Consider the following 72089-nt stretch of genomic DNA (forward strand, 5'->3'; position numbering starts at 1 on the left):
CAGGAGCCCGAGTCTGGAGTCAGCTACCTGGGTTCTGGCTGTGGGGCCAGATACTCCCAGTACCTTAATTTTCTCATCCGTAAAACAGGGATAATAATAGTACCTACTTAACTGGGTTGTTGGGAGGACTGAGTGACCTACTTTTGTTAAAGCAATTAGAACAGTGTCTGAGACATATAAATGCTGGCTATTATTATTTAATAGTCTTTCAATGGAAGGGAGAGAGGCCACTTGATTTATATGAGTCCGGAGTCCTGAAGTTTTCCCATCTCTGGGTTTGGTTCTTACTTTCAGAGGCAATTCTGGCCTCTCTAGAAACTTCTAACCCCAGCCACTCCTGGGTTTCCTTCTGTGCTGTTCTATGCCTCCCAAAGAGACCAGCCAGGGCAAGTTCTTAAATGATTGTCTTTAATTGCCCTGATATAGTCTATTTCTAACTGTTTTGAACATGTTGGTCTTGATCTCTCAAACCTCTGTGTGCTTCTCGAGGGAAGCAATTCTGTCTCGTGCATTTTCTTTATCTTCCAACTATGCCTAACATAGTTCTAGGCAATGGTTGAGTGACACACTAGAACCTGGGAGAACCAAAAAGCAATTTTCCACTTCCACTGCCTAATGTCCGCAAGACCAGAAATAACACTGAAGGGACACCCTTGACCTTGGACATCCAGGTCTGGAAGAGACAGGTGGCAAATATACCTGCCATGCATTCTGGTAAGTTGAGATTGTGGAGTGACAACCAGCAGAACTTCTAGCTCTAGCCTCTGTCTACTCCCTGAGGTTTAGAGTAAGCCCAAATAGCCTTACTGGGAAAAAGATAGGGAAATGCCAGCCAAAGCCAATAAATAGACATCCTTTCTCCTCAGTTTTATTTCCTCAGTGGGGCACTGAAATAATGCTGAGCCTAGAGTCTGCATTAATAAAATAGTCACAGGCCAGGAAGGGGCTATAATTCCAGGCTGCAGGGAAGGCCCCAAGGCTCTGCTCTGGTTCTCCGTGGCCACATTTCCTTTACTGGAAAGGGAGAAGTTCTTGGCATCTCTTGGGTCCCTCTGGCATTTTAGAGCCTTTGTCGGAAAATGCTTTTAGATTAGCATTAAGTCTGTGTTATCCTTGAAAAGTCTGGCTGAGTAATAAGTGAGCTAACCTATCCTATTTTACATAAAGAACTCTAAATTCCCCCTACTTCTCTGATCAAAATATCTGTATTCCCACTCACAGCTACCTGCTGTGGAGGCTGAAACTCTGCCAAGTTTTGCTTCAGCACCACTACTGGAGCTGTGGACTGGTCCCCCGTTCCAGCCAGGGTCCTCCGCTCTGTGTCTGAGTTCTTGCCCTGCTCAGATAAAGGCGTGTTAATGGGGCCAAGAGTCCCTCTGTCAGTAAGTCTATGAAACACCATAGACTTACTGCAGCCAGCAGCACTTGGAGAAGAGTCCAGACACAAAATGCTTTGCTGAACAGAAATTGTCAGCATACAGCAAGGCAGACCAGCCTCTGCCCTCCATGTATGCCATACTCCTGCCTGGATGTCCAGGCTCAGCCTGCCCCTTGGCTGAAAGGCCCTCCCTTCTCCTCAGCACCTGATAAATCCTACTATCTTTCAACACCCGGCCCTAGCTCCTCCTTCTCTTCTATCCAGTCATTCAGAATGCATTTATTGAGCACCTGTTGAATTCAAGGGAGTGGAATAGGGATGGAGATACAAAGGTGAAACTCACAGGCCCTACCTGCAAGGAGCTCCCAATCTAGGGAGCTTTCTCTGACCACTACAGCCCATAAGCATGTGCCCTTATTTTTGAGGTCTTTTGAACATCATCTGGTTGCTCCAGCCTTGGTTTCATTAATATTATCCCCAACTTACAAATGAATTAACTGAGTCCCTGAGAGGTTAAGAGCATTGTCCAAGGTCACTGAGTCAGTTGGCCCTTAAGTGCTCTAACTGCTCTCTGTATTGGTCTTATTTCCCCAGGTGGTCTCTAAGCTTCCCAGGAGGTGAACAGGACACTGTAGCTTCTCTACCCATAGCCTTCCGGTCAACTCCTCTGCACACATTAAGTGCCCAGTAAAGGCTGATGATTTGCTGATCGCTCTTAAGCTGGCCCAAGGTTAGGGGGCTGCTCCACCTGGGACCCCACAGTCCAGACCCTGCATCTTGAGAGGTGGAGTTTCTTCTCCACTGCTCCGCCTCACATTCAGATTCCATGATGTGGCCTCCTTTTGAGAAGCAGCAGCCTTCAGCCTCCCCAAGAGGATGTGCATCTCACTGTTTGTAAATAGACTTGCTTGCTCCAAAGGCGCTATTCTCAGGACAGGCCCAGGTGAGAAGCGCTTAGGGTAGGGGAGGCTTACTTAAATAGGGGGCTTGGTTACAGTCTTCTTCCTCAGAGAAAATCATTACGCTGATCTCTTTTTTCTGATGAGCCATTTGCAAGGAACAGGAAATAATAAAGAAAGCTCAATTTTCCTCCTGAGAAAACTTCCCCAGGCAGCTCCTTGTGAGGGGCTAGGGTCATGCCAGGAGAATGCCATGTGAGGGAGGGGCTAGTGGAACTGCGCACAGAGCTCAAGAGGGACCAAGCCCCCAGCAGTGGGCCAGCCACAGTGAAGCCACCGAGGACCCTGTGTGCCTGGGCCTCTGGCCAAGAAGCTTAGGCCTGGTTGTCATCTAGCCAAAGGCTGCTGTGCCCATGAAAATGTTCATCCACAGACACAGCCTCACATGAAATGCCACAGGCTGTGGGCCAAAGTCTGCCTGTGGGTGTTTGTGCCCCTCAGGGCAGCCATACCAGGCAGGGGAATTTAGGAAACAGGAAGTGAGGACTATGCATGGGAACATTTAGTTTTCAGGATTCAGGTCGGAACTCTATTGAAGATTTGTTGTCTTTGTGGCAATTTCAGTGTCTATTTAACTCTCTCCAGAGCTGAGCCCAGAAACTGGTGAGTTGAGAGAGAGTCCTCAAGGCCTTGGATTTGAATCCTGGGGGTGGAGAAGCAGGGAGGGAAGTGCTCAGAATAGAGAGAGAAAAGGTGTCCCCACGCACACACACAGAGGCCGTCAGCATGGTGGGGGAAGCTAATAGACATCTAATTCTGCTGAAGGGAAACAAACCAACTGATGGAGCGTCTTCCTAGAGCTCTAAGACCTGGAAGAAGGAGCGGCTCGCTGGCCTCAGAGGTGACCTTGCCTTAGGGACCAGGGGAATGAGAGGACACTCTCTGGAAGAGTATATTCAAGGCCAGGAGAACATCAGGATACAAAGGTGGAGGTCCTAGGGCTGGGGTAGGGATGGGCTTTCTCAAGGGCAGGGGAAGGGAGAGAAAGATGACAACTGGAGACAAACTGGCAGCCAGTCAGCAGGACCCAGGCTGGCCGGGCGGCTGACTGCCAGGAGACAGCCTGCTTCCAGGGCACCAGAACACACCTCTTCCCAAAGACCACAAAGCTTCAGCCCACACAAAAGCCACCTGGGCCTCCTGTGCACTTTCCTACTCTCGGGAGTCAGGAATGTGCTGCCTCCTTCTGTCTCCCTGACCTCACTGTCTACACTCAGCAGAACAGCCGAATATTCTCCAAATGCTATTTGCCTTCCATCACCTGGCAACGGGCAACAGACAGAATGAGTAACTATCACCTTTATTCTAATTTGTTTTCTTGAAATAAAATTCCTTAGAAAGAGCTCTGAAAGTGAGAAGAAGGAATACTGATTTGGCAACACTATTGAATGTTTCCATTTTTTGGGGCAATTCAATCTCTGGATTCTTAAATTAAAAAAATAAAAAAGGAAAGAAAAGAATTAACTGGAAATGACCTTAGCAAGAAGCAAAATTAGCCATGTAGTTTGAAAATGAAAATAAAACTCTTAGCAAAGTTCACGCTTCCCTCAAATCACATGTGTGACAGGACCAGGCGACCTCCGGGCCTTGCTCATCACGTCACCCACCCTGGGCCCATTTTGAGGGAAGAGTTGAACAGTCTCTAAAGCCCAACCCTTCTACTGGGCCTAGCCAGAGAGTGGAATATGCCACTAGCCAATGCATTCTTGTATGCTAAGAGTTGCCTGTATAGCATACAAGTTTATGCAAAATAAAACTTAAATGTGTGCTAGAAATAACACAGAATGTATTTGCATAATTTCTGGAAAAATAAAGGTGTTGTTTGGCTTGGCCCCCTGGGGATGCCCTGACAGAAGGCAAAATAGGTGTCTGCCTGCCATGGTTGAGCCTGACATGACACAGAACTGAGCTGACCCCATGGTCCACATTCAGAGATGGGTGTGGGTCTCCTAGGTTACCTTCCTGTCCTGTTCCAAAGCAAACACTTGGTTCTGTCAAACTCTCCTCACTGCCCCTAGCAAGTCCCCTCCCACCTCTGATGGCTCCTTTACTCAGTTCTAGGATCACCATACTCAGTGAACACCAGTCCTATAGGTCAGACTTGCTGGCACACAGAAATATAAGCACTGTTGGGTCTCTCCCATGTGTACGTGCCTGTGCTGTCTTATCAGCTGAACCACAAGGTCCTTGCAGGAAGGGATTCTACTCTCCACCTCTCCTGTGGCTCAGGGGTGTGTCTGTGATGACCACTCAATCTCTGCTCTGACAACCCTCCTCTCCCAACCCCCACATCCACACCAGTTCTATCCAGCAATCTAGAGGTCAATGTGGAGTGACAAACACAGGGATAGCCCAAGTCAGGGCCCCAGTTGCAGTTCTACTGGAAGCTACTGATTTTTCAAGGTGACAAATATGACTGTTCCTTGCACTTCAGGCTAAATGTCAAATGAAGATGTGGAGTGCCTGATTCTTTCATGTAGGGGTTCTTTTTCCCCTCCTTGAAAACCTGACAGGGTGAGGGCTGGTGCAACAATGTGTTGAACTCACCTCCTACCCCATGCATGGCCCTAGCCTCAACAATAGCCTCTTTAAGAGCAGGGAGGAGGTGACTTGGGCTGTCTCTGCAGGATCACACGGAAGTGCGCCAGGACTAGGGCCCATCTCAGGCAGGGGTGAAATGGAACTTTCATAAACGCAGGAAAAGAAATAGCCCCTGCACATTTACCAAGCCCAGGCTCTCCCTAGCTCTGGGGCTGCTATTACCACTAGCGACCCTAAGCCTTTGAAGTCAGACCCAGCTGATCACCATGCTGAGGGGGCCGAGGATTCAGTTCCTCTGAAAGAGGTCCTGAGTCAACAAACACCCAGTTTCACAATTAACATCTGCTCTCTGATAAGAAAGAAGAAAATTTGGCATGTGAAAGTCCAGCAGCACACCTGTCACTATTCTCAGGACACTGTGGAAGCTCACCCAACCCCTGAGGCCCTGCCACCTGGCTCTGGGAGAGTGTGAATCTCTGGGAACACTTGGCCTCTGTGCCTCTGGAGCTTGGAGGACTCTATGGGCCAGAAGCTCCCAGCTCTCCCACCCCTTAGTCGTCACAGCCCAACCTGGTCCTATAGGCAGAAAACAGAACCACTGAATTCCAACCAAAGGGCCTAAGAGGCTTCAAACAGGGCCATTAATGAGCAGTCTTGCAATGACACTAAGCAGAACAAAGTGGAACAGAGCTCCGCCAGGAACCAGGAGAAAGAAACCTTCAGTTGGCACCTGGGACAGAGGCCCACTCTGCTTCTGGGAGGCCTTGGCTTGACACCAGGGTGAGGCTTCCCAGAAGTGTTTTGACAAGAATACTCTAGAAGTCTCTATGATGCTTCCAAGTTCACATGTTCAGAGAATGTTAAAGTCGGGGGGTGGGGGGGAGAGTAGGAAGAGACTGTGGGGGACTGGAATTGGCCACCCCAAGATACCTCTCTTCGGCATGAGGATTATTTTGGGCTGGTTACTTTTAAAAACTTCCGAGGTGAGAGAAACTCTGAAAAGCAGGAGTTACCTTTTGTAAGAGACATTTACATTTGTAAAGGAACTCATCTGTAAAGGTGTCTCCCTCTCTGTACCAGGAAGAAGAGGGGATGACCTTATCTCTAGAAACTCTCATCAATGCAGAAGGCAAGGACTTAAATCTGTATAATAACCTTACCCTTGTTTACTGTGCTTTTCTGGTAATCTCCCATAACTGACTTCCCCCACCCCCAACATCCTCCTTTGTCTTTAGTTGAGGGTGATATTTAAGGGGAGAGCTTCCTCCGTTTTGGCGAGTTGCTCAGTTTTCCTGAGCCTCTCCCATGTATGTATACATGTTATAAAGCTTTGTTTAATTTTCTCCTATTATTCTATTTCATGTGAATTTAATTCATTGTCCAGCCAGAAGGACCCAGAGCAGGTAGAGGAAATGTCTTTCTCCCCTACAAGACCTCCTATGGAATTTTTGCAAGTCCTTTTTCCTCTCTGGGCCACAGTTTGTCTATCTGTAAAATGAAGTGATTGGATGAGATCAATGAGTCTCAACCCCATGTGCACATGGGAACCATGCAGGGATGTCATGATCCTGAGCTTGTGACGTCTAAGATTCGTCCAGGTAATGCAGGAGGCAGGTGTCAGGGGAATTGGTGGAAGAAGTACTGCTGCAAGACTGACCAAGAGTCAAAAATTGTTTTAAGTGGGATGACAGGCAAATGTGTGGGAGGTGTGGAGGGGCGGGAGATATTGTGCCATTCACTCAATGTTTTTCAGAATAAAAAGTTAAAAAAGCAAAACTACTGATACCCTAAAACTAGCTATGCCCAGGTCTTACCTGGAAGCTATTAAATTGGAATGTCTAGGGACTGGGGCCCTGGCATTGGAGTTTTTAAAAAGAAGACCCCAGGTGATTCTAATGTGCAGCCAGGATTGAGAACATGGAACTAGACACCACTCTCCTGGTTCCCACATGGAGCTGAGCAGCTGAGCCACCCACACCTTTGACCAAACATAGCAAGTCACGTTCAGCCCATTTGCTTTAACTTCCCTCTGCTGGAGCCCTTCCTCTCAGAGGGAAGATGATGGCAGGGCCTGGGCAAAGCCCCACAGTTGCACTTAGAGCAGGGATCCCCTGCCAGGCCTTAACCCCAGGTCCTCTAGCTAGCCTGTTCTGCCCTGAATGGTAGACCCTCAAACAGTGGTGGACCCTCCAGGGTGTGTCAGGAAGCTGTGACCAGGAGCAATCCCTCTCACTCACACAATGAGCTTGAATTTGAACCTCATTTTCAGTCTCCTCATGTGGCCAAGAAGTCAGACCTCCCGCCTCTCTGAACACAGCAAGTCACATTCCTATTGCATTTGGTTTGACTTCCCAGCGGACGCTGAATGTTCCTGGACTGCTTCCCAGCATCCTTTTTTTCCCTAGTGCATTTCAGCATCTGGAACCAGGAAGCAGCAAACCGTTCAGTTTGGATTTCCACTCAGGATGCTCAGCTTCCTGGGGCCCCTGAGAGGTTCCACCTGCTTTCACTTCCCCCTCACCCCAGAACACTGCAGCACCCCACCTTTCCGCCAACATCAACATCACCTTCCCTGATCCTATTCTACTGGCTGGATTTTTCTTTACTCTCCCTACGATGTAGGTGTTTACATTCCAAATTCCTACCAAACTTCTGGAAGTTTCCCTCTCTCTGTTGGATCTTTTGTCCTTTGCCAATGACTAGGCAGCTCTGCAGGGCATTAGGTCCCCTCCTTGGGCCTTTCTGAGATGCAGGAACATCTTAGGTCATCTTGCCACTCTTTCACAGAGGTGTTCTCTCCAGCTGAAGTAGGTTCTCCAGTTTGGCATTTGAGGCCTTTCCTGTCTCATTTCCCACTACTTTCCTATTAAGAACTTTTTTTTCTGGGGCCAGCCAGGTGGAATAGCAGTTGAGTTTGACATGTTCCACTTCAGCGGCCCAGATTCGCCAGCTTGGATCCAGGGCATGGACCAACACCACTCATCAAGCCATGCTGTGGCAGCCACCCACATACAAAGTAGGGGAGGATTGGCACAGATGTTAGCTCAGGGCCAATCTTCCTCACACACACACAAAAATTTCTAAGCCTTCTGCTTTGGTCTGTCTGGTCTGCTTATGTCCCCCAAACATACCTTATACCTTTAGGTTTCTGCTCAAGCTAATCCTCCTGCTGTGAAGAATAGATTGCCCTTTTCTCTACCTGCCATCTTTAGTATTTGTCAAACCAAATAACAATGATAATAGAGCCTAAACCTTCCTGAGCACTTACTGTGCCAGCAGTGCTAAGTACCTTATATGCATCATCCCATTTACTCCTCATAATACCCCGAGTCATTTTTTAAACAATAACTTTAGACTTACAGAAAAGTTGCAAAAATAGAGAGCTCTGTGTATGCTTCACCCAGCTTCCTCGAATGTTAACATCTTATACAACCATAGTACAATTATATTTTTTTCTCTCTAATGTCCTGTCTCTGGTCAAGGATCCCACATATCCTGTTTCTCCCTCAGCTTCTGCCCAATGAGTTTAGACCTGTCTGTGGATCTTGCCTGCAATAGTTATAACTGGGATATGGGCCTAAAGGAGATTTTGTATTTCATGAAGGTCCCTGTTCTCCCCACTTTATAGATGAAGACACTGTGGCTCCGATCTGTAACGTAACTTGCCCAAGGTCCTAATGCTAATAAGTACAGAGTCTGAACCAGGTGACAAAACACTGCTTCTGATGCTAAGCTTTTTATCCTCCTCATCAGGGAGTGAACCATGTGCTGTCATGTGACACCTCTTGTAGTCACTGGATCTCCCATATGTGGTATCCCCGCCCAGACACACTGTTGGTTTCTGGAGGGCAGGAACTGTGTCTCCCATCTGATTCCCCCAGAATGCTCAGAGCAGAGTCTGGTATGCAGTAAGTGCTTATGGACTGAATGGTCCTGGACAATTGAAGAGGTCATGTGTGTCTAGAGAAGGAGGTGGAACCAAAGGACTGTCCAGCTTCTTTCCTTTTACCCAGCCCACAAGGTATTATGGCCACAGACACACCCACATCTGTGAAGGAGGGGAGAATGGTAGGCAGGGTCTCCCCTGAGGGAGAGAAGACTCAGGAGAGCAGATACCAACAGGGAGCATAAGCCAGAGGCTAACCAGTGGGAGGGGGTGGGAGAAACTTTGAGAGAAAAGGCAGAGGGAGGAGAAGGGATCATCTTATCAGGTCCACCATTTTACAGGTGAAATGGCCAAGGCCAAGTTCTACAGATTTATTAATTATAATCAGACCCTCAAGAGCAAAGTGGGGCTTATTGAAAGCATTCAGAGAAGGAGTTTACTGAACTTATTGGCAGGAAGTGCAGCCTGGAGGGGTCTTTTCAGCTCCAGTGCTTCCCCGGATTACTAGCATCTCTATGCCTCTAAATTCACATTCATCCATAATGTAACAAACATTTATTAAGCACCTTCTACATGGCACCACTGTGCTAGCTACTGGGAATAAAATTGTGAGCAATATTGAGGTCCCCTTGGCACAACAGGGAGGGGTTGGTTTTGTTTCACTTGTCTTCCCCGGGCCATGGGTAGGGTAGTCTAAGCTGGATTGAGAAGCTGAAGGGACAAACATACCGAGTGATGTCCTGCATTGGCCAGAGGGTCAGTAAGCTGCTCAAAGTCACACGGGGCTGCAATTTGGGTCTTGCAATGCTGATTTCACGGCTCTTCCTGTGCCGACACATTCCCCATTCATCTTTGCTCACTTTCTGATGCAGGTGGCGGAAGGTGGAGGGGCCTGAGACCCCTGTGACAGCAGAGGGAGGTCAGGGGGACTTGTGTGCGATGTGGGTGTTTACAAAGATGTGCATGCATGCAGAGCCAGGGCCGAGGGCAGGTAGCTGGACGTGCGGGAGGACTGGGGGCTGGGAGGAAGAGGGGATTGTTTACAAGGAGGCCACAGGCTGAAAACAGTGAGAAGCAGCTTTAGGGGGCCAGTTTCAGGTTCGGTTTCCAACTCCTACGTTCTCTGCTCCTACAACAACCGTCAGCTCACCATCTGGCTGCCAGAGCCAAATGTCTGGGACCTGGACTCCAGGTCTGCAGAGTGAGAGGAAAGTGGAAGTAAAGAACAGTGGTGCTGAGTGCAGTGACAAGCACCAGACGGAGAGTGGTCTTGGGCTCTCATCCTAGCTCTGCTAGAGTGTCTGGACAAACCCCTTCCCCTGTCAGACTCCAGTCCACTCACTGGATGCAAAGTGAGGAGTGGTGCTCCTTCAGAGGTTTTCAGTTTGAATCACCCAGAGAACTTGTGACACTGTAGATTCCAGGCCCCCCCCCCACACCCCCACCCAGAGATGCACTGCAGGGAGCCTGGGATGAGACTCTGGGACATGCCTGGCTAACAAGGGCCCCCAGGTGACTCTGGGCCACACTTTGACCAACAGTGGACTTTGTCATCTCTAGGGTCCCTCAGAGCTTTCCCTGAAAAAGCCAAGTTCCTTGGGCCAGGTAGAGAGGAGGCCACCAATTTCCAGGTGCCCTCTGCCTGTTGGGCCAGGGGTGGCCAAGCAGGACACCTACCAACAGGGCACCAGCACCGCCAGCACTGGCCATTGAGCTTGGGAGAGTTGAACTGGAGCAGCAGATCCTCCACATGAGGGCAAACCATGCTGTCGGTCAGGTCCCTGAGGTCACCTCCACCTTCCCAGGCCTGGCCACTTCGAATCCCAACCAGGCCAAAGCTCATTTGAACACGTTTGTATACCAGAGAGCAGAGTTCAGGGACTGGGCCCACGAAGCACTTCGTATTTTCCCAAATTCCAGGAGATCAACAAGTTGAAGAGACCTAACAGGAGTCCAGGGGGCTGGCCAGAGAGCCCAGGACCCAGTTCTTCTGTAGGAAATCACATACTCACCAATTTAAAGCTCTGAATCTCAATTTGTCCCACTGTAAATGGGCCATCAAAAGCTCTATCTTTCAAGGGTTCCTTCCTCCACAAAACTGTCCCAATCTCCCAGTCATAATTACCTATTCTTCTACAACTTTGTTAGCTGTCTTAGTGCCCATCTCCTACCAGCTGGAAATCAGAACCATCCCATTTTTGTTCACCTGGGAGCCTGGCACATAGCAGTTGTTCATCAAATTGGAAATAGAATTGAATGAGGCAAGAGTTAGTCTTCTAGTTCCAAAGGTGGAGAAATTATCATCTGGTTTGTTATTATTTTAGATAAATCATTGGCCTAATGTTATATATAGATTGCCAGAGTTTATTAAAATAATCACTTTGCAAATAATATGCTACAACATTTCCCAGCAATAACACTATTCACAAATTAGTATGAGGGGATACCTGAAGGAGCCCAAGAGACGAACTGCACAAAGTAGGAATGGCAGTGACAATACTTAGCATCTATTTTTTTCCTGAGCTTCAAATTGAGTGAATGGTATTCTACCTTCTAGAACAAAAAAAACACAGAACTATTATTTTGGTAAACAGGGAAGGAATTTCTCCCAAAAGGACACACAGAGCCACAAGAACTGCATACACAGCTAGTAATTATGATGGAAGCATAAGAAAAAAGGAGTTCCTGTTGACTGTATGGACTCATATTTATCTCACAAAAGACACAGAGATGATTAGAAACCTTGATGTAGGAGTGCTGGTGCAAGGGCAAAATCTATTTCACAGCTGGGTCTGAGGGGGCTCCTGGTGGTGTGGGAGGTTTTGAGACACCAAGTTCTGCAGGTTAATGATAGCAGCTGGAGTCAACAGGGAGGAGAGGGGGCATCTGCAGCCCAAACTAAAAGCACTTGATCTCAGAGAAAGCACTATTTATGGAAATAATGACTGAAAAAACCCACAACCTTCAGGACAGCAATACTTGTTCTTGGGTCCATCTGAGAGGCTCTGAGTAACTTCTTCTGAGAAAGTGCATGAAAATGAAAGAAGATGCAAATATGCTCTACTCCTCAGGTGGGATGCCCAGGCCTGATAACTGGCTTCCAGGAGAGGAACGTGAAGGTGAAATCTTTAACTTAAATAAGGGGGATGAGGGTTTTGTGGATAAGAGTAACCAATGGCCCTGTGACATTTATGACAAAAACATGGGAATGTTAGGCAGAAAGAAACCTAGAAGTTCAAGGACTGAGACAAAGACCTGCAGCCATACTCCAATGGGCATTTGCCCCAAAGCTCCTTGTGATTGGCTCACCTCAACCACTAAACTGCAGCAACAGGAGGAGGAACAACTAGCCTACCTCATGGAGCTTTAATTTTGTCACCTATAAGATGTGTACAGGGCTGGCCCAGTGGTGCAGCGGTTAAGTTCGCACGTTCCGCTTCCACGGCCCGGGGCCCGCCAGTTCAGATCCCGGGTGCAGACATGGCACCGCTTGGCAAAAGCCATGCTGTGGTAGGTGTCTCAGATATAAAGTAGAGGAAGATGGGCACAGATATTAGCTCAGGGCCAGTCTTCCTCAGCAAAAAGAGGAGGAGTAGCAGCAGATGTTAGCTCATGGCTAATCTTCCTCAAAGGACAAAAGATATGTACAACAAGCATTTCTACCTAAAGGTTTGTTGTGAGGATTAAATAAGGTCACAGCAGGACTAGCAGGTGCTTTTCCTGAGAACAGAGCAAACACCACCTTGGCCTGGCTAAATAATATGTAAGTGTCTGCATTCTAACGGGGCATGAGCCCCATTCCTCCCTATTTTTAGTATTTTTTTGGTTTTGTGACTTGTCCTCATTGCTTATTTAAGGGAAATCATTTCATCAGGACCTGAGAAAAATCTAGCACTCAAAAATCTTTATAGCAAGACAACACCTTTATGTAATACCACAATGACATTTGGGCTGATTGTGAATGTCCACTTTCCGCCTCTGGTTAGGAGCTTATGCAGACCACATGAAAATTCAATTAAGCAGGGGCCAGCCCGGTGGCGCAGTGGTTAAGCGTGTACGTTCCACTTCTCGGCAGTCCAGGGTTCACCGATTCCGATCCTGGGTGCGGACATGGCACCGCTTGGCAAAAGCCATGCCGTGGTAGGCATCTCACGTATAAAGTAGAGGAAGACGGGCACAGATGTTAGCTCAGGGCCAGTCTTCTTCAGCAAAAAGAGGAGGATTGGCAGTAGTTAGCTCAGGGCTAATCTTCCTCAAAAAAAAAAAAAATTCAATTAAGCAGCACAGCTTGTTTTGTAAGTTAAGTTAGTGTGTAAGGCAGTGTTGGCATTGTTTGTGGAAATAAAAAGTGTTAGCCCTGGTTTGATTCCTTATGGAAGTCTCTCGTTGCAATAGACCAGAAGAACTAAATGAGAATGTTGATGCTCCACATAGTGACTTGGTCAAGAAACTTGGTCAGGAAGCTGAAACACTGGCACTATATAAATTTCATGTGTCTGTCACCCAAATCCTCTTAATTCGGAGTTACTTTGCCTTGAACGATGCTGACAATAAGGAAATTCCAAAGAAATAGCCCTGTAGGCCCAAAATGATGCAGATTTCACTGACGTACAATAAGGGACCACTGAGGGACCATGCCAAGGCCCTGCCCTGAAGAGATGCCCTCAAGAGCAGGTGCGCCCTAGCCTCCCCGTCGGTGTAGAAGGAAACACTCCCCCCTACACACAGATATACTGCCTATTATTCACAAAAACAACCCATTGACTCCCAGTAATACCTGTGGCATTCTCCCTACTGTCACATCTGATTGAAATCTCCCCCATGAGGGAAGCAATTCTCCAACTATCTCACAATTTTCAATCAGAAATTCTATAAGCATGGAAACCACATGACCCCAAAATTACACTTCTAGATATTCATCCAAGAGAAGTGGAGTTGTACAGAGTTGAATATGAGTGTTCATAACAGCTTTATTCATAATAGATTGTGAATCTTCTTAAAGACTGAGGCCAAGTTTACTTCAAAACCAGAATTTAGCTCCCCCTCGAACTGTCTTGCAGGATTCCATTTTGGCAGAGTGTCTGAAGCTGCCTCATGAGAGGGACTCTTTGGGCTAGCTATCATGCTCACAAATATCCAGGAATCCTAAAAGCACTGCCCTGGCCCCGGGGTTTACTGCAGCGATGGGCATGTCGATCAGCAGTTGCCTGAGCCTCTCCAGAAGGCCCAACTTACCTTGGGTTTTCTACTGTAAACATCATTGGGGCAGGGGAAAATCCCCTTTCTTCCCTTCCTGTGTTCCTATGGCTGGACTAATAGTAAAACTGACATAATACCAGATTAACAGGAGAAAAACCCAGTTTAATATGTAGGTATTGCAGGATCATGGAGAGATGATGCTCAGAGAGTGAACAAAGCAACAGTGTATATATCTTTTACAGAAAGAAACACATTTGTGAGGAATTGGCAGGACAAAGAAAGGTTTGGGGTGTGTAATTAGTAAGGAATTTAAGAGGAGTTTCGGCTTGGGGTAGAAAATTAGCAAGGTTTGTTTCTGCAGGCTTCTCGGCCCTGAATCCCTGGCTCTGGGCATAAGGACAGAGGGACAGCACCTTTCACAGGGGAGATTTACTTCCTGCTTTCAGGGGAAACAGAGACAGGAGGGTCAGAATACCCTTCTTGTTTCTAAAGTAACTTTAATTCAAAATAATCAATATGCTATCGTGGGATATTTTGGAGTGTCCTGCCCTGGACCCCAGCAACATCTTTTGGCCTTAGTGTCAAAATCTAAGGACTCATCATTTGGATCATTGGTGCCAGGCTGCTGAGGGCCATGTGCCCAACTCAGCAGCGTCACACACATTACCTCTTGATTATCACAATGTATCAAGATAGTAGGTCATGTTTGCCGATGCAAATAATCCATAATCCAATCTATAAATCAAATCCGGGTTGAATTTATTATGAGCCAACCTTATAAGGACCTTATAGCCTGGGAGGGCACCTTCACAAAAGAAGGAAGCACTCCAAAGAAGTGGGGTATACAGAGTGGTTATAGACCATCTTGGAACAAACAGCATATATCACATGACAGGAATGTCCCTTTTACAATAGTCATGAGATTGCTTTGCTGGCACAGCAGGTAAGTGGTCACAAGGTGAGCACAGCAAGTCAGTAATTAATCCTTAGTTTTTAGGAGGAGCTGCTTATCCTTAACGGAATGTTGATATGGGGAAACAGACATCCTTACCTTTAAGGGCATCATTCTTGTGTTTGGGACATCATAAATGTTTAAAGCAGGTGTACAGTGCATGCTCAACAGGCCACGTCAGGCCCTTTTGGAAAAACAAGGTCAGGCAAATTAGTTTTAAACCAAATGGCTTCCTCATATACTCCAATATAGCCTATTGCTTATCATTTATTCATCAGGTTATGCCCATTTTGCAAATGAGGAAAGCAGTCCCCACAGAGGTGAAGTAACTTGCCCAAGGCCACACAACTGGTGAATCTTGGGCTGGGATTGAACCCACGTGGCCCGGCTCCTGCAGTACCTGAGGTTGCCCCCGCACAGGTGGAATGAACCACTAGGGATGATCTCTGAGCTGCCCCCAAGAGGAGCATGAAAGTCCCAACCCACAACGATACACATGGCTGAGGGCTGCTCTATCAGCTTGGCCAGGCTGTATTTCCTGTCCTGCAGTGTGTGCCCCACCAGGCCTCCACACACAGGAATGGCCACACCCATCAGCTGGCCTTGATGCCCTCCTAGGATGCCCAGACCAAGAGATGCGTTTTAAAAGCCATGAGTTCTAACCTTAGCATTTTACAAGTACTAGCTGAGTGACTCTTCACAATAGCCCTGTGCAGTAAGTTCTGCTGGAATCCCTGTTTAACAGGCAAGGAGACAGACATCAAGGGGTGAAGAAACTTCCCCATCATGTCACAGGTGGTAAGTGGTAAAGTCAGATCTAACATCCAGGTCTTTTTCTGATACCAGAGCTGGGCTCTAATCTCTGTCTTCTCAGAGGTTAGAGAAATAAGCCAGGGGGGAAATGCTGGTGCAAGAAATGAAGGTCTTAAGTCCTTTGCAGTACAATAGCCATTTCTGGGTTCAGCGGCCAGGCAGTGATGGGGCCAGAGGCTGTTGGGGGCAACCCCTCAGGTCAGGCCACAAACAAGTGGGAGAGCAGCCAATTAGATTAAGGCCTTAATCACAAACCTGGCTCAGAGCCTAGTCACAAAAGCTTACTGCAGCCCCTACTGTGCCCCAGGGCTAAGAAATTTCCAGTGGACTAGCTCAGCTCTCGGCGTGCAGGCAGCCTATCTCCACCCCCACCTTTGGAGATGGGAACTCTCCCACTTGGAAGCATGGGGACTTCCCATCAAATAAATTTTGGCCAAGAATCTGATGTGCTCAGTGAGAAACTAATTTCACATCTAATAGTTCACTGCTATCAAGAAGTCCTTCTCCGAGCTTTCAGGGCACAAAGAAACTGATGCGTCCTACCCTTCCACCTTTTATTCTTCACCGGCACTACCACACCCAGGCACACACCCTCCTTCCTCTCGCCTTCATGGAGGAGGCTGCTTGTCCTCCAGGTCTAGGTGAGGAAGCAGCCCCCGCCCCCCTAGCCCTCCATCAGTCCACTCACTGCCAAGCCAAAAGGCAGTTCTCTGCCTTCTCCAGGATTGGCAGCGAAGCGGCCAGGGAGAGGCGTGCTAGCGTGAAAAGTAAAGAGACACAACGGCTGTGCGGCTAAGACTGCGACGCAGCAACACAAACGCTGGGTAGCCCCGAAGAGTCCCACCCCTCGGCCCGTAGCAGCCTGGCGGCTCTTTCCGCGGGGGATGCTGACCCCTGCTGGCTGCGCGCGCGAACGCAGCGCGGCTACCGCCGGGACTGCTACCGTGAGTCAGGGGCCTTCCCGGGGAGGGGCTGAGCTCTCTGTGCAGCAATAGGACCCCGGATGGAGGCAATGGGCCTTCAGGGGAGGGCATGGGGCTCAGAGGCCCTAAGTTCTAGTGCTGCCACCGCCACACCCGGGTCAGGGCTGGCTGCCTCAGCCCCTCCTCTCTCTCATGTGCTGTCAACTCCTCATATGTTCTAGGAGTACAACAGTGAGAAGAAAAAGGAAGAGGTCTATAGTATAAATAGCTCTGGTATGCCTCCAGGGCCTACCTGCACCTCCCGAAGGCTCCCCCAATCAGGGTCTTTCTCAGGACCAGCCAATTCCAAGTCATGAGCTAGTGAAGTAGCATTCATTTAACAGATGGTTACTGACGGTGGTGGGCTGAATAATGGCTCCCAAAGATATCCAGGTCCTAATCCCTGGAACCTTGACATCGCCTTATACGGCAAGAGGGACTTTGCAGGTGTGATTAAGTTAAGGGCGTTAAGATGGGGAGATTATCCTGGATTATTCAGGTGGGTTTTAAATGTAATCGCAAGCATCCTTATAAGAGGGAGGGAGAGGGGGATTGACTACAGAAGAGAAAGAAAGCCATGTTACAAAGGAAGCAGAGAGAGAGGTTTACGATGCTATGCTGCTCGCTTTGAAGATGGGTAAGGGGCCATGGGCCAAAGAATGCAAAGAATGCAGCTCTAGAAACTGGAAAAGACAAGGAAATGGATTCTCCCCTGGAGGCTCTGCTGATACCCTGATTTTGACCCAGTGAAACTGATTTCAGACTTCTGGTTTCCAGAACTGTAACAGCATAAACGTGTGTTGTTTTAAGCCACCCAGTTTGTGGTAATTGGTTACAGCAGCCATCAGAAACTAGTACATGACCTTCTACTCTCAAACTCATGTGCTAGGCACTTGGCATAAAGCAGCTAATGAACAAGACAGACCCCCACTTTACCCCAGAGAAGTTTACAATCTCCCTTTCTTGGGATTTTAAAAAGCAATAGCCATGGGGCCAGCCCAGTGGCATAGTGATTAAGTTTGCATGCTCTGCTTTGGCAACCCGGGGTTCATGGGTTTGTATCCCAGGCATGGACCTACATACTGCTCATCAAGCCATGCTGTGGCAGCATCCCACATACAAAATAGAGGAAGACTGGCACAGATACTAGCTCAGTGACAATTTTCCTCAAGCCAAAAAAGGAAGATTGGCAATGGATGTTAGCTCAGGGCCAATCTTCCTCATACAAAAAAAAAAAAAAAGTGCAACAGCCAAAGAGACATTTCACCATAGAAGATAAATGAATGACCAATAAGCACATGAAAGATGCTCAAGATCATTAGGGAGGGCAGGAATCATTAAAACTACAATGAGGGAAATGCAAATCAAAACTACAATGAGGTATCACCTTATACCCATCAGAATGGCTATAATTCTGGGAGTCAGAGAAAAGGGAACCCTCACACACTGCTGGTGGGAATGCAAACTGGTGCAACCACTATGGAAAACAGTATGGAGATTCCTCAAAAAAATTAAAAATAGAAATACCATATGATTCAGCTATCCCACTACTGGGTATTTATACAAAGAACATGAAATGAATATTTCAAAAAGATAAATTATTCACATTAGCCAAGATGTGAAAGCAACCCAAGTGTCCATCGATGGATGAGTGGATAAAGAAGATGTGGTATATATATAATGGAATATTACTCAACCATAAAAAAGACAAAATTGTACCATTTGTGACAATATGGATGGACCTTGAGGATATTATGCTGAGCAAAATAAGTCAAAGAAAGACAAATACTGTATGATTTCACTCATATGTGGAAGATAAACAAACACACACATAGATAAGGAGAACAGATTAGTGGTTGCCAGAGCAGAAGGGAGTAGGTGGAAGGAAAAAGGAGTAAAGGGGTACATATGTATGGTGACAGATAAAAACTGGACTGTTGGTGGTGAACACGATGCAGTCTATACAGAAACTGAAATATAGTGATGTACACCTGAAAGTTACACAATGTTGTAAGCCTATGTAACCCCAATAAAATACTTTTTTTTAAAAAACTACAATGAGACACCACTTCACACCACTACAATGACTATAATAGAAGAGACAGACAATAATAAACTTTGGCAAGGATGTGGAAAAACTGGAGTCCTCATACATTGCTGGTGGGATTGTAAAATGGTGCAACCGCTTCTGAAAATAGTTTGGTAGTTTCTTTAAAAGCTTAACAAATTACCATATGACCCAGCAATTCCACTCCCAATAATCTATCCAAGATAAACGAACATCTATATCCAAAGACATGTACATAAATGTTCATAGCTGCATTATTCATAACAGCCAAGTCCTGGAAATAACTCAAACATTTGTCAACAGTGAATGAAAATGTGGTATACACAATGAAATATTATTCAGCAATAAAAAGGCAGAGATTACTGACAGGGTTCAACATAGATTAACCTCAAAAACATTACACTACGTGAAAGAAGCCAGACACAAAAGACCGCATATTATATGATGCCATTTATATGAAATGTCAAGAGGCAAACCCATAGAAACTGAGAGATTAGTGGTTGCCTGAGACTGGGAGTGGGAATGGAGAATGGCTACAAATAGGAAGGTGGGGTCTTTTTCGGGTGATGACAGTGTTCTAAAAGTGGATTGTGGTGATGGTTGCACAACTCAGCTAAAACAGGTGAATTTTAGGGTATGTAAATTATACCTCAATAAGGCTATCATTTAAAAAAATACACAGCCCAAGTATAGGTTGATGAGGCCTCAAAAATCCTAGGAGTATTTGTATTTTAAGTGGGGCTCTTTAAAACAATTTCAAGATCTAGACTATGAGCGAAAGCCAGATGACAGGCTGAGTTTACACTTAGCCCAGCACTTCTTCAGGTCATCCTGGTGGGCAGTGTCTGCTCCTCCACCAGGTACCCCGGTTATGCCAGTGCCCTCCTTTACAGTCTGGGGAGCAATAGGAGCAGAGCTGTACACTGTTCACCTCCCACCTTGGCTAGCACCCCACAGGGAAACAGGTACGTGCCTCATGCAGCCATATTCATGCAACAGCACCCTGGTCTGATACTTCAACTTTCCATGAGGCACACATGGAACCTGCTGCACTCCACCCCCACAGCTGCTTCAGTCCAGCTGGAGCAGTTGAGACCCTCCTGTATTCCCCTCCCTCCTCTAAGAAGGGCCTTGTACCTCATCCCACCCAGCTCTTCCCTAGCTCCTTCCAGCATACAAGGCTGCTCTCGGGAGAGGTTAGGATGTGGGAGCTGGGGCAGGAAGCTGCCAACACAGGGTCAGAGTTGCCAGTCCTATTCAGCCCTGCATTCCCCAAGAGCCTGAGGCCAGCTGCAATGAACTCCTTATCCGGCAGCTTTACTTCAGGTAGAGTAGTTCCTTCTACAGACGAGGCCCATACTCAGCACTGGGGATAGAAGTGGTTCTGCTTCCAGAAACTCAGGACTCAGTCTGTCTGCCTCTAAGTTTTTCTTCTCAGTCCAATTTACAAATTTCTCCCACTATTCCATTCATAGTGTGGGGGAGGAAGACATTTTCCTCTACCCTTCTAGGTTCTTCTGGCTGGTCTAATAATTAAATTGACGTGAGACAGATAAATAGGAGAAAATAAAATTTAATTTTGTATGTATGGGAACCCCACGTACATGTGAGAGTCAGAGACCCTACATACATGAGAGATTCAGAGATAAAAAGGTAAAATGAAGTATATGTGTCACCTTGAGCTAAGGAATGGGGTAGGGGCCTGAGGCTTCAGAGGGGAGGAGGTAATTCACAGGACACTAAGAAGAGCAGATGTTCAGTAAGTAGAGGTTTGCCCTGCCACACAGATAGATCATAAAAGTTTATTTCTGGTAATAACTCTTATCATAGGCAAGGCTCCCAATTTAAATTCTTTAAGGGAGAGGTCAAAATTTCTCTTGAGCCCACAGGGTCTCAACTGCCTTTAGCTCAAAATATTCCATGTGCCAAAGTGGCACAACTTAGGGAGGCCTGTTCTGAACCCCTTCAATAGGACACAAGCACATGCAAGCACCTATTCCCTAATTGTCTCTTAATTCCTCTGCCCATTTAGCTCAATATAATTAAAGTAAGCATAGCGAGGGCAGGAACCATATTTAAGACCTCTTGCATCATCTCCAATACGTCCTCCCCACAAAATGCCAAGTGTGGGCAAAGAGCAGAGGAATGGTTAATGCCTCATTTTTAAAAGATAAAGAGCCAAACATTAGTGGTAGATTTAAGGAAGATGATCCACAGAGCTGGGTTTTTTTTTTTTTTTTTAACATACAAAGGGGTTTCTTTTATTTAGGGTCAAACTGTAGGGCTCTAACATCAGCCTGGCATATACAGTGGCCAAAATAGAACACGAACAGAAGACAGAATCTCTCCATAAATACGAATTCATAATCCAATAAAATACAACTGAGGATGAAGGGAAAAGAATCAAGAACAAGAGATTCTCGCCTCCTACTTTTAGGGGAGTTTCTTCTAAAAGAATAACAAGAGAATAAACAAGTGAACTGCCAACATTTTATCATAAGCCAAAGCCAGACGTTCTATGTCAGTGATGTTAGTGGCTCTCGTCTCTGTCCATTATGTTTTATCAGGTTGTTCTCCCATTCACTACAAGGGAAGGGAAAGTCATGTCAAGGTCTTGTTTAACACTCCAGTGTTAAACACTTGATGGATTTTTTTCCCTTTATTTCAGGTACTTGGACTATCATAGAAATGAATCAGGCTTTTCCCCCACGAAATGGAATAAATATACACAAACACATCTTGAATAAAACAACCAAACCTCCAGAACATGTACTTCTCCATTCCAGTCAGCCTGCCTTCATCATTTTGGGGTGAATAGTAGTCCTTGCTTCATAAGATCTGTAAGCAAAGTAGAGATTGTATGCAACCACCTTTCCTCTTTATTACAGCTGTTCAAGCTTCAATACATTCCTACCAAGGTGATTAGGAGGCTGGCTCAGCCCCAGGACACAGGGAATGTTGCCCAAAAAAAGACCCAATGCACCACAGCAGTAAATAAATAGCTGTTGCTTATCTCTAATAGGACTGTATTTTTCTGAACAAACTTTCTTCAAGAACACAAGTTAAAGCCAACTAATTCCAGGAAAGAAATGCTGACACTTAATTATCAACCATTAAAGTCAAGTATTCCTGAAAAAAAAGTGAAGAAACTTATTGTCTTCTGTTCCCACTTTTAGTTTTATTTGACCATCTTGAGCATCTGCTGCAGATCTTCTCCTTCTTAGTTATGAAAGGAAAAGGAAAACCCACAAGGCCACAGCCCACTCTCCAGCGTGCGTACTCCACTGTCTACACGGAGTGTTCATCATTGCACTTATGTCATATGCACACAAGTTTGTAGATTTTTAAACATTTGTATTCCTATAGTCTTTTAGCAGCTATAAGGAGTCAGTCAAGTAGAAGATACCATAATTTATTTGATCTTGTTCAACACTCATATTTCTAACTTTTATTATAATAATCCTATGACAAATATATTAGTATATGAGTTTTCCTAGTTATACCTTTCTGGGTTTTCTAGAAGTGAGACATGTGGGCCTGAGAACCATTTGTTTTAGGCTCTTGATATGTCCGTTACCCTGTTTTCCAGAAGGCTCATGACAATTTATAGCCCTGTACTCAACGTCTTATAAGAACCACTAACACTTTATAGCTTGTATCACATGCCATGTACTGGAATAAGCTCTTCATATTAGCTCATTTAATCTTCATAACAATCTTATGAGGTAGGTCATATTGTCCCCCACAGAAGAGGAAACTGAGGCACAGAAGTTATGCCACGTCTTTTTACCTTAGGAAAATCCCCTTTTATGAGGAAAGTCACCTTGTCAACTGAAGGTGAACATTGAGGGGAACCAGAGTTGCCACAATTACCGATGTCTGTTACAACATAAGATTGTATCCAGGGGGCTGGCCCCGTGGCCGAGTGGTTAAGTTCGTGCACTCGGCTTCGGTGGCCCAGGTTTCACCAATCCTGGGCGTGGACATGGTACGGCTCATCAAGCCATGCTGAGGTGGCGTCCCTCATGCCACAACTAGAAGGACCCACAACTAAAAGTATACAACTATGTACTGGGGGGCTTTGGGGAGAAAAAGGAAAAATAAAATCTTTAAAAAGATTGTATCCGTAAGGAGTGTGGGATGAGTGATCCTTTGTACCATCTAAGTGGCTATGGTCCTTCCCCAAAACAGCTCAACGAGCCATTCAGAGATCTGACAAAAATGTAGGTGGTAGTAGAATTCCTAGTCAATTAGGTTTCAGTAAGTTAAAAACTTTTAGAACTGGAAACTTTGTTAAACTCACATATGGACTTTACAGAGCTAAGAAAACAGATTTGGAACAGGCACTTTGTCCAAAACCCTATTAGGGACTCATCTGGGACTAGAGCCTAATCAGCCAAACCCCAGTCTGACACCCCCTACCATGCCCGTTACCCCTCAGTTGCGTTCCCTGAGCCCAGCCAGAAAGAAGATCAGCAAGTCAGGGTGTAGAGGAAAGTTTCCTACCTGGGTAAGAGCCAAAAGCCATGAGTGAGGGAGAGAGAAGGAGAGAGGTAGGGGAGAGGGGGAGGCAGGAAAGAAAGAGAGAAGGAGGAAGAGGGGGCAGGAAGGAGGGAGGAGAGGGGAGGGACAGAAAATGGGAATGGGCAGGGGGTGGGCATCCCCACCAGCAACAGTTGACCTGGTCACTAGAACAAGAAGGGTCCATGGGCACACAGCTACGTAGTCCAGTTTCAACTTACCTCCTGCTTCAACTCTCTCACCACAGATTTTAACACTTTGGAAGAGGCCCCACTCAAAGACTCTTTGAGGTGTTTTGGCTTAACCATCGTTTTAACTAAGACATCCGCCGGAGAAAGAGGAGGCAAAAAACCCCTATCAACAAAACATACCAAGAGTGCTCCAGTCTCACAAGCCTCCTTGGGACTTTCACGCCCTAACTGACCTAGGGCATGCTCCTACTGCTTGCACTTATGTTTGAGTTTACAGCAGCCTTGGGAGTGGATTCTGAGACAACGGCCCTTGGGTGATGTTGCTATTCAGGTTAAGCCTGATAAATACAAAACCTAAGACACAATACACTAACAATGTATTGAGTTTGTGTATTTGTGAAATTGGGAAGGCACACAGCTTGAAATCTGGAGCAGAAAGGCTGATTTCTGATCAATTTCCTGATGCGACTAGTGAAGACAATGCTTTGTAGCCTCAATATACAGCCTCTCTTCTGCTATTGGCTTACAAGATGGATTTAGAGGATTCAGGGCTCTAAACAGGATTAATGGGTTTGGCATATATCTGTACTCTCCGATTATGAAATCTTACCTCCTGGATTATGTTGAAATGCTAGAACAGAGCCATTTCCAGGAAGTGGCGAAAATATTGTTACATGTACGCGGGTAACAGGAGAAAGTGAAAGAGAACTTAGTTTTGCTTTCCTACTTAGCTAAGTCAAATTCCTATAGTGTTTCAAACTTAGTTCAGACATTGATAATGATTTTAATAATATAGATGAAATGTATTTAGCTCACATTCTGTGCCAAGGTACTGATGTTCAATATGCTTTCTATAATTAAGTTGGTGAACCTTATAACCCTATCGGGTACTATCATTTCCATTTTACAGAGGATAAAACAGAGGTTGAATGACTTACCAAAGGTCACACAGCTAGAAAACTGCAGAACCAGGATTCAAACCCAAGCTGTCTGGCTCCAGACTCTACACTTAAACCAAAATACCTTGTAAGACTGTATGTGTGCCTGACTTCCTCCATCCTCAGCCTTAGTTACCTCACCTGTAAAATGGAGACCCTATCACCAATTTCAAGATTCTTGAGGGATCAGCAGAGCATCTGTGAGCAGCAATGTCTTTATGTAGTGGAGTCTCGACTGGCATTCACTCCCTCTCCCATGAGCAAAGGTTTATTTTCATTTCTGAGGGAAAAACAGAGTCAGAGAAATGTCATGACAGAGTGGGAAGGGACCCAAGAAGCCGCCTACTACAACCACCCTTCCGCCCTTTGTCTGGAGGGTCAAACTCCCTTCTCCAGCTTTCTTTGGTCACTTACAGTAATGAGCACTCTGCTCATAATGCAGTCCATTCCATCTCAATACAGGGAGGTAAATTCCTCACCGGTAAAAGAAAAACTTCTCATAGACCTTCAGATACTTACAGCAGCTGCCAAGTTAGCCATTTCAATAGCCTTCAAGACTCCTGACTCCCCTGATAACCCTTCCTGGGTTCCAGCTTGACAAAGGTTGTCAAAGCTGCCTTCAAAGTATGATACTCAGAACAGAGCTGTGTCAGGCAGGGTGTGACTACAGCAAAATTAAAGACTGCTATCCCCTCCCTTGATCTGCACCTTCTACTTCTCTTAATGTGACCCAAGTTTATGTTCTCCAAACAGTGCTAAAATAGCCATGCCTATGATACCAGATCTCAGTTCCTAATCCCAATTACCCTCCACCCTCCAAAGTTGCCTCTTGATACTAACTGACCAAAAAGAGGCTTTTGAGAAAATGAACACAGTGATAGCTCTATAGTTCAGAGCAGGAGAACAAGGCCATGAAACCAAGGTTTTGTGGCCCTCATGCCCACTAAATGATTAAAATAATCACAAGTCAAAGTCTCAGAGCTTCACAATTTAAACTGTTCTGAGGTCCTAAAGGCCAACTCAGTCAACTTCCGTTGCTGACGTTGAGGCTGCTATGTGTTTCCAGCTCTTCTCCCTTCCAGACCCTACAGGATTGTACTTCCTGACCCCCTTGTGTTTGGGTGTGCTTGTGTGATTACTTGCAGCCACTGAGTTCACTTCTGGGCCTCAGCATTTAACTGCTGGTACAAAGACAGACCCTCCGGAGCTCTTCCTCTCTAGCGAGGCAACCAACGACCATGAGGTTGGGCAGCTGAGGGCCTATGATGAGCAGAGCCCACCTGCCAAATGTGATGGTCTGCAGCCTGAGTGAGAGATACACCTTCCTTTGTTTTTGAGCCACTGAGATTTTGGTGCTGTTTCCTACTGCAGTAAAACTTAGTGTATTCTGATTGATACAATTCCATTATTAAATTCCTGAAAGGAATAGAGTTTCTCTTTCAACATTTCCTAGATCCTTCTCATACCACTTAGTATCTCCTAAGAGATGTCACCCACTCAAGACTCTTCCTTCCTTCTTTTTTCTGATTGGTCTTAATATCTTTATTTGAAGTGAAAATATTTAGGATTATAGAAGCACAACTGTTACTGATAAACCAGCAGGAGGACTCCTCCTAAGGTCTTAGAGACCAGTGATTTCCAGCAGCTGTAGCAAGAACAAGGGCTGTTACCACCCTCAGTGAGCCACTGCCCTCCAACCTCAGAGGTGAAGGGGCCACCTGACCTAGGCCTGGGAAAGGTGGTTGAAGAAGGGAGGACGAAATATATCCTCAAGAACTAAGATTTTGCACAGCCTTGCCGTTAAGTTCAAGCTCTCCCTAGGAACAGCTCTCTGCTTGGTGAAACTGCTTTGTTCCAGGGAGAGCTGACCCAGGGAATGAGAAATTCCATAAACAGCCTCCCAGCAGAAGCACCTCTAGCTACGGAAGTACAATCACTGCTTTCATACAGGTCATGACGGGAAACGAATAGGGATGACTGACTTAAAAAGTTACCAAGTTGCTTCAATTTTGCTTTTTGCTCTGCAAGACATGGGGAAGTGACACCCTGCAGAGTGCCCAGCAGATCCAAAGTGTCCAAGTCACAGGACTGTCTGGCATTTGCCAGGCTTCCTTTCCATTTGTTACACGGTTACTTCAGTTGAGGGACTCCCACCCTATCCACCTACACTCGGGGGGCCCAGGGTACACAGCACTTACCCAGCTATAGTAGAATCAGCTTCCTGGGCTCCCATTGGCCCCGTAACCCACCAACTTCAGACCATGGGTTTTTGGGGGAAAGAAGTTTAACTTAAACCTGATAGGATTCTAAAACCTAAGACTTTGGCAGAGTGGAGTAGGGGGTAGTCAAAAGATGGAAGAAACCCTACCAATTTTCCTGTAAAGTATTTGGGAAGGAATAACTGGTACTCATTAACTCATTGGATCTCCACTAATGGAAATAAGGCATCCAGAACTGAGAAAATGCCTTCCATCACCAGCATTCCAGAAAGTCTAAAGTCATAAGCTATTATTCAACTGAGTTTATCATTGTATTTCCTGAAGTTCCCAAGAAGATGCTCCAAGGAGAGGTAACATTTATCCAAGAGTTACAAGCTATGTGCCTAGAACTTGCTGGGCCCTGGGGATATGCTAGTGCACAGGTCAGATGACCTGTCCTCGTGACACTCACATTGCAGTGAAACACAATAAACCAGAAAATTGCGGGTAGTAATAAGTGCTCTGAAAGAATTAAACAGGGCAATGTGACAGGAGCTGTTGGTGGCATCTAAGCTGAGATCTAGAAGACAAAAAGGAGTCAGATAGGGAAAGGGCTACAGCCACTAACAGAGTCAAATGATCTAGAAAGCTAGACTTAGTGAGAGACACAGAACAGGTAAGTTTTGATGAAGGGAAGGGAAGGCAAGAACAAACCTCAGGCCAAATTCTTTTATGCCTGCCTCACTGCAAGACAGCACTTAAAACAACCCAGCAACTGGAGGTATCAGTACTTCAGTAACCCTTCCATGTTCTCATGCAACAGGACGGCAGCCCCTTGTGGACAGTCCTTCCCACCAGCCGTGTCCATACCCAAGAATGGGATGAAAAAGCCCAGCAGGGGGAGGAAGCACTATGGATTTGTGCCTCCGATCCTGGCCTTCATGGAGCTCTAGTGTTGGGCCAGGAGTGTGGTCTCCAACAGGACCTGCTGAGGGATTAGCCGTGGCCCCACTGAGCTTGCCACAGGGCCAGATGACAATCTGGTGTTTGGCATTCTCACCCTTCAAACACAAAGCCCTGACCCAGCTGCTGCCAGCAGGTAGAGGGTCCTAGGCAGTTTGATGCTCAAGACTGACTTCCTGAGCACTTTTCAAATCCAGAGGTTCCTCTCGGAGAGATCTTCTCCCCCAAGGGTCAGGTGAGGAGTCCAGGCTGTCTCCTATGGTCACCTCATCCCACATCTGAGCCATTTCCCCATCTTTCTATTCAGGGGCAGCTGTGAACCCCAACACTCTCTCCTCCTTGCTTGGAAAGAACAGAAAGTACTTGGAGGGCCATTCTGAAGGGGCTGGCAGCAGATGATTCACCAAGCCATCCAGCATGGCTTTAGTCTTCAATTTGGGGTTCCAGAAAATCGTAGTGCACAGGGCTTTTGTTAGACTCCTTTTTCCATCCCATGTCTTGCTTAGCTGCACCCTGGGGGCTAATAAGTTTTCATCCATGAACAAAAGATCTTCTTCCCCAAAGGTAGAAGAGAAAGTGGGGGCACATGCCCTCTAGGCTCTGAGGCCTCCTCATCTCTCATTCTAGCGAGCCCCTCAGGCTTTGCCCCTCAGCTTCCCAGACCCACATGGGTGACACTTGGGTCTGAGATGGTTTCTAGCTGCCACTTTGGGGCCAGGACAGAGTGAGGCTCTTCACTGCCAGGGCTCATGGAGAATTCTCTCCTGGGCTCAGCAAAGACATAGTATTGGCCTCAGAATGCACCACTGGTGGGTCTGGACGTCAACCTCATGGAAAGCAGTACTGCATGGACAGCCAGTGCTGGTGCAGCAAACACTAGACTTTCAAAGTGTCTACATGCACTAGAGGCCTGCCTTTCCACAGTTAAAGAGACTCCTTGGAAGATGACCTTGTCCTGGCTCTTGGCACAGTTCTCATGGCCACCAAACCATTGAATGTAAATCACAACATGTCTCTCAGGACTGACCCAGATGCTCCAGTTGCCCCAGGTATTTGGCAGGTGGCTGAACAGATTCTGTGGCAGCAATAACTCCTCAAATGGGTCCTTCAAAACCACACGGCACCTTCTGATTGGAACATATACTACCCTGATGTTTTGTCTCACCTCTGTGGAGAAAGGAGTTGAGGGGGAAGGGAGAAGACTGAAGAAGGAACCAGGTCAATATAAGACAGCAAATGAGGGGCCGGCCCCATGGTGCAGTGGTTAAGTTCACACGTTCCGCTTCTTGGCAGCCCAGGGTTTGCCGGTTCAGATGCCTGGTGCGGACATGGCACCGCTTGGCAAAAGCCATGCTGTGGTAGGCGTCCCACATATAGGGTAGAGGAAGATGGGCATGGATGTTAGCTCAGGTCCAGTCTCAGCAAAAAGAGGAGGATTGGCAGTTTTTAGCTCAGGGCTAATCTTCCTCAAAAAAAAAAAAAAAAAAAAAAGACTCAGCAAATGAGTCACAGAGAGGGGCACTATAAATGTAACTTATTCAACCCCAAATAAGATATAAGACTCACCCTAGGCTATGCTTAAGGGACAAGACTTCTCAGAAGGCTCTCAGCTCATGTGTCACCACCTCCAGAAGCTTCCCTCCTACTTCCTCATATCTCCTCCCTTCTCTGGTTGCCCTCAGTGCCCTAAGAATCCTTGTATCCTGACAGTAGTCATGCAGGGCATTTGTCATGTTGCCTTTGGCTGTCATTGGTTTGTCTCCAACCCCCCAGTATGAACTTCTTGGTGGCAGAGACTGGCTGTCTCCCAGTGGCTACTGCCCAACAGCACCCTGGAACACCTGCTGGATGAAGAGTGATCATACAGTGTTTACAGCCTCTGCTCCAGAGCACAGAAGCAGAGATCTCTGGGGCTGAACCTGCACTCATTTCCCACCCTGACTTACACCTGGGAAGGTAATGAGGGAAGCAGGTAGTCCAATCTATGGTTTATCAGTAAGAAAGGAAATGGATGACATTTGGAACATGTAGCAAGGTCTCCAAGAGGCTCTTAATGGGCCTTCTGCCATCCTGATGCAGAGTTCTCTGCAGGAGGGTAGCATGTGAGTCAACAGAGACTCCCCTCATCCATCCATCATTTGCCTTCTTCCTCATCCTGCCCCTGTCACAGTTCTGTGGAGCCTCTTACCATGGCCTCAGTTCTCTGAGACCAGCATTACTCATTCTGGCACCAAGCAACTTGGAGAGAGCAGGCAAGGCCCAACATCTAGGCTCTGTGAGAGGGCATCTCCACCCTCCAGAGAACACAGGTCTAAGCATTCCAGGAGGAAGGAATCCCCAGACACTGATATAGGGCTGAATCAGAGCACCCTGAAGAAAGCTGGCCACAGCCTTAACTCCCTAAGGAGATGGGGAGTTTCATTCAATTCTCCTGCAGAAGTTAGAGCTGCCAACTTTAACCAGACATGAGCAGGAAACTAATGCAAGAGACTAACTGCCTCTGGCACTCCAGGGGACTAGGAGCGTTAAGGACTTTCCCACTACAGAGCCAGATCTTGAGTGAGGCACACACAAAATTGCTCACTTGCAAGGAAGAGGTCTCTATGCACCCCTTCCCTGCTTTACCCTCCAAAGAAAACCAGGATCAGGTTAGAACAGCAAGAACTTGTTAGAAGAGTGTTGACCTGAGGGTGGTTGTGGACACTAAGGTCCGGGACAGCAGCAAAATGAGGATGTGAGTCTGGGACTCCTTCTCTGAGGAGAGCCCTGGAGTGGCAGGTGTGCTTCCAGGTTGGTGCACAGCAGGCTACAAGCAAAAGCACATCTTCTTTGCAAGAAATCATGCCAGTGTAGGCCTAGAGCAGGGGTCCACAAATGACAGCCGTGGGACGAACCCAGCTGCTACCTGTTTGTGTAAATAAAGTTTTACTTGACTACAATCATGCCCATTCATTTATATGAACATTGGAGCTATTCTATAATCTGTCCTGCCTAATACAGTAGCCACTAGCCTCATTTAGCTATTGAGAACGTGAAATGTGGCTTGTGTGGCTGAGGAACTGAATTTCTAACTAAGTTTTAATTAATTTTAATTTAAATGGCTACATATGGCTAGTGGCTACCATATTAGACAGTGCAGCATAGATTAAAATCAAGAACTTTTAGCAAGAGACTACAAAAACTGATTTACCCCCAAGGATTTATTAGAATTATCAGATAAGGATAGTTATGTGGAAAAATGTTTAAAGAAAAAAAACGTAATCAAAGCAAAAAGACATTATTAGGAATAAATGGGCAGATTAGAAAATAAGTGAACTTCTAGAAATGAAGAATTGAAATAAAACTCCATAGCTAACTGATATCTGCAGTTTACTTGAAATGAATCAAAAAGATGAACAGATGAATAGATAGATGGATATGATAAAGTACAGTAAAATGTCAATAGTAGAATGTAACTAGTGGGTATATGGATATTTATTTTTAAAGATTGGCACCTGAGCTAACAACTGCTGCCAATCTTCTTTTTTTTCCTTCTCCCCAAAGCCCCCCAGTACATAGCTGTATATTCTTGTTGTGAGAACTCTGGTTGTGCTATGTGGGACACCGCCTCAGCATGGGCTGATGAGTGGTGCCATGTCCGCGCCTGGGATCCGAACCAGCAAAACCCTGGGCTGCTGAAGCGGAGGGCACAAACTTAATCACTCGGCCATGGGGCCGGCCCCTGGATATTTATTGTTAAGGTCTTTTAACTTGGTCATATGTTTGAAAATTTATAGTAAATGTCAGGAAAAAAACCTTCATGAACCAAATAAATCCCCCATGATGCAGCACAGAGAGATAAGGAGATGAAAATACAAAAGAAGTTAAGGAATTTGGAGGACTGAATAAGAAAGTCTTAGCTATCTAATTGGAGTTTCAGAAGAAATAAGTAGAGAATGGAGGAAAAGTAATATCTGAGGAAGAAATGGCTACAAATTTTCTCAAATAGTTGAAAAAGATGCATCCAGATCCAGCATGCGTGAAGTAGTAATTAAAGATGGCCATAAAAACTCTGCTACTCCACCCACGGTGAGATGGAGTCTAAGTCTCCTCCCCTTGCATCTGGGCTGACCTCAGTGACTTGCTTAATCAATAGGCCATAACGGAAGTCATGTTGCATGACCCCCAAGGGTAAGTCAGAAGCACTCTTTCAGCTTCCATGTTGGTCTCTTGAAAATTTGTTCTGGAGAAAGCCAGCCACCTTCTGAGAAATCTGACTAGAGAGATCTCAAAACTATATAAAGAAAGACACATCTGCAGCCAGCCTTCCAGCTGTCCCCACCAACATTCATGTCATAAATGCATACAAGTAAAACCAACTTGGACCCTCCAGACCAGCCCAAATTTCCGTAAATACCACTGAGAAATTCCTGTCAATCCTATATGGAGTGGGAGAATTGCCCAGCTGAGTCCTGCCTAAATTTCTGACCCAAAAAGTGAGATAAAAATGGTTGCTTCTTTCTTTTTACTGAGGAAGACACACCCTGAGCTAACATCCGTCACCAATCTTCCTCTTTTTGCCTGAGGAAGATTTGCCCTGAGCTAACATCTGTGGCAAATCTTCCTCTATGTTGTACGTGGGCTGCTGCTACAGCATGGCTGCTGACCAGCCATGGCCTCCAACCAGCTGTATAGGTTCACACCTGGGAACCGAACCGGGGCCTCCAAAGCAGAGTGTGCTGAGCTTAACAACTAGGCCACCGGGGATGGCCCAAAAATGGTTGTTTCTTTAAGCCACTAAAGTTTGGGGCAATTTGTTATGCAATAATAAATAAGCAGAAAAGAGTGTGCCCAAACAGAATTACAAAATAACAAAGGAATCCACACAGATATAATAAAATTGTAAAATATTAAAGACAAAGGGAAGATCTCAAAATAAGTCAGAGAGACAAAATTGATCACCTTGAAGAAATGTCAGTTAGACTTCTCCATGGCGACAATGGAAACCAGGAGACAGAGGAATAATTTCTTAAAGATGTTGAGAGAAAAATAACTATGAACTTAAAATCATGCACCCAACACAACTATGATGAAAGAAGGCGAAAGGCATTGAATAAATAAAATCAAGAGTTTACCTTTGGGGCCGGCCCCGTGGCTGAGTGGTTAAGTTCGTGCACTCCACTTTGGCAGCCCAAGGTTTCACCAGTTCGGATCCTGGGTGTAGACATGGCACCACTCGTCAAGCCATGCTGAGGCAGCATCCTGCATGCCACAACTAGAAGGACCCACAACCAAAAATACACAAATATGTACTGGGGGGCTTTGGGGAGAAAGAGGAAAAATAAAAAAAAACTAAAAAAATGAGTTTACCTTCAATAAGCTCTAAAGAAATTTCTAAAGTTCATTTAGAGAAAGATGGTCTGAGGTACAGAGAAGGACATGAATAAAATGCTAAGCTTTATTTATGTATATGGAAAACAGGTACTTATCAGAGTAGTTCCAGGGTATCTGAGTCTCCAGAGAGGATGCACCCTCTTCCCAGGGGGACAAAGGGGATATAACAGTAGGAACACCTACAGCCTGGGTCCATTTCCAATAGGAGGTCCCCAGAAAGCTAGAAAGGGACACTGGCACATCTTAGGTGAGGGGTCTCCACACCTGTGCCAGGGGATGGGTGGGTTGCCAGGGCTTAGCTTCCTATAAAGTGAGCCCTTTAGAGGGCTGGATAGCCATTTCAACATGTTCCTCAATGGAGGAACCGCCCAGGTGCTTTGCAGCTCTGAAACCAATGAAGCAGCCACAGTAGCATGTGCCTTTGGCCCTGAGGGGGCTCCATTTGTAGGGAAGGAACCCAGAGAGTGTGAATACCAGAAGCTGGGAACTAACTCTGTAGCAAAAGGATGCAGAGCAGATCAGTCTTCTTCCTTCAAGGAGGCCTGTTACTTCTGTGTGCTGTCTGCTGCAGGAGGTAGCTGGAAGCAAGTTCCCAGTCTAGCTTAAGTAGTAGGGACAAGCTATCACCCCACTAGGAGCTGTGTCCTTGGGCTCAGGCCAGAAAGTACTCACAAAACTTCTAGATGCTAGCTCTTCTACAGCCAGGCTTGGAGAGTGAGCCAGAAAAGCCAGTGAGCTCTGCAGAAGGCACTCCACATTAGTCTGCAGAAAGCTTGGATTGCAGCTCGCATGGAGCTCAGCAGTCACTCTGCTCTTTGACTGGACAAGCCCTGGGGCATGGCTGGACTTAGGGACTGAGGGAGGGGTCCATCTCCCCTCCAATCTCAGACAGGGCATCCAAAGACAGCTGTAAACCTGATACCAGCTATGAATTAGTGTAGACATCCCCATGGTCCCCTCTGGTGTCCCAGAACCTCTGTGGTAGGATGAGGGTGGAAATGCCAACGCGGGTTGGGGAACATACTCAGGGGCAGTTATGGCTAGAAGAGCTTGGTAAGGGGCTGTTGTCAGTGTCACTCTGGCCAGGCTCTCCAGTGGTTCTGTGGCCAGCCCCTCTGGACTCCAAGAAGTGTGACAGGTCTCTTTTTGCAAGATCCTCATGGTACCACAAAGAGACACCCTCAGAGGTCACACTCTGGGACAGGCTGTCTGTCTGTGCCGGCTCTGGAAGGGGTAAGGACAAGGCTGTCCAAGGGACAAGATATGACTCCACACTAGAGGAAGTCACTTGAAGCCCATGGGAGACAGTTGGTGGTGACAACACCTCACCACCCAGAGATTGAGCCACCAAGATGACTCTTGACTCACTGGAGATGAGCCCACAACTTAGCCGAGCAACCCCTTGATGGCAGAAGTTAGGGTATCTGCAGGAGCAGCAAAATTCCCCAAAGCAAGTCAGCCAGAGAGCTCTCAGCTTGGAACACAGGAAGAAAGAACCTAGAGATATGAGAAAACTGTGTGACGACAGGGACAGGATATGGCCTGCCTTCCAGGGACAGTTGGACCTCAGTGGCCAAGCCTGCCCCAGACTTGTCCCATAGGAATGAGGTTTCACCAGGTAAGACTTGTTTGTTCAGGTAATTGCTTGTTTCCTCTAGGAATGCTCTCCACCACCTGAGAAGGGCTGAGAGAAAATGCTGCTTCTCCCAGAGTGTAGCCTTTTCCCATAATCCCAAATACGAGTGGTTAACTGATCCCCACAAGTCCACAGGGGTTGGTCTTGTGGCTGGCCCATCCTCTGAAGAGCTCTCCAGCCTTCCTTACTCTACAAGAGAAGACTAAACTGCTTCCAAACTGCTTGTTCAGAGGCCACCACAGAGGTTGGAAAGGGCTTATCTGTTGCCTGAGGGCCAGGAAAGGATTCTTTTTTCTGGGATTTCTGGCCACCTGGTATCAAAGACTGCTATTTCTACTTGGGCTGGGGCAGAGGCTGTTTTCCGAAGATCTTTCTCACTTATTTCTAGCAATCTGGCAGCCAGGATGTTGTCTGATGCCGGCTTAATAAATAACATGAGAGAGCTTAGCTTAATCAAATGGAGCACAGAAATTCTGGAGACTCCAAGCTTCTTCTCAGCTTGGGTCTTTGGCCCAGTGGTGCTAACAGTGGGTTTGGAGGAAGTTCTTTGACATGGGATGGGATTCTTGTAACCTGAAGATTCATGATCTTTTCCCCTGAATCTGCTCTGGGGTCTTGGGAGATATAATACTTCCGCCTGAAATGCCTATATCTCCTGCCTCCAGCATAATTCTTAGATAGCAAGACCACTTGCGCAGCGAGAGCTTGGGTGGCATGAATGTGCACCCTCTTCTTCCAACAGGCATAGACCATGCTGCTTTCTACCACAGAGGACAGCCCCTAAAACACAATTTTGCCCCACACTCATCGTTTCCCACGACCCTAAACCCACTGACACAGACAGTAATGTGGTTTTAGGGGCTGGTCCAGATGGTCCAGTTGCAACAGATGTTCTTAGGAAACCGACTTTGCATCATTGGGATGGAGAACTCTCCCACCTTGTCTTTCAGAAAGACACGGCAGCATTTCACGGGGACGTAGATTTCTGTCCAAGAGAGTCTGAGTCCTACAAGAGAAAAAGAACAAGGCAGAGGCATTGGAAGGAAACTTGTTCAAGTGAGTGCTTCAAATAGCAAAGTTCACATTTTTTCGTTTTGCACACCTTTCCTTTGACTGGTCCAGGAAACAAATGTGTTCAAGTTGTTGAGGGGAAAGTCTGAGGAGAGCAGTTTAAAAAATAAGAGCAAAAGAGACACCACATCCAACTTGTAGGAGATGGTGCTCCCTTCAGCTGGTATTTAGGACTGAGTCCCTCAAAGAAGGGGCAGTGGGGTGGGAGTGGGGCCTGAAGTCACTCACAGAGGGAAATCATCATCATAGAAGACACTGAAAAGGCAGGTCTGGCACTTGCTGAGCATAGATGGACTGCAGGGGGACAGCACTGTTCAACAGGAAAACAAATTGAGAGGTTGTAGATACTACAGCCATTTGTCACCTGTGATAGTGTAACTTACAATAAGAAATATATGTTTGTGTATTTTGGTCTTCTTCCCTGTTCCTGGCACAGAGTACAAGGGTACTAAAACCCTTGGAATTTCCTAAGCGATGAGAGTGATAAAGCTGTCTTGTTACATTAATGAGGTACCCTTGGAAAGTCCCTAGGTTGCCTAAGGATGGGGGCTGTTTGCCAGGGAACCAAGTGATTAGAGGGTTGGGACTTTCAGTCTCACTCCCCAACCTCCAGGGAGGAAAGAGGAACTGGAGATTGAGTTCAATCACCAACAGCCAGTGATTCAATCAATCATGCCTATGTAATGAAGCCTCCATAATAAACCAAAAAGACAGAGTTCAGAAAGCTTCCCAGTTGGTGAACATCTGGAGGTGTTGGGAGAGTGTGCACCTAGAGAGGGCATGGAAGCTCCATGCCCTTTCCCCATTCCTTGCTGTAGATGCCTCTTCTATCTGGCTGTTTCTGAAGAACCAATATAACCAATAATCTAGTAAGTAAACTGTTTTCCTGAGTTCTGTGAGCCACTGTAGCAAATTAATCTAACCCAAGGCAGAGGGGGCAGGGGTCTTGGGAACCTCCAATTTATAACCAGTCAGTCAGAAATACAGGTGACAACATGGACTTGGGATCAGCATCTGAAGTAAAGGGCCGTCTTCTGGGACTAAACCCTTAACCTGTGGGATCTGATGCTATCTCCAGGTAGATAGTGTCAGAATGGAGTTAAGTTGTAGGACACCCAGCTGATGTTGGAGACTTGCTTGGTGGTGTTGAAAGAACACACATATTGGACCACCCAAAGCTCCCTAGCAGGTAGGAAGCTCTCTTAAGGAGTAGCTATTATCAGGGAAGTAGTTCTACTCCCTGAATCTCAGTTTCCTTATCTTTAAGCCTGTCCTTTCTACCTCAAAGAGTTTTAGCCAAGGTTTAGTCCATAGCATGTTTTTCTATGTTCTCACAACTGTCTTTATGCTATTGGGAGTGGATAGGGTGGGAGGATTCAGAGATGCTTAAGATATGGCCATTGAGAACAGTCCAGTAATGGGCAAAAATGATAATGGCATTTAAAAGGAAAGAAGCACACAAGACAGCCTATGATGGCCAATGTCAGAGTTTAGAGGAAGGGAGAGATCTTCTAAATCCCTCCAGGTTGTCCCTACCTCTTCTACAGGTATGGAACTATGAGAAGGACAAAGGCCTTTAGCCTAGAGAAAACATTAAAGCTCCAGTTGCCTATACTCAGAATTCACTGTTGATTCTTCTCCACCCCAAACTAATCCATCATCATGTCCTGTTGGCTCCTCCAAAATAGCTAGAATCCAACTATTTTTCACTCCCACTTCTATACCACATCTCTCACTTGGATTGTTCTAGCACCCTCCTAACTCATCTCCCTGCTTCTCTTATGGAATGGGCCATTCTTCAGAGTGATTTTTGTTCAAAGAGATACCACATCGTTTGCACCCTCAAAACCCTCCAGTAGCCTGCTCTCACTCAAAATGAAATCCTGATACCTGAACAGGATCTGTAAGGCCTTTTGTGATGTGGCAGTTGCCTCCTGGAAATGCATGTCTCCAGCTTGCTCATTCCTTCGCAGCTGTACTGTCTTCCCTTTCTGTTCGTAATGCATATGAAGCTTGTGCCTACGTCAGGGTCTCCACACCTCTGTTCCCTCTTCCTAGAGCTTTCTCCCTCAAGTTCTTCATGTGGCTTTCTCCGTCATTTCAACCAGGTTTCTGCTCAAATATCACCTCAGAGAAATCTTCTCTAACTACAGTCAAAAATAGCTCCCTCTCCTTCACATTCTTATGTTTTTCTTCCCAGAACTTAGAACTACTAGATATTTTTATGTTTAATCAATGGATCATCACCCCCACTAGAGCATAAGCTGCATGGAACAGCATCTTTTGATTTTGTTTATTGCCACAGTCCCAGGGGTTAGAATAAAACAGTGCCTAGCAAATGGCAGCTGCTCAATAAAAGTTGGCTGAATACATGAATGAGTCTGTAAAGTATCCGACACTGTGTCACTTGGACAGGACATAAGGTCAGTAATCATAAGACCATAAGACCAGGTGAAGGGAGAGAGCTATAGGGAGAGGTTTCAACCCAAGGTAAGTTTCATAAATCCCAGACCAAACTTGTCCCTTGTTTCTGATGATAATAACCAGAGTCCACATAGCAGACATGGATGCAGAACAGGACAGTGGCTTTCAAACTTGAACTGAGCATCAGAACCACAAGGAAGACTTGTAAAAGAGTTTACTGGGCCCTGCCTCCAGAGTTTGATTCAATAGGTCTGGGGTGGGGCCTGAGTATTTGCATGTCTAACTAGTTTCCAAGTGATGCTGATGATTCTAGTCTGGCCACCTCACTCTGAGAACCATTCATGCTGATTGGACTATATAATCACCTTGGTTTATTTCCACCCGGAGAAGCCCAGGTTGAGATTTATTTGAAGAAAGCCAACATGCCTGCACCTCCTTATACCATATGGATCCTAATAGGTGATCTTTGCTCATAACATGTCATCCTCCCTTTCAACATCTTCACTGAAAGGCATCCTTATCCTTTTAGCTAAACTCTTCCAAATTCGAGTCTCACCTCTTCTGTAGAGCTTTCTGTGACGACACTGGCCCACAATGCCCTCACCGCTCTTCCCACCTGTGGAACTACTTTCACGGTTTAGACACTAGATCATCTTTCCAATCACTAATTTTCCTAATCACTTTACATGCTTGTCTCACTTCAACTCAGACCACAAGCAGAAGGGCAGTCCAAGTTATGAACATCCTCTAGGAGGGCTCAGAACCATGGCTGGAACAAGATTCCACACAGCCTGCTGCTGTATGTCCCTACTACCTGGAGATAATACCCAGCCTCTGGCACTTACTGCTTCTGAACAGCCCTTGGGGATATCTAGGGAACCTCAGGACATGACTTCATTCTAGGTCATCAAGAGCCCAGATGCAGCTGGGGACAGAAGAAGGAAATGACAGTAGAAAATTCATTCTTCACCCCCAAAGCTTCTAAATCTGGGCCTGCCAGAAATACACCACACGGAAACATACCAAGAGCAGCCTTCTCCTTTGTCCCTTCTCCTAGGGCCAACACAATATACGTCAAAGGCACAGCATGTATCAAAAGCCGAGCAGATGGAGTTCAACCCCCAATGGAGATACCAGGTGGCCAATCAGGTGTTACTGAGGTGGTTCTCAGAGCTGGCCGCACATTAGAATCACCTGGGGACCGGCGCAGTGGTGCAGTGGTTAAGTGCGCACGTTCCACTTAGGTGGCCTGGGGTTCGCCGGTTCCGAAGCCCGGGTGCAGACATGGTGCCACTTGGCAAGCCATGCTGTGGTAGGCGTCCCACATATAAAGTAGAGGAAGATGGGCGCAGATATTAGCTCAGGGCCAGTCTTCCTCAGCAAAAAGAAGAGGATTGGCGGCAGATGTTAGCTCAGGGCTAATCTTCCTAAATAAAATAAATAATTTTTTAAAAAACAATCACCTGGGAAGCTTGTAAACATCCAGATACCCAGGCCCCACCCCAAATCAATTAAGTCAGAATCTCTGAGTATGGGACCTAGGCTTTGGTATTTTTAAGGCTCCCTAAGTAATTCCCATGTCCAGCCAAAATTGAGAAAAGCTGCTGCAGTCTTTCCTAACTCAGAAATGTCAGTGTAGACATTGCAGAGTTCTCTATCTTTCTTGGATCATTTATGTGGGCCCTTAGGACAGTCCTGGTGTTTGCCTGTCTCATGTTTCTCAGCTCTGAGAAATGACTCTATACAGAGACAAGGAACATTTAAGTAGAGATCAAATACCAGGCCAACAGGCTTCCCTCTTTGAGACATCTCGTGTACCCTCCTCTCCCAAAGGAAACTGCTTGCTGGAAACCAGCAGGCATCAGTCATTGGCACCTTTGTGTGATTTCAGTTCTTATGTCATCTCTCCCACCATAATCCCTGGGCCTCTGATTGGGACATTGATGCCTCATTGCCACACTTTTCCTGAGTTGAAGAACTCCAGGCATGGCAAAGCCCTACAGGAGATATGGGGGCAGAGAACGGGGTGAAGGTGGCAGAGGAATTCTGAGGCCCTGAAATTATCCCATCTAAGTGAATCTTGTCAGCTCAGGCTTCACCACCCTGAAAGTGCTGGCACTCCTCGGGGTTATGTCCTTGGTCAAGGTCGCTCCTCCACCCACATTTCTCTCAGGGTCATCTCTGTGGCATACAGCACTTCCACCACTGTTTATGCCCTGATGCTCTCAAATCCTTACTTCCACCCTGATGTTCCTGAGTGCCATGGCTGAGTGTCAGGCTGGCTGCTGAATGCTCAGTTTCCACCCAGACTCATAGAGCCCCCTCCCCATACGTCTGCTCCTTCTTCCATAGCTCCATCAACAGTCTCTCCATCCACCCTGGCACTCAAGTCTAACACCAAGAGCCAATCCTGGCCTCCTGGGTCTCTCTGCCTTGCTTTCCATAGCTGTTCTACCTCGGATGACGCTGTATACACCCCTCACCTCTCCATCCATTCCACTACTGCCTTAATTAAAGCCCTAGAACCCTCACTTACCTATGACAATATTTTATGTTTCATGAGTGACTTTGGGGAGTCCTTGTGGGCAGCTTTTCTGCATAGAAAAGATTATTCAAAAATCACTTTGGTTTTCAAAAGTCACTACAACTTTTTAGCATTATCAATTCAAAAACCTTCCTTTAGCTTTTTTTAACATAAAGAATTTAATATAAAGAATTATTAACTAGGTATAAATTTGCTGACTGTATCACCAATAATTATCATTCTAAGATGCTCTATTGGGTGACATTCTCAGCAAGTAGAGCTTTTAAAAGCTAAGGGCTGAGCACTTCAGGCATCATTTATACAGTCAAGTGTTGCTTAACAATGGGGATGCGTTCTGAGAAATGCTTGCTAGGTGATTTCATCATTGTGCATACATCACAGAGTGTACTTACACAAACCTGGATAGTATAGCCTACTACACACCTAGTCTATGTGGTACTAATTCTATGGGACCACTGTCGTATATGTGGCCTGTCATTGACTGAAATGTCATTATGCAGCACATGACTGATATTCCATCTTAACCATTTTTATGGGCACATTGTTCATTCAGTGGCATTAAGTACATCTGTCATTATGCAACCATCACCACCATCCATCTACAGAACTCTGTTCATCTTGCAAAAATGAAACTGCACCCATTAAATAGTAATTCCCTATTCCCCCTGCCCCTCAACCCCTGGCAACCACCCTTCTACTTTCTGTCTCTCTGAGTTTGACTACTCTAGGTACCTAGTAGCAGTGGAATCATCTGAAGCCTGCTGGACTCATCTCAGGCCTTTGCCCTTGACATTTCCTTTGCCTGCAATACTGCCTCCTGACTTTCAGATTCCTGCTCATCCTTTAAGATCCATTGTAAGTGTCTCCTCCTCTAAAGTGTTCTTTGACTACAAAATCAAGTTCATACCCCTTGCCCCCAACTTGGCGTTCCCCACTGACTCAGCAAATTCTTCAGTTTGCACACATCTGCAATTATTTACTTACATAGCCAAAGCTCTGTGAAGCCAGGGACCCTGTGTCTTTTGTTCATTGCTGAGGCCTCAGCACCATGCAGAGCCAGGCTCATTATCTGAACCGTGCCCCCAACTCTCCCTCAGCTCCATTGGTCAAAGACAAACAGATGTCCTGGGCCTCCCTACCACCCAGGACCTCTCTACTGCCCTGGACTCAAAGCCTTTGTTTTTCATTTCATTAGGTTGGAAAAGAACAGTCTAGCTGCCTCCCTGGGGACTCCTGCCACATGCCTCAGTGGCCTAGACAGCTTCGTCCCCAACAAGTGTGACTGGTGACCACTGGCCAAGATCCTTGTCCCACAGGGGAAGTGCAGACAGGTGCCCATGATCAACAGATCCTGCCAAAGATGTCCAGTGCTAATTGCCTCTCCCCAGCCTGGCCAAGTCAGAGAGCATGCAAAATGCCTGAGCTAGGCCTACAGCAACTCTGGTCTGCCCACACCGGCTGGTTCCGGGGTGCCCTGTGGGTAGACTCTTCCTCCTGCAATTGCTGCTGCTTGCTATTGCTACTGCTATCCTGGTCAGGACCCAAGCCTGCGGACTGCTGCTGTCAAGCTGGTGGCTGAGCGATTTCATGTGTCTGCAGCAAGCATGAGCTCCTTCTTCCAGCTTTCTGTGTGGAAAATGCAGCAATCCCCATGAAACTCAACACTGCACAGAGGGGGCAGGTTTCAGAGTACCAGCTCTGGAGTCTGCCTAACCTTTCTCTCTGAGGGAACAGCCTTTGCCAGAACTTCAAACCTCAGTGAAGACTGATTTCTATGCAGGTCCAGTGTGGAAAGCTCAGGAGACAGGACTTCATTTAACATCTAGCTAAGAGAAATGCTTAGAGGTTGACAGCATTTCAGGTCAAGTGTCCAAAGTTTGCCAAAAGAGTCACCAAATATATCTGGGTGGAGAGGGGAATGTTTGCTAACATGCAGATTCCTGGGCCCCACCCCCAGATCTTCTAGTTCTGAACCTCTAGGGAATGGGGGTCCAGAAATCTGCCTAATTAACAAGCTCCTCATCCCCTACCTCCAGGTAATTCTTGTGCTCACTGAAGTTTGCAAAGCATTACCTGCCTGGTCCAATAGCAATAAAATCAACGTGCTTCATTTTCCTAAAGCAGGAAACTAATTTCTGTCCCAGGGTCCAGATTTCAACAAAGTAAAAGAGTCACAATCATTAAACTACCTCCATGTGAGTGCCACGGTTGTGTATTTATCTCCAGAAACCCAGTGCATGGATGCACATGCTTTGGTATGTGAGTGGGGGATGGTCTTTGCACTTGAAGGAGGTGATAGTGGAAGATGCAAAGGAGGAGAATAGAAGAGAATAATGGGGAAGACAGGGGGTCTCCAGTGGACTGTTGCCGAAAGGCAAACTGAAAGCCCACAACCCCTCAGCCTGCAGGGTCATGGGAAAGATAAAGACTGAGGAGGGGCCTCACTGAAATATAAATCACACGCCACAGCAGGGCTGGATCTCAAAAACATAATATTGAGTGAAAAGAAAGCATCACAGAAGAATAACACAGTAGATTTCATTTACATGAATTTCTTTTTAAGTACCAAAAGCAAATATATTGTACAGGAATGCATACCTAGGTGGTAACACTGTGAAGGAAACAAAGAAATGACACACTGAAATTCAAGACGGCAGTCCCCTGGGCTGCCTCTGGGAGAGAGGCAAGGAGATGTTTTGGAGAGAGGGGACCACAGGGGACCTCAAAGGTACCAATAAGTTTCCACTTCTTAAGCAGGTAGTGGGTACTCAAGTGTGGTTACAAGTATATAATACATATCATTTTGCATGTAAGATATACTGAGGTTGTTTTTTGGTTTTTTTTTACTGAGGAGGATTCACCCTGAGCTAACATTCATTGCCAATCTTCCTCTTTTTGCTTGAGGAAGATTTGCCCTGAGCTAACATTGTGCCAGTCTTCCTCTATTTTGTATGTGGGTCACTGCAACTGCATGGCGGCCACCAAATGGTGTAGGTCTGCACTGGGGAACTGAACCCGGGCCACCAAAGCAGAGTGCACCAAGCTTAACCACTAGGCCATGGGGCCAGCCCCAAGCTTTTAAACATATATATGAAACAATGAGCAGCACGAATAAAATAAACATGACTTGTTCATCAAATTCTGAAGTACTAGGAAAAGGTGGCACCTGCTGGAACTTGCGGCAGGTATGGTTTGATCAAATAAAAGGAAGTCTCATTTACCAAGGGGACTATGAATGTTCAGTACTTGCTACTCACTGATCTCACCTCCAGGACAGGGATGGGCAGTGAAGTCTTAGACATCTGACTAGGAGAGGAAGCGCAGTGTCTTGTGCCCAGGGCTGCAGGGCCGGCGGCTGAGAGTCCTGTAGCAGAAGCAGGGTCCTGTGGATGTGTGGGCCCATGCTAGGGTCAGCAAATCCAAAAGGGGCAAAATGGGAAGGGGGAACCAAGACTGGGAGCCAAGCAAGTGGGGCAAAGAGAAAGGGGGTGATCTGAAGGGGCCAGACTGTAGGAATTCTCTGAGCTGAAGTTGGGCCCTTTCTGGGAGTAACGCGGATCAGGTCTGTGGCAAAGTGCTGGGGGTAGACCTGACATGAAGCAGACATCAGCCCCAAAGGTGACACCCGAGGAGCCCTAGATGGCCAATAACAGCCCCCCTGGGGCAGAGTCTAAGGTGGTCCCAGTAGCCACACGCCCTCAGAGACATAAGGGCCCTAGAAAGAAACCGTCCACCCTCCGGCTCAACGTAGAAATCCCTCCTCCATCCTGTCACACAGGTCCCCAGGCTCTGAGTATTCCAGTGGCTCAGGACCTCCTGAAGGATCCTGTCCCATTGCAAAAGTCACGCTTTACAGACTGCAGCGGCCAGGGGAGGCTGAGGACCCGTGGCCTGATCGCGGTTTGCGCCGTTAGTCTGAACAGCAGCCGGTACTTTAGCTGCCGCCAAACTTCCATTCTGGCCTGCCGTTAAATATCAGGAAAGATCGGCAGAAGGAGCACCAGCGGATGGTACGACGCCACCACCTCAAGAAGAAAGAGCTGTAGGCCCGACCCAGGAGCAACCGGAAAGGAAGGAAGCAGCTGCTCCTCGACGTGGCCAGTCTTGAGGCCACAACGGAGCCCAGGCACCAGCAGGAACTAGAGAAGCTCCAAAAGAATTTTCCTGATGACAGCAACCTCGATTCTGTCACTGAAGATCTTGCCAAGATGGATCTCGAGGCCCAGCCGCCCCGCCTCTCAAGGGCACAAAGAAGGCGCGAAAGAAGGGGCGGCGTGAGAGGATCCGGGCCCAGCTTCGCCGTGACCAGGGAAAGAAGCTTGCCGCCATCCTGGAGGCCACGACTCGAGAGATGGAGGAGATCCAGCTGGCGGCCACTGCACGTGCCGCGCCGTCCAAGACCAGCTGGTGTCCTCGGGAACGGGGAGCCCGCGGGGCCGCCCGCCGACGGCCTGAGGAAGCACGGCGGCGGCGACTTCCGGCACTTCTTCAGCGACTCCGAAACCAGCGATGCCGACAGTCGCGTCGACTTCCTGGGTTCCTGCGACATCGTGCGAGCGCGTCGTGGGGAGGCCCGCTCCGCCGAGGGCCTGTCGCGCGTCCTGCGGGCCCCTATCGAGGGGATCCAGGCCCACTCTCCCGTCCCCGCGCCGGGCAGGAGCACGCCAACACGCCGCGGCTCCTCCGCGCCCTGCGCTTCTCCCGACCCGGGGAGCGCCGCCCCGCGCCTCTTCTAGGCCCTTCTAGGCCCCATGGTGCTGCGCAGCCCGCCGCCAGTGCTGTCGCCGTCGCCGCCGCTGGAGCTGAAGCCGCCCCTGCGTCTCCTCAGTAGGCTCCATTTTTTCCCCCTTTGGTTTTCTGTTTTTTCTTCCTTCCCGCCGCGTCTTTCTGCGTCGTCGCCGTGTAGCCGCCTCTCGCTCCTTCCTCGCTGCTTTCGCGGTGAGGGACCCGGGGGCCCTCACGAGGAAAATCCCTGTACTGTGCTCTCTGAGGACAGTAGGTTTGATAAGTTCTCACCACGTCTTGCCCTGAAGGGCCTTTGCCTCCCTCATCCATGAGAATTGGTCATGTTGCAAATAACTGGGGGGTAAAAATTCAAACTTGGTTTGATGCATTCTTTTTTTTCTTTTCCTTTTTCTCCCCAAATCCCCCCAGTACATAGTTGTCTATCTTAGTTGCAGGTCCTTCTAGTTGAGGCATGTGGGACGCCGCCTCACCGTGGCCTGACGATCAGCGTCATGTCGGCGCCCAGGATCCGAACCCGTGACGCCCTTGGCCACTGCATTGGAGCGCTGGAACTCAACCACTCGGCCCGGGCGGCCCCTGATGCATTCTTAACTTGAGGAAAATCAGTTTAGCTCGGAATCTTCAGGTTGTGCCATTGAAGCCGGGTGCCTAAGGGGTACTGCAGATAGTAAAGCAATTTGCTGTTTTTTCCTGTTAACTTGAGGGGTGACTCGGTGTCTTGAGGATTTGTGAGCTCCTTTTGCGGAAGAAAGAGAACGCCCTCAGGGAGGTTCATCCCGCTGGCCGGCCCTCAGCAGCCTTGCCCCGGGAGTCAGCTTTCCCAGGGGCTTATGGGAAGTGACCCCTGTGTTTGCCGGAAGCTCCTCCCGCCAAGCCCCTAGCTCCATAAAACCCCGCTGCCTTCTGGTCTCCCGGAGGCGGCTTTGAGGGAACCCAGGCTCCCAACTACCCGTTTGGGCCAATGGGAACAAATCTTTCTCCGCCTTCAAGCCCTGATGTCTCAGGCTTTGGCTTACTGTGCGTGGGGCGCGTGAACTTGAGATTAAGAGGTCGGCTATCACCATGAATATATTGGATTCCTTAGATGGAGTTGGAGTTTATGTGATCGAAGTGCTTTATGAGTGCCTTTTGCTTAGTTCTTTGAAAAAAAAAAATGTGTCGTGGACTGTTTCTCGGTTTGCTTTTTCTTAAACTGGGTTACTCAGATGTCTCAAGTTACAAACAAGAGCTCCCCTGCTGCTTTGTTTTTTCTTTTCATAAAAACTTGTGTGGTTCCAAATTAATTTTAGTTGTTTGCAAAATTCTAAGTAATAGCATTTGTTAAATTTAGACATTTAATGTAAGTGTTAAATATAGGAAGTAAATTTATATAGACTGATAGGCTAGATAAAGTTTAAGATGTGAAAGATCTCAATTTCTTTTATTAAAGATAGGAAGGGATATGACTTTATTCAAGTAGTTGATCCATTTCATTATATCTGCAACTGGTATGAAGCAAAAAGAAAAACTGATATGTAGCTTAACTTACTGTAGGGGGTCAGATCTGAACTAGTAAGTTCCCTTTATTCTCAGAGGCATAAAAGGGTAAGATTTTATTCAAGTTGTTGATCGCCTTTATTATATCTACAACTGGTATGACGTGTGAAAGTTGTGAATTTAGTAATTTTCCTTAATTCTTAGAGATAGAAAAGTATTAAAAAAGAGATTTTAAAAAGTAAAAAAAAAGTCATGCTTTTTTATCACGTTCTTTGTTGTGAGCCTTCTCTGCAAATTTCCCTGATGCGGTCACCTCTGCTCTCAGGAAAATGAGCCAAGTGCCTCTTGGACTCACCAGATTAATAGGACTGTAGGTCCAAGCCAGTAAGCAGAGCCACTAGGGGGATGGTATAGTGAACACAGAGATGTGCCAACTTGACTTCCCCTCAGAGAAGGACATGCTGCAGTCAGCAGACAGCCTCCAGCTCCTCTGGGGTTGGCCAAGAGCTGCCTCATCATCAAGACCAGGCCCACATCCGACAACTGACCACAGGAAGGGTGTCTAAACGCTGGCCACTGCAGCCTACCCACCTACATATGGGCCATATAGGTTTGTGGGGTCCACTTTGTCAGGCTTGCATCTCAGCGTGATCACTCCCTCTGCCCAACCTTGCTTCGGCTTCCTGACCTTCACAGGATTTATCCCTAACAAATGTCCTGCTTGCCAAGTTCCAGCTCAGCACCTGCTTCCAGAGAGCCCTATCTGCTACAGAAGGGGAGACTTGACAACAGATTAAACCAAAGAGGAGGGGCCGGCCCTGTGGCTGAGTGGTTAAGTTTGCACGCTCTGGGGCGGCGGCCCAGGGTTGCACCGGTTCGGATCCTGGGCATGGATATGGCACCACTCGTCAGGCCATGCTGAGGCAGCATCCCACATGCCACAACTAGAAGGACCCACAACTAAGATATACAACTAAGTACTGGGGGGATTTGGGGAGATAAAGCAGAAAAGAAAAGAACAAAAGAAGATTGGCAACAGTTGTTCGGTCAGGTGCCAATCTTTAAAAAAAAAAAAAAAACCAAAAAGGAGGTGGTTTGGGACCCACTAGCAAAGAAAAAAAATACTGCTTCCGTTTGCAGATACCTTATTCACGGCAGCCTTCACTAAGGGTCTGAGGTTTCCCTTAGAGCTCCTTCAAAGCAAACAGGAAAGGATTTTATTTAATAGAAAATCCTCTGCAACTCTCCAACTCAGGCCTGTTGCTTCAACGAACAGTCCGGAATGGGCAAGACTGCAAACATGCTCAGCTCCCTGCCCCTCGTTGAGGTTGGAAGAGCTTCCCATGGGCCGTGCCCATCATCCCTCTTCTGTTTGTTGGTAAAAGAATGGGATTTGCCAGCACAAACCAGCAGAACAACCTGGCAGTTTCCACTACTTGAAAAGAGTTTCCTTTCAAGTTCAGTTTCCTTTCCTGGTCCCAGAATCTTTGAAAGCAGCAGATCTCTGGTTCCCCCTCTTCTGGACCCATAGTACTGATTGCTCTTGCCCCGCTTTGTGCAGTTAATTGTGCACTACTGTAGGACAGTTCTCAGGCTGCTGGCTGGCCTGGTTATTTACTTATCCCTTGCATTATTATTTTCTGCTAATGACAAAACAGCCAGCTCTTCCTGTGGGCTCCTCATCCAGATGTTTTATAGGACGAAGACTGTGCCAGGCCTCCTCCTAGCACTTCCTCCTTGGATGACTATTGAGTTAAATTACAAGGAGTGATTTTTAATCCTTTCTTTTAAAATGACGTTTATTATCATCAGCTCTTCTTTTCTGACTAAAAAAGAAATTCATTGTATTAGTTTCCTATTGTTGCTGTAACAAAGTACCACAAACTTAGTGGCCTGAAACAATACAAGTTTATTATCTTATAGTTCTGGAGTCAGAAGTCCAAAATGGTTCTCATTGAGCTAAAATTAAGGAGTCAGCAGGGCTGTGTTCCTTTTCTGGAGGCTCTGGGAAAGAACCTATTCTCCTGCGTTTGCCAGCTTCTAGGGGTCGCCGGCATTTCTGGGCTCATGGCCCCCTTCCATCTTCAACAGCTGATAGAGTCCTTTTCACAGGGCATCTCTCTTCTGCCTCCCTCTTCCACATTTAAAGGCCCCTGTGATTACACTGGGTCAGGTTATCCAGGATATCCAGATTATCCAAGATGATCTCCCCTTCTGCATGTCAGCTGATTAGCAACATCAATTCCATCAGCAAACTTAATGTATTTTGCTGTGTAACCTAACATATTCACTGACTCTGAGGATTAGGATGTGGACATCTTTGAGAGGTCATTAGTCTGTCTACAATGTATATGTTCATTGTAGAAAATTTAGAAATACAGAAAAAGCATAAATGAGAATATTTAAGCCACTTCCAATCCCTCTTCCCAGAGATCACTACCAACAGTTTAGTGACTATTCATCCAATCCTTTGTTCAGTGCTTATGTGTTTTTTTCCTTTGTAAACTAGGTTTGAATAATATTATATATATATAGTGTTTAGTAATTTTCCTTAATATGCATATATTTTCATGCTATTGAATGTTTTTGCTATGTTTCATTTTCTAATGGCTATCTAGCATTCTACTATGTGGATATACTATAATTCATTTAACTAACTTAGTTAATTCTCTATTGTAAGACACATAATTTATCTCTGCCTTTTCTGTTTTTTTGCAAGGGAAGATTTGCCCTAAGCTAACATCTATTGCCGATCTTCCTCCTTTTGTCTTCTTTTTCTCCCACAAAGCCCCAGTATATAGTTGTGTATAGTTGTAAGTTCTTCTGGTTCTTCTGTGTGAGCCACTGCCACAGCATGGCTACTGACACACAAGTGGTGTGGTTCTGTGCCCAGGAACCAAACTTGGGCTGCCAAAGTGGAGCAAGCTGAATTTTAACCACTAGGCCATCAGGGCTGGCTCATCTCTACCTTTTCTTTATGTCTAGTAGCCCTGTGGGTAAACGTCCCTAAATCTACATCTTTGTACAAATTCTTAGGACACATTCCCTAAAGGTACCCCAAAGATTGGGTGACCACATCATTTATCCTCCCAAGCAGGACATTTTTGAGAATGAAGAAGGGAAATCTTAAAAATTAACAGTAACTAATAACTAACAATAAGCCAGGACTGACCTAGGCATGATACAGATTGACAAACTGGCCTCCTGAAATGTTGCAATGATTCACACTCAACAGCAGGCTCCAGGTATCCTTGCTTGAAGCCCTTACCAAGATTGCCAGTCTTCCCCCACCCCCAGCACCAAGCCCATCTCTTCCTAAAACTGAAAACCACACCGAGGCAAATGCCATTCTAACTCTCACTGGAGAGGTGACAGTGGCAGGCCTGTTTCTTATGGCAGGGAGAGGACAGCTAAGTCATTCTTTGCCCTGGTTGCCAATGACTTGACTCTGAGTGAGTCTGTTGTGGCTTCTGATCCAGGTATAGGCTGGATTAGCTTCAGGGCAGCAGTGACTGACCTGCCGTCTCTATCCACAGGCCCAGGGACAGGCTCAGCCAGAACAGGAACCTTTCCACAAGGCCTTTCCCAGGCCCAGGCAGGTGTGCCCAGAGAACCCTGTAACAAGACATATTACCTGAGCAAACTTACCTGACACACTTACCCAACAAACTTACCTGAGCAGGAGACACTAAACCCGAAGAGCCAAGGGCAAGAGCTTGGAGCTGCAGTCAGCCCGTTTCCTAACAGGCAGAATGGTACAAGGAAAAGGTTACACTGTCTCATCAGAGGACTTCCTCTTGGCTAGAACCCTCTGAAACCATTGACTGTCAACAATACACCCAAATAAAGCAGTTGCTGAAACCACAGAAACTAAAAGACTAAACTCATTGTGAAGATGTTTTCTAACATTCGATTGGGGAGGGTTTTTTTGGTATTTGTTTGTTTTTTTATTTTGGTAGAGATCGTTTGAATTTGGCCACTGACTGTACAAAACGCTGTCTGGGAGAAGACCCGGGCCCCTGCACCAGGCTGCCTTGCTCAGCTTCTGGAGATATAAATGGACATTGTGAATACAAACACTGAAAAAAAGGTATCAAGTCCTCAGGCTTCTTGCCGCAGCCATTTCTGACCTTCCCAGACAAGTAACCTGATGAAGCCAGTCACCTTGTCCACCTGGAGGCCACTCAAGAAACATTTGACTCATTCTCACTGACTCATATGCTGAAAAAGCAAAGCAAATGTGCCCTGATAGCAACCTAGTTTGGAGCAGTTTTACTTGTAAGCAACTGGCTCCCTGCCTATAGAGAATATAAGCCTGCCGAAATAAAGAAAAAAGCTTAGCACCCCTCTCCCCGCCCCAAATAATGTTCCAGGTGATATTTTGGCAGCACACCTGCAAACTGTGCTGTTTGTTAACCTGGAAAATGAGCAAAACACACCTGGGAACTGTACTCTGTTTATTAAGTGAGCAAGGGGCAGAGCAGGCTCTCCTGGAATATGAACTGGCTAATAACCAGATCTCTAAAATTTGGGTGTGCTCTCTGAAAGAATTGCTTTTTTTAAAAATTTCAACTGTGATGTCTTAGTGGAAATGTTCATTTGGAGATCTGGGCTATTTGATATAAGCAAAGGCAGAGTTGCGGCATCACTATTGGCCAGAGAAGGGAGCCTGACAATTTGGGGAAAGAAAACACTGGCCCAGACAGTGAAGTGTGTTGGATTTCTCACATCAAAAGTCAGCTTCTGGGGCCAGCCCGGTGGCACAACAGTTAAGTTCCCACGTTCTGCTTCTGTGGCCCGGGGTTCGCCAGTTCGGATCCCGGGTGTAGACATGGCACCACTTGGTACTCCATGCTGTGGTAAGTGAGGGTTCTGAGGTCTCCTTTGTGTTTTAGCCTAAGGAAAAAGCAGTCAGTGGCTAGGGGATGGTGGGTGGAGCTTGCAGTATTTTTCTAAGATTTTTGTAGTGGAGGAATAAATCTCCAGAGATGGGGCAGGGCCCCAGGCTAATTCCAGGACTGTAGGATCAGGGCTATGAAAACATCACAAAGGTGACTTCAAAGCTCCTGCACGAATCTGCATGGGAAGGGGCCTGTGGAAGGTCAGATGTTAACTTTGTACCAAAGGCCCTCTTGCTGTCAGATGTATGTAGGTGTCCCACATATAAAGTGGAGGAAGATGGGCATGGATGTTAGCTCAGGGCCGGTCTTCCTCAGCAAAAAGAAGAGGACTGGCAGCAGTTAGCTCAGGGCTAGTCTTCCTCAAAAAAAAAAAAAAAAAGTCAGCTTCTGGGGCCAGCCTGGTAGCATAGTGGTTAAGTTGGCACACTCTGCTTCAGCGGCCTGGGGTTTGCCAGTTCAAATCCCAGGCACAGACCTGTGCACCACTCATCAAGCCATGCTGTGGCAGGCATCCAATGTATAAAATAGAGGAAGGTGGGCACAGATGTTAGCTCAGGTCTAATCTTCCTCAAAAAAAAAAAAAAAAAAAGTCAGCTTCTGTATCCAGAAGGATAGGAGCCAGAAGGTCCTGAATTCAAACCTAGAGCAAGGCCTCTACACATGCTCTCTGGGCCCTCAGCAGGTAGATTTCTATAAAATATCTTTGAATGCTAAAGACAGGGATAAATGTCAGATCTATTCTTAGACCCTAGACTCTAGAACCCTAGATTATCTCATGTGTGTTATCCCCTATAGCTGCTTACCCTGGAGCCACAACCCCAAGAAGAGCCACACAGACAGCCTCAGGCCTTTGCAGCCTTTGCATTTGCAATTTCTTCTTTGCTCAGATACCCACTTGGCCTATTCCCTCACCTCATTCAGGGCTCTGCACAAATGTCACCTGCTTATAAACGTTGTGCCTGATCAATTATCCTGTCTGAAATAGCCTTACAATTCCCCTGCTTGATTTTCCTTCATTACACCTGTTATAGTTGATCCTCCATATCCACGGATTCTGCATCTGCAGAGTCAACCAAACTCAGGCCAACTAAGGAACTTGGACATCCTTGGATTTTAGTATCCCCCAGGGGGTCCTGGACCTAATCACCTGTGGATTCCAAGGGACACCTGTACTACTTCCCATTATGTGATTATTTGCGTGCCTAATCTCTCTCTCCCTATTTGAAATGTAAGGTGCATGAATAGAGATGTTTTTATTTACACCCAGGTCCCCAAGTCTTAGGTCAGTGCCTGACACATAATAAGAGTACAATAAATATTTGTTGAATGAGTGAATGAATCTTAAAGTTAGTGTTGAGTCAAAGACCAATCATCAGGCATTTCACCAGGCGAATATGGCCTCACCCGAGGGGTATATGGAAGAGGTGCAGAGTTTGGAGTGGCCTTAGGGATATGTTGGTGGGAGGTGCGGATAGCTAAGATCCACGGCTTGTGCCCCTGCGGTTGCAGACACCATGGGTGGACACAGCCCAGGGGCTTGTTCGTTCTGTTCGTTCCATGCCTCCTTCCTGGTTGACATCAGCTCTCATCAACCCCTGGCAGATCACAGCCTGGTAGAACTGGAAAAGTCTAGAGAAATCTTTTGACTGATGAGGAAACTGAAGCCCAGAGAGGCTTAAGTGCAGAGCTTGGGCCAGAACCCAGGTCTATCTGACTCCCAGTCTACTGTTCTTTCCAAAATACAACACTGCCCTCAGAAATTCCTGAAGCCCTCTCTAGTGGGAGGAAATAATTTCGTGAAAATTGCTCTTTAAATCTTTAACCAGGGGCTGGCTCCGTGGCACAGTGGTTAAGGTCACCTGCTCCACTTCGGCGTCCTGGGGTTTGCCGATGCTTATCCTGGGTGCAGACCTATGCACCACTTGTCAAGCCATGCTGTGGCAGGCGTCCCACATATAAAGTAGAGGAAGATGGGCACGGATGTTAGCTCAGGGCCAGTCTTCCTCAGCAAAAAGAGGAGAATTGGCGGCAGATGTTAGCTCAGGGCTGATCTTCCTCAAAAAAAAAAAAAAATCTTTAACCAGTGGCCACTCTGAAGGTAGAAAGCAGGCTTTACACTATATTTCTTCTGACTTTTTATATTGCTCCATCAAATGACAACTCTGAAATTTCTACAACAGCATTGTTCAATAGAACTTTCTGCAACAACAGAAATATTCTATTTCTGTGCTGTCCAGTACAGTAGCCACATATGGAGCTGTTGAGCACTTGAAATGTGGCTAATGTACTGAGGAAGTGAATTTTAAATTTTACTTAATTTAACTAATTTACATTGAAGTACAAATAGCTGTATGTGGCTAGTGACTACTGCTTTGGACACTGTCATTCTAGAAACATGTATATAGAAATCTTACTCTCGAATATGGGGAGGAGAGGAGGAGAGGGAGAAAGCAAGTGAACGGTGCGGGACCTGGTTGTAATTCCTCCTCATAGCCACAAGATGGCACCATTGCTCAGAGTCTGTACTCTGAAAAGCAAATGGGGCTGGTAAATCCTCTTCGGCTGGTTTGGTATTCCTGGCTCCCCTCCCTCTCTATCTCCCTTCCTCTCCATCGTCTATCTTCTTCCCCTCCCCATCTCCCCTTCCTCCCCTTCTCCCTCCCTTCTTTTTCAATCCTGAGTTACTCACTTTCTGTTGGATTCACCGATATGATAGCAGAGGCCCTCTTGTGAAGCTGAGAGCAACAAAGATCCCTGAGATTGGTATTTGGCTACACGAAGCACAGCGGTTGGCTCATTGGGTGTGACTGGAAAGGCTGAGTCCACCTGCTTTTTCTTTTCTCTGGGCCCTGCAGTTACTGCCCTGGATCTGGCCCTGGGGCTTGGGAGGCCTTCAGGGACCATCTTGTTCACTCACTCTTCCTCTTACCATGTTCTCCCCACCTCACACAAACACTTATCTTGGCAGCTCCTGCCCTTAGATCCGGTTCTAGGGCTCATCAGAATGTCTCTAGAGAAACTATAAACACATAGAGAATGTCTCCTGGTGAGGGTTCTGAGGTGTCTGTGTTTTAGCCTAAGGAAAAAGCAGTCAGTGGCTAGGGGATGGTGGGTGGAGCTTGCAGTATTTTCCTAAGATTTTTGTAGTGGAGGAATAAATCTCCAGAGATGGGGCAGGGCCCCAGGCTAATTCCAGGACTGTAGGATCAGGGCTATGAAAACATCACAAAGGTGACTTCAAAGCTCCTGCAAGAATCTGCATGGGAAGGGGCCTGTGGAAGGTCAGATGTTAACTTTGCACCAAAGGCCCTCTTGCTGTCAGATGGCCCTGCAGCTCTGCACACCCCTAGGGACCATCCCCTCTCAGTGAAGTCAGGATTCGACAGGGCCTGGAGGACAAAGACAGGGAGGGCAGAGCCCAGAAGTTGGGGTCTGGTTCTAACTGGCCTTAAGAGATGAGGCCGATTTCATCTCTGCAAACTGAGTGATCATGGCAGGAGCTGACCCTGTTCCCGTCCACCTCCTCCCCAAACCTGGTCAAACACTGACACAGCTGTTTTGCAGGGAGTGGTGAGAATTACTAATGCTGGAAGGTCACTTAAGGTCATAATTACGACAATATTAATTTCTAAGGATTAAGTGACTCATTTATCTCTGATATGTACAGGGATCAAAGAAGGGTATTTATAGTTTAGAAACAAACCTCCCATTCTTTCCCCTGCTGTAATAAATAATAAAAAGCTCTGTCAAAATTGACTATAGTGGAACCGTTTTTAAATGGATTCAGAGCTGCCTTTCCAGAGAAACTGCTTTGCCGTCTTGAACCTTAGACTGGGCCAAACCTTTGGACTGGGCCAAAACAGCAATTGTTTTACAAGCAATTGTTTGAGAAGTAGCAGGAGAACAGACATCCTGATTAGAAAGACTGAGGATTGTGGACTTTCTGAAGAAAGAGTCAACAGTCAATCAATGTTTAGCCAAGACTAGCTCTCTGCCTCCAACTCAATTAAAATTCTTTGTAATACAATCTCTCTTCTTTGCCTTTAAAAGCCCCCAACTTGGCCTGGCCCGGTGGCACAGTGGTTAAGTTTGCACATTCTGCTTCGGTGGCCTGGTGTTCCTTGGTTCAGATGCCTGGTGCAGACTGACACACCGCTTGTCAAGCCATTCTGATGTGGGGTCAGTGAGCCAAGGAGTCGAAAGAAAGATTTCTTGGACTCTCAAGATCTGGCAGTAGTGCTCTTTTATTTAGAGAATAGTGTGGAATAGCATGGGGACAGGACCCATGGGCAGGCAGGCTGCTACGTGGGGACAGGGCCCACGGGCAGGAGGAGCCGCTGCTGCTGCCTCCGCTACTGCTGCAAACCTGGGTGGAGAGTAAGGCTAAATTTAAGGCATAGGTATGCGAGCCATCTCTTTACAAGACAAAGGAAAGAACATGTAAAAAAGTTAAAATGGTATCAGTGCAGGTGGGGTCTGGCCATTGGGTGGTCCCACAACTTTTAGATAAGAATCAAATCGGATTAAGTAAAGGCCAGAAGCCACCACCCTAAATCAGTTACATGAGGTTGCCAGACAGTAACCAGCTTAAGTCCTTGCCTTCCCCATTAAGAGTTTCCAGAGATAAGGCCATCCTGCCTTCCTCTTGGTGCAGAGGGGGAGGTATGGAGATTTCCTTCACCAATGCAAATGTCTCTCCTCAAAGGGCAAGCTAATTCCACTCCTCGGAGCCTGCTTCTCATCTGCAGTTTTAAAATTAACCAGCCTAAAATCCTCATCAATGCCATGGCTTTTTATATGTATCCCACATATAAAAAAAAAAAGTAGAGGAAGATGGGCACGGATGTTGGCTCAGGGCCAGTCTTCCTCGGGGGGGGGGGGGGGGGGGGAAGAGGAGGATTGGCCCCAGATGTTAGCTCAGGGCTAATCTTCCTCAAAAATGAATGAGTGAGTGAGTGAGTGAACGAATGAATGAATGCCCCTGACTCTACTCCCTAGCGGGACACTATTTGGGTTTCTACCTGAATCTGTGCTCCCAAAATTGCAATTCTTTGATCCCAAATAAACGCTTTGCCTCTTAATCTGCTTTCTGTTTTTGCAGGTTGACAGCTCGCAGGCCTCCTTCCTCACCTGTCTCTTTCCTGCCCATCCTCTCTGTCTTACTTGTCCCTGCACAAAAACCAACCCTCCTCTTCCTTCTACTATTCCTTTTCCCTTTTTAAGAACCACTGCAGGTCAAGCTGCTCTCTGCCCATCTCGGAGAGTCTTGGCTGTGACAAATAAAAATGGCAAGCAATAGGATATATTGGAGAATATGAGGAAGCCATTTGGTGTAAACCTAATTCGGCCTGACCTTGTCTTTCCAAAAGGGCCTGACTGAGGCCGTTGAGCGTACATTGTATATCTGCTTTAGATATTCCCTATGGCAAGAACAAAGGCCCTTGAGATAAAGGTGAAACTTCCCTCCTCCTCCCAAAGTTGGCATTCCCTTAAGGATTAAGCATCGTTCCTTAGGCTAGAAACTGATTGCTGCCTCACCTGTCACCACCCAGCTCGAGACAATAGACTTGCCTCCTGCTACGCCCTCCGAGATAGCAGACCACTACCTGCTGTGTCCATCAAGCGCTGTGCTGACAGGGCAATCTTGTGACTATTGTGGGAGGGACATTTCAATCATATGAGAAACGTCCTGTATGGGGGTATATAACCACTCTGTATACCTCACTTCTTTGGTGCCCTTTCTTCCTTCAGGAAGAAAGGCCCCGGGCCATGGTCCTCAGATTTCAGCTCAGAATAAGCTCCCCCAAATTTTCATTTATAGATTGGTTATGGATTATTTTCGTCAACAGCTGCAACTGTGCTATGGAGTGAGTGGTGCTGATCCTTCTGTCCCTGGGGAGGGCATGAGGCCCCCTGACCTCAAGCAGGCCCAGGATGGGCATTAGGCAGGTGCTCCCTGGGAATTTATCATCTTTACTTTTGGCTAGGAATGTAGAACAGTGCCAGAGTCAGACTGCTTGGGCTGGCTAGAAACCTGGCCCTGTCATTTATTAGCTGTGTGACCTTGGGTGAGTTACCTTACCTTTTTAAAAAAGCCTTAGTTTCGTCTGTGAAATAGGGATAATAATAGCATCTAAGGCTGGATTATGAGAATTATAAAAGATCAAATACGTAAAATGCTTAGTACAGAGCCTGATACAAAACAATGCCAGTTACTTTTGTCAGTACCTCAAAATTCTCATTTTATTTCGAAGAACTTGTAGTTGGAATGCAAACTGAGTCCTTTCATGTCTCTTTCATGCTCTATTTCAGCACCTCTAAGAGATGCTGAAGTGGGATGCATGGGGCCCCACCAGCATCCCAGACCACCACCGTAACAGGAATCGAATCATGTGTGGGGGTGGGAGGAGTGGGGGTGGTCCTCAGCCTTAAGTGGGCTGTGAGATGGGCCCAGGTCAGTTTTTCAACCTCACTGTGCAGCATCATCCCGTGCATTTTAGAATGTTTAGCAGCATCTCTGGCCTCTACTCACTAGGTGCCAGTAGCAGCCTTTTAGTCATGACAATAAAAAATGTCTCTATACATCACTACATGTCCCCTGGGGGGCCAGAATTGCCCTTGGTTGAGAACCACAGGTCTAGGCAGATGGGGGACTGGGGGGCATCCCTCGGGGAACCTGGCTGAGCCATGGTGAGGAGGCAGGAATGAGCATGATCAGAGAGGAGACCCTCCTGCCCAGGCAGGGTTCAGGCCAACTCTCTGGATTGAGAACAGATGTTGGCCTTGGAAGATGAACGTGTCTGCCCCCCTCCCCCACCCCCCATGGTTTTCTCCAGTCAGGATGTGGCCTGGCTTCCTCAGGAGGCAATGCCCTGGTTGGATGTGGACCTCTGGATTCCTTGTAGCCAGAACTCAAATACATAACCCTGTCCAGCCCCAGGAGCCTGGCCAAGCAGCAGTGCCCCAGTGGCACAGAATGCTTACTGAATGGACATGGGTCAGTTCTAAGCTCAGGGCAGAGTGAGGGGCCAGGGTGCCTGGGTGTGAATTCCTACTCTGCTACTCTCTCCCTGTGTGACCTTGGGCAAATTGCTTAATCCTTCTATGCTTTACGATCCTTATCTATAAAATGAAGACAGAAACAGCATTTACCTCAAACAGGGTTGTTATGAGGATTAAATGATTTCATATTTGTAAAGTACTTAGAACAGAGCCTGGCACATAGCAAGCACTAAGTGTTTCTTAAATAAGTCAAAACCCGAGAAGAAGCTGCTACAGAGCAGGAGATGCAGCCTTCTGTAAGTCAGAGGTTGCCCCTGCTGTGACCTCAGGTCTAGCAGTTGTGTTTCTGTGGGGCCCTGGCTGTCTACCCCTGGGGATTGAGGATGTGAATCCCTGGGGCATCGCCCCTGCAGAGGTGGTTGTTCTCAGGGAAAGTTCATTTGACCAGAGAGAAAACCCGGTGCAAAGGCCTCCAGAACTTCCCACTTGACAGCCCCTGGGGATTTCTTTGATTTGAGAGCGTTGGGAGGAAAAACTTTTCCTCTACCAATTTAGGTTCGAGGGGTGAGGGTAGGGGCCAGACTAACAGGAGAAAAGACAAAGTTTGTGCACATTTTGAGTACAGGAGCTTCTCTGAATAACCAGAGGTAAAGGTTTAAATACCAACTTAACAAAAGGGAAGGTTAGGGCTTCAAAGGGTGGAGGGTTTTGATGAAGCTTGTTTACACAATTTCTTTGGGAATGTCCGGGTGCCCAAGGTCAGTGCCTCCCTGACTGGAGACTTCCCCCAGGGAGTGGGGGTGGGGTTGTGACAGCTGACTCTCCTAAAGCTCGGTGCTAGTCAGATAGGGAAGTTCAAAGGAGATTCCTTCTGCATCTGCTGTTGGATTATTGGTCCCTTCAAGGGAAGTACCTGTGAGGGAAGGAACAGGGGTGAGTGGCTGTGACCTTCTGGAAGCCCTAATATTTCTGCCTTTCAGAGGAGGCAAAACTCCAGCCAGGAAGCCTCCCCAAACACACAGCGGGAAAAACCACTCGGAGTTGCCAAGTGCTTTGTGTTAGTTCTATGTAGGAAATTACCCTAAAACTTCACAGCTTAAACAACAAACATTTAGCATCTGAAACGGTATCTAAGAGCCAGGAATTTGGAAGCAGCTAAGCTGGATGGTTCTAGCTCAAGGTCTCTCAGGAGGTTGTGGTCAAGATGTTGAACAGGCTGCTGCCATCTAAAGGCTCGACTAGAGCTGGAGGATCCGCATCCAAGATGGCTCCTCTCATGGCTGTTGGCAGGAGTTCTTCACCACATGGACCTCTGATAGGGCTGCTTGTGTGTCCTTACAACATGGCAGCTGGCTTCTTTCGGAGTGAGTAATCGAAGACAGAAACTAGTGCAGAAGTTATAATGTCTTTACTGAGCTAGCTTCAAAGGCATATGCCATCACTTCTGCTGTATTCTGTTGGTCATGCAGATCAATCCTGATAGAATGTGGGAGCTACACAAGGCCTCAATGGGGGATACACCAGGCCGTGAAAACCAGGAGGTGGGCCTCACTGGGCACCACCTTAGAGGCTGGCTACCTCAGCTTTCAGTTCTCCCTCCCAGAAGAATGTTCACCTGGGCACTGGGCCAGACGTCAGCACACCCTTGCAGAAGCCTCTCAGACAGCAAACCCAATGCACTGGGGTGAGATTTGCTGCTGCTACTCAGTGTCTCTGCCTCCTCACTGAACAGCATACCCACTCAGAATAGGGTGAGTCATCCCCATGGCGGAGCGAAGGCTACATGCAAGGCATGGGTAGGAGAAGCACTGGGCTCCTGGGCCCCTCTTTGAGTCAAGCCTGGGAGATAAAGCCTTCACGCCAAAAAGACAAGATAACAGTAAGGAAACATGCAGTTGTAAAAGGTTGGCAGAGGAGAGGGACATGATGGGGCTTGGGTATTTCTGCAGGCTTCAGGGAGGAGATAGGACATGAGTTAGTCCTAGCACCCAAGGCCCTTCCTGAGCCCCAAGTCCAGATATGGTGAACTACTGACAGCTTCCCACTGCTTCCTACTGTTGTACCTCCCAGCCATTGCACATACTCTTCCCTCGAGCAGAAATATCTTTCCCCATTATTCCCCTTCTTGTTAACTCCAGTGATCCTTTCAGACTCAGCTCAAGGAACACCACCTCCAAGAAGCCATCCCTGATACCCTCCCATCTGAAGTAGCTGCCTGCACCCTCACCCCTCACAAATCTCTGCCATGCTTGACCACACTGACTGCTTGCTCCCCTCTAGACTTGAATCTCCTTAAGGGCAGGTGACAAAGTCAGATTCAAGTCCTGTGGGACCTAGCACAGTACCTGGTGCATACTCAGCACTGAATATGTGTTTGTAAAAGGAGAGGAGGGAGGGGAAGAGGAAGGGAGAGAAGAAAGATGGGCTCAGGAGACAACATATAACTCATCATCTTTCTTTCTTCCCTTAATTCCCCAAGAGTGGGGCTTCAAGCAAAATCAGAGCAATTGGCCAGAACCACTCTCTTCTGCCCCTCCACATCCCCCCAAAACTAAGCTGGACAGTTCTAGCCTCGATCATATAACACTCCGTTGATAAATAGCTTTTGACACTGAATGCACATAAAAAGGAGGGCTGGAGGAGTATTTGTTCCTAGGATTTCCTGACTTTGCTGGAGGAGCTTGAGGCCAATAACAGGATGAAACCACCCCATGGTGACAATCTCTGTGGGAAAATCTCATGATCTGGCAGGTTCCCTGAGATCAGTCAGCAGTGCTGGAAGGAGGCTGAATGTCTGTGATCAAACTGACTCTAGGCCACAACATGGGGTGACCCCAGAATGAGATCAGCCATCAGAGAAAATCACAGAGGCCTGAAGGTTCTGGGACGCCAGACTTCCCCTGGAGCTGCCTGAGGCCACCCTCTCGCCCCACTCCGCCTGGACCCCCAAGTGGTAACCCTCTCTGCCACCTGGGCACACATTAGACCTGCGGTTATTCATAGCCCCTCGCTCAAGTTCTCTTTCCACCTGCATCAGGTTAATATTTTAAATATTAACTGATGTTTTGTTTTGGTTTAGTTTTCTGTTTGCTGAAAGCTCACATGCTCAGAATGAATTAGCCATACTCCTTGGTTCAAGGCACACCAGCTTTATTAGCATATACTGGGCTCACTTTTCCTTTAATTACTTGATTTTTTTGATACCTTCACCCCATCAACAATCTCATTTTCCTCCTCTCACCGTTCCTGTGATTTTGTATGTTCTGCTAATCTATATTTCTATATTTTTATTGTATCCAGGACCAGTATTGGTATTATTTTGTGCATATTTTAAAAAATATCCTTAAGTGGTCTTTTGGTATACATATCATTCTCTTCTCATTTTTTTCCAGTCAAGGTTGAGATTTTGAGTTGGCTCCAAGTTGATATAAGTGAATATGGACCAGAGCATTTCTTTCATCTGATGAATAGTATTCATCATTTGTGTGTAACACGTTTTATTTATCTACTTTCCTATTAATAAACTTCTAGGTGTTTCCAAATCTTTGCTATTACAAGCAATTCTACAAGAACATATTCACACTTGTTTCTTTGGGGGCCTGGGCAAGAGTTTCTCTGGTCTCAGTGTCCAGGAGGCTGGGTTGTGGGATCTTGTCTGTATTCTGTTTCACTTAACACCTCTAAGCTGCTTCCCAGAAAGGTTATACCAGTTAACATTCCCGGGAGAGTTCCTGTTTCCCTTCACCTTTGGCAGCACTTGATATCATCCAACTTTTTAATATTTGCCAATCTGATAGGCATAAGATCTATCTCTACATCTTAACCAAATTTTCCCCAATTTTTCCTTCACACTCCATCTGGGAGTAGGGGGATGGAGGAGGGAGAAGTGTCTCCTTCTGATTCTGAGTTTCAAAATCCTGGACTCTAGCGGGACCAAAAAGGATTCATAGGACAGAAAAAAGATTTGGGAGAAAAATATCTTGAAAAGGAGAGGAAGAGCAGGCAAACCCTTTGGTCCAGCCCCACTTGGTGGCTGGGCTGGTTGAAGGAGAGTGTTAAAAGGAAGGAAAGGAAAATTCCCATGGATTGCAAACCAGAATGCTGATGAGCTGAGGCAGGTACCATAAACAGAGAAGGTAGGCCCGGTTTAAGGGCAATAGGGAGTGGTGGGGACTGTGGTTCCCTGGACAACAACTTGCTGTAACATTTCTCAACTCTGCTAGTTGTTGCAATGTGGAGGTCTGGCCTAGTGTTAGCAGATCTTTCCATTTTTCCTGGAGAATCCAAAATCAGAATTTTTATGTGAAAGCTAGGCTTAAAAAAAAGTTACTAGGGAAAACTTTAAACATATTTAAAAATAGGCAAAATAGTATAATGAACTTCTGTGTGCTCATCACCAAGTTTCAACAATTATCAACTCATGGCCAATTTTGTTTCATCTGTAACCCCACCCACTTTCCCCAATCCTGTTTTTTTTTTTTTGTTTAGAGGGTGAGGAAGATTGGCCCTGAGCTGACGTCTGTACCAGTCTTCCTCTGTTTTTTATGTAGGACACCGCTGCCACAGCATGACTTGATGAGCAGTGTGTAGGTCCCTGCCTGGGATCTGAATCAGTGAACCCTGGGCCACCAAAGCAGAGTATGTGAACCAGAAAAATAACCAATATACCACCGGGCTGGCGTCCATCCTGAATTATTTGGAAGCAAATCTTAGACTCATCATTTTCTTTGTAAAGATAAGGACTCATGTTCCGCAATATAATACAATACTATAACTAAATAAACCCCAATAATTTCACATCAAATAGCCTGTCAGTGTTAAAATTTATAATTTTCTCATGAAAGTCATAAATGTTTATATTATTTTTTATAGTTTGTTTGAAACAGGATCCAAACAAAGTCTACACATTGCAAGTGATTGATGTTTTTAAGTTTCCTTTAATTTTGTTCTCCCTCTTTTTGTCCCTTTGCAATGTATTTGTTAAAGAAGACAGGTCCTTTGTCATGTAGAGTTTCCCACAGTCTGGATTTTGCTGGTGTCATTTAACATGCTCTTCTGTCTTCTGCATTTCCTGTAAATTGGTATTTGGATTTAAAAGGTAAAACCCTCATTAAAAAAAATGTTCATAATCTTTTCAAAAGAATCTTTAAACACTATCTGAGTCAGACAAAATACCTTGTGGACTGGATTTGACCTGTATGCTACTAATTTGCTGCCTTTGGCTTGGATGTTAGTGGATCATAGACAAAAGGATTCAGGGACCTCTATCCGGAGCTGAGCCCCAGGGACAGAGCCAAATCCCAAATGAACATGTAGGATCTGAGAGCAGGAGACCCTGTGCCTCCCTTTCCAGACAGAATTCCAGACAAAGAGGTCGAAAGACCCCAGAGAAGGGAGAAGGGTGTGCAGTTTGTTGAGGCAGACAGTCTGGTATGGCCTGGCTAGGTAATTCATGAGCACTCAAGAGTAGCACAGAAGTAGAGAGATGCCCAGTCCTCAAGGATCCTGCATCTCCATAGCAACCAAGGAGCATCTGCCCTGCCCCGACCCTCGTGCCACTGGAAGTGCTCCAGAACTAGACAACCCAGGGAAAAGGGGGTGGATTCTGAGTGGCTGGGATGAAGATAAGGACACCTTGATGGAATGGGAGCCTGTACTAGAAGTTCAGTTAGAATCTGAAAACAGAAGCTTGGGTTTCTTCCTCACTTGAGTTTGTGGACCGAGGTTTGTACCCACTATACGTAGGAGCCTCCAGGGACCCCGAAGAACCCCCTTGCAGCACGCCTCAGAGCCGATGCATTTGGGCACAGTGGTCCCTTCTCTGTGGGAGAACTGGCTAGAGGAGATGAGGGGGACTCTTGGAAGCCACTAATGATACTGGAAATTCTCCTTTCCCTTCCTTCTATTTATTTTGATAGAAATATTCATCTAACTTTCTGGATTTTGTCATTTTAAAAAGACATTTGAGAGCCAGCCCTGGTGACCTAGTGGTTAACATCTGGTGCACTCCACTTCAGCAGCCTGGGTTCGGTTCCTGGGTCCAGAACCACATCACTCATCCGTCAGTAGGCATGCTCTGGCAGCAACTCACATAGAAGAACCAGAGGGAATTACAACTAAATATACAACTATGTACTGGGGCTTTAGGGAGAAAAAAAAAAAGGGAGAGGAAGATTGGCAACAGATGTTAGCTCAGGGCAAATCTTTCCCAGCAAAACAAAAGCAAAATTTGAGTATACCTCATGATTGATTTACTAATAGACTTTGTTTTTCAATCTAAACTGAGCTCTTTGTTTTTAGTAGAAGTTTGACTATATTCATTTACTATTATTTTTAGTTATTTCCTGGGTTCTTTTTTTTTTCTTCAGATTTTATTTTTCCTTTTTCTCCCCAAATCCCCCCAGTACATAGTTGTATATTTTTAGTTGTGGGTCCTTCTAGTTGTGGCATGTGGGACGCCACCTCAGTGTGGCTTGGTGAGCGGTGCTATGTCCGCACCCAGGATCCAAACCGGCAAAACCCTGGGCCACCAAAGCAGAGCGCAAGAACCCACCCACTCGGCCACAGGGCTGGCCTCCTGGGTTCATATTTTAATTTTTATATTTCCTTGTCTCTTTTCCATTATGTGTTTTGCTTATTTGTATTTTGTAAGTAAGTATGTGTTGTAAGTCATATTTTTTCAGCAGCAACAGGCAATTAACTTAAAACAAATAAAAAACATTTTCTTTTCTATATTTAGCCATAACAACAATAAGAACTTCTAACTCCCTTCTATGAGAAAAAAATAATAATTTTGCTTTTCACTGCCTACCAAATAAAGGCAAAAATATGCAAAAGAATGAAAAAGATCATGTATAATGTAAAAGACATATTTAATAATAAGATTTTTAAAACATTGAGTATATATGACTCCAAAGTATATTAGAAAAAACATAAAGCAAAAATGGGTATAAATACAAGGAAATGTTGGTTTTGAAAAATAATTATAGTTAGAGATTTTACTGTCCTATCCTCAGTCAGGCTTGAGTTTAGCTGCATAATAATAGAAGTGCAAATATGGCAGCTTAATCAAATGAAGTATTTTTCCCAAGCAACAAGAAGTCTGCAGAAGGCCTCCAGGGACGTGCAGAGGTTGTGGAAGTTACCAGGCTCCTCCTAACTTCATGCTCTGCTGCAGTGTGCTGTTCTTGATTTTGAAGAGAGGCAGAATATGCCACCCCAACATATGCCATTTTGGCATGAAGATTATTTTGAGCTAAAGGCAACTGAGAATAAGTAAGTATTAGGAAAACTCTCTGCCCTCCCCCTATTTACTTAAAAACAGGACAGAAATTTGTAAAGCTGGCCCTTCTCTACCCGGAAGGACAGGAGTCAATCACTGGAGACAACTCTAAACTCTTATCAGCCCAGAGACAGCACTGGAGGAATCTACATGACAAACCTTGCTAACTAACCCTTATCTTCCATTAGTTGCCCTCATATATTTACCCTCCTACAGTTTGCCACCCAAGAAACTGAAAGTCCTTTTCCTTCCTCTTGTCACTTGTCTAAAATTTATTCTTGTCTAAAAATGTATTGTTATTTTGTTAAGATCCTGTATAAACCCAAGTTGTAACTATCCCTTTGAATTTCTCAACTCTGAGTGCTCCCATGTGTATACATGATGCACACGTTAATAAACTTCTGATGGTTTTTCTCTTGCTACTCTATCTTGTCAGTCTAATTTACAGAGCCCCAGCTGGAGAGCCTAGAAGGTAGAAAGAAAAAGAAAAATTTTCCTCCCCTGCAACCTCATCATACAAGATGGCTGCTGTGCCTCTAGGCATTGACTCTACATTTCATGCAGGAAGAATGGGAGGGGTTGAAGGGGGAAGTCAAGTGCCAGCTGAATTAGTCTCTCTTAATTAGGAAAACAACAGCTTTTCTGGAAACTCCACCCAGTAGCCTCTCTTTTAGATCCCATTGGGCCTCAATTAGGTTACTACTAGTTGCAAGTGAAGTAAGTAATTTTACTTGGGTACACTGCCATCCTGAACAAAATTAGAGTTATCTTAGTAAGGAAAATGGAGAGAACATACATTAGATGATATATCAAGAAGCAGCATCTGTCCCACATATATCAATAAAGAATGTTATGGGCTGAACATTTGTGCCCCCTGCACCCAATTCATATGTTGAGGCCCTAGCCCCCAGTGGGATAATATTTGGAGGTAGTGCTTTGGGAGGTTATTGGGTTTAGATGAAGTCATGAGGATGGGATCCTCATGTTGGGATTAGTGTATGAAGAGGAAGAGAGATTTCGCTTTCCTTGAGCACTCTCCAAGGAAAGGCTATGTGAGCACACAGAGAGAGGGCAGCTGTCTACAAGGCAGGAAGCAGGCCCCCTACTGGACACCAAATCTGCAGGCACCTTGATCTTGGACTTCTCAACCTCCAGAAATGTGAGAAATAAATGTCTGTTGTTTATGTCAGCCAGTTTATGGTATTTTGTTATAGCAGCCTGAGCTAAGACAACCAGCAAGAAGCAAATAGGGAAAGGCAGTCCAGTGGAGACATTGAGGATATGGAAGCAGAAAAACCTAGTCTAGCCCCAGCTCCACCACTTGCTCCCTGTATGACTCTGGGAAAGTTTACCCAACACTCCGAGCCTTATATGACTAGAGTATGTAAGGGGAACACTGATGATGCCTACTTTGTAGGATTGTTGCAAAGGCTGTATTGGTTGCCCCAGTCCACTGCCTGATATGGAGTTCGAGCTCAGTTAATAGTAGTTGTTATGCATGTCTACTTGGACTTGTGTGGCTCTCCAGAGCTGTGCCTGCTCTGCTTGAAATGAATTCAGACTTAGCTTTCTAAACCACTTCAGTCTAAGTCAATTAATATTTATGAAAAGCCCATAGTGTGCCTGGAATCAGGAATGTCCTCGTAGACCAGGCATGGTCTCCACCTTAGGGAATGTGGCAGAGACCACTAGTTGCCCACTCTCTAGCTAGTCTCCCCTTCATCTTTCTAACAGAGGATTTTGATTTTCTTCAGGGTAGTAAAGCACCTAGCTGAAGGATGACTTTTCCCAGCTTTCCTTTCAGCTATGACTGGTCATGTGACCTCTGGCCACTGAGATGGAAATGGAAATGTGGAGCTTCCAGGAAGACTTCCACAGGGAGTTGATTCAGCTAGAAGGTGAGCTTTCTGTCCTTTTCCTCTTTTCCATCGTGTTCCAGAAATGTAGATGTAGTGGCTAGGCCCAAATAGTCAATTCTGAGACAGGCAGACGAGAAAGAGAAAGAACACAGGTGCCTGACAACTCTGTGAAGTCACCATTCTAGCCCTGGACTACCTTCTCTAGATGTCTTTTACATGAGAGAATAAGCCCTTAGATATTTAAGCTACTGTTATTTGAGCTTTCTGCTATATGCAGCCAACCCAAATCCTGCCTCGGATGGGGATTTTCAGCAAGATCCACACCTCTCTCTTCATTCCCTCTTTGACTTCTCTGCTTGTTTACTATTGGACCCCTGCCTCACTGTGCAGGATGACACACTATTTCCCCAACTCTCTGGCCTGTCACATCAGCTATTCTCTCAACAACTCACTCTCTATTTTAGCAACACACTCAGTAGGGGGACCCTGGTTCCAGGCTAAGCTAGGAAGAGCACCACTCAAAATCCTATAACTACACTCATGGGTACTCTTCAGCTCTTACTTCAGCCTCCAAGCCTGACCTAGCCCCTGAGAAAAAGTATCTTAGAGATAGAATTAATCGATATCTTGTACTATATATAATTTACAACTGTCCAGGGCAATTGACCATATGGTCTCATACATCACATGCTAGGCCACAAATATAATCTCAACTAGTTCAGAAATAACAGGAATGGTACATGCTATGAATTGGGGCCAAAATAGAATGAAATATAAAGTAACAACCAAAACAAATAAAAACAAACCAACTACTTGGGAATTTAAAACTTCTTACTGAGTCAACAATTGACTTGGAAAGGAAATCAAGAACACAAAAAGAGTTTATTCAGAAAACAAGGATAGTTAAAACATGCCACAGTAATCTCTGTGGAATGTATTCAAAACAGTACTTTTAGGAAATTTTATGATTTAAAATTTTCTCTTTTTTGGTGATTGATAAAAAGAGAACGTTTTAGAAAGAATTCAACTGAAAACATTAGAAAAGGAATGAGAAAGAGGAAGAAGAAAATATGACAAGAAAAGCAGGAGGAGATAATTTGAAATGAAAAATAATTTCACTGGGTTCAATAAATAAAACTAAAAACTAAGTATTTGAAAAGTAAACTCATAATTCAATAAAATTTGTGTTGAGAAATAAGATACCAACTAATAAATAAAAATTTTTTAAATAAAAAATAGAACACAAAAGCATATGCTAAGATTTGAACATATAAATAAAAAACAATTTTTTTCAATATGAAAGTGTAAACTTAACCTGATTAATATTAAACTAATAATTTGGGAAGAGGGAAGAAATTTAGAAGTGTCCAGAAATTTAGAATTCAACTAGAAGTCACCAGATATATATATATATATATATATATATATATATATATATATATACACACATGTGTATTAGTTTTCTGTTGCTGTGTAACAAATTACCACAAACTCAGTGGCTTAAAATAACACGTTTACTATCTTACAGTTTCCCTAGCTCAGGAGTCTAGATCACCTTAGCGGGGTCCTTGGCTCAGAGTTTCACAGGTGGCAGTCAAGGTGTTGGCTGCACCCTGTTCTCATCCAGTAGCTTGATTGGGGAAAAAAATCTGCTTCCAAGCTCATTTGTTGTTGGCAGGATTCATTTCCTTGTGGCTGTATGACTACGGGCTCAACTTCTTACTAACTATTGGCTGTTGACTATCTTCAGGCCCTGAGCCCACCTGAAGTTCTCTGCCATATGGCCCTCTCCATAGGCAATTCACAACACAGCAGTTTGCTTTGTGGGGGACTGGAATTGGCCACCCCAAGATACATCTCTTTGGCATGAGGATTATTTTGGGCTGGTTAATTTTTTTTTTTTTAAAGAAGTTTTTTTTTTTTTAAATTTTTTCCTTTTTCTCCCCAAAGCCCCCCGGTACATAGTTGTATATTCTTCGTTGTGGGCCCTTCTAGTTGTGGCATGTGGGACGCTGCTTCAGCGTGGTTTGATGAGCAGTGCCATGTCCGCGCCCAGGATTCGAACTGACAAAACACTGGGCTGCCTGCAGCAGAGCACGTGAACTTAACCACTCGGGCACAGGGCCAGCCCCAGGGCTGGTTACTTTTAAAAAACTGCAGATGTGAGAGAAACTCTGAGAAGTAGAAGTTACCCTTTGTAAAGAGACATTTACATTTGTAAAGGAAATCTCCATCTAAAGGTGTACCTCTCTGTACCAAGAAGAAGGGAGGATGACCTTACCTCTAAAAACTCTTAATCAATACAGAAGACCAGGACTTAAATCTGCATAATAACCTTACTCTTGTTTACTGTGCTTTTCTGGTAATCTCCCATAACTGACTTCCCCCACCCCCAACATCCTCCTTTGTCTTTAGCTGAGGGTGGTATTTAAGGTGAGAGCTTCCACCATTTTGGTGAGTTGCTCAGTTTTCCTGGGTCTCTCCCATGTATGTATACATGTTACAAAGCTTTGTTTAATTTTCTCCTGTTATTCTGTCTCATGTGAATTTAATTCGTTGTCTGGCCAGAAGGACCTAGAGTGGGTAAAGGAAATGTCTTTCTCCCCTACAAGGCAAAATTAGGTATCACTTAAAGCTATTAGTTTTCTGATGAATTTCTAACAGACAACATGAGCTTGTTTGACTAGTAAACCCAGGCTGCATGTCTGCATCATATTCAAACACCAACAACTCTGAGGACTTTTCAATCAAGCCAACAAACAAACTTTCATTAACCAAAGATTAATCTATATCATGTTAACTTAAAAGACACTGGGTTAATTTCTATTACATTTAGAATTTATGTAACCACTCACTTTAAGCCAGTTAAACAGAGCTCTTAATTTTGGCCATATCATCCAGAGGTAAAATATCACACATATATAACATACATATAGACATACTAAAACACACAGGTAGACACAGAGACGTTAAGTTTTTGCCATGAATCAGGTGCAATACAAAATGCACTAGTTTCTGAGAAATATCTGCATTTCAAAGAATGGCTCTCAGGTCCTAGAGAAGATGGGAGAAGAAAATTTACATCATAAAGACAGAGAAAGCAGTCAAGTTTTTTTTAAGATGGAGTTTCAGGGACATATTTGCCTTATCTGTTTCTAATGTCTGAATCTTTATCTCAATATCTAGGAGCATTTTGGAAGGAACAGGAGAGACCCTGGGTTTGGCAAAAGACAGGTGAATTTTGAATTGCCTTCTAGAGCCACACCTCTGGCCTTGCAGAGATTTGCAAGACAAAGACAGTTGCTTCCAATTCCCCAAAGAATTGAATTACAGCCTGAATGACAAAAAAAGAGGCTGACTCACTCCTCCAGCTACACCCTTCCAATTATTTCTTTCTATCAGGGAAATTTTTAACTTAAGAGGTGAATCAAAGATTTGTATTTTCTAAAACTTTCAGGACAATGTGTCACACCTTTAAAAGTCTTACAATCAGGCAAGGTAAACACTCCCCAGTGAGACAGTGTCCACCTGCACAATACAATCTATAATACGATCAAGCAAAAAGACTTACAATCACTTTACATAAAGCCCGTAAATATATCAGTTTTCTAAAAATTTCATCTGAATTCCATCAACTCTTATATCTCTAATCATAGCTTTCATCAGGACTTTATCAATAGGTCTTGGTCTTATAATATTGGATAGGAGAAGTATTCCCAGCCAGACATTTTAAAACATACTCAGGCAAAGTTGATATACCCTCCTTATAAAAAAAAAAAAAAAACTAGCTCAAGCATTCCAACCTTTGTAATCTTATTAACACTTAAATTTTTATATATTCTCAATTCAGTTGTAGCCTGAGTCAGGGTCTTAAGGCTAGTCATTTTTTTCTTGTGTTTCCTTTTAAGTTGGCCTTTTCATAGGTACCAATAAAAATTATGATGAGAGCTCTCATAAATTTTTTCCCTAATTTAGAAGTTTTTCCAATTTAAATGATCCATCATCTGGCCACATTGATGAGTAGTATCTTAACAGTGACTCACACCAATAAACTTAACCATGGATGCAAGAGGCGTCCCCAAAAGAGATTCAGAAAGTTCACTCCCTAAAATAGTCTAAGAAAGTAAAGGCCTTCATTGCAACGAAGGTTGAGACGACAAGGCCCCTTATGAAAGCAATTGGGACCCCTTATGACAAATTCCCCT

At 45.8% G+C, this 72089-nt stretch overlaps 1 long non-coding RNA gene across 1 annotated transcript; it reads right to left on the minus strand.

Moving 5' to 3' along the window:
* Positions 1–10370: 10370 nt before the first annotated feature.
* Positions 10371–50738, minus strand: LOC106828388 (uncharacterized). The gene is made up of 5 exons (XR_006529205.2): positions 50515–50738; positions 35517–35584; positions 32684–32823; positions 24550–24688; positions 10371–21596 (listed from the first exon to the last, which is right to left on the minus strand). It is a non-coding gene; the product is annotated as an uncharacterized lncRNA (long non-coding RNA).
* Positions 50739–72089: the final 21351 nt, after the last annotated feature.

Source organism: Equus asinus, chromosome 6 (genome assembly GCF_041296235.1).
Source record: "Equus asinus isolate D_3611 breed Donkey chromosome 6, EquAss-T2T_v2, whole genome shotgun sequence".
NCBI classification, from domain to species: Eukaryota; Metazoa; Chordata; class Mammalia; order Perissodactyla; family Equidae; genus Equus; species Equus asinus.